Source organism: Callithrix jacchus, chromosome 12 (assembly GCF_049354715.1).
Source record: "Callithrix jacchus isolate 240 chromosome 12, calJac240_pri, whole genome shotgun sequence".
Classification (NCBI taxonomy): Eukaryota; Metazoa; Chordata; class Mammalia; order Primates; family Cebidae; genus Callithrix; species Callithrix jacchus.
In genome coordinates, this window is record NC_133513.1 from 35496570 (window position 1) to 35568658 (window position 72089).

At 42.7% G+C, this 72089-nt stretch overlaps 1 protein-coding gene and 1 pseudogene across 4 annotated transcripts; both read left to right on the forward strand.

The window, feature by feature from the left end:
• The first annotated feature begins 13955 nt into the window (after nt 1-13955).
• On the forward strand, nt 13956-48774 carry LOC128929188 (ribosome biogenesis protein BMS1 homolog). Of its 4 annotated transcripts, none has more exons than XM_078343940.1 (23): nt 13956-14019; nt 16066-16274; nt 17149-17339; nt 18612-18691; nt 21607-21795; nt 22672-22814; nt 23538-23659; nt 24004-24197; nt 24888-25027; nt 27012-27772; nt 27962-28063; nt 29013-29167; nt 32329-32410; nt 35447-35520; nt 36175-36351; nt 39037-39225; nt 39307-39487; nt 39734-39792; nt 40884-41006; nt 41920-42067; nt 42412-42587; nt 47017-47178; nt 47622-48774. In XM_078343940.1, the coding sequence occupies exons 2-23, from the start codon at nt 16099-16101 to the stop codon at nt 47850-47852; spliced, it is 3855 nt and encodes a 1284-aa protein (XP_078200066.1). In that variant the 5' UTR covers nt 13956-14019; nt 16066-16098; the 3' UTR covers nt 47853-48774. The 4 variants fall into 4 exon arrangements, with proteins under 4 accessions (XP_078200066.1, XP_078200065.1, XP_078200068.1 ...); XM_078343939.1 differs by having other exon boundaries at nt 13956-14009; XM_078343942.1 differs by lacking the exon at nt 39037-39225.
• Nucleotides 48775-58933: 10159 nt separating this feature from the next.
• Nucleotides 58934-59682, forward strand: LOC100403236 (cytochrome b-c1 complex subunit Rieske, mitochondrial pseudogene; annotated as a pseudogene).
• Nucleotides 59683-72089: the final 12407 nt, after the last annotated feature.

The window sequence follows — 72089 nt, forward strand, 5'->3', positions numbered from 1 at the left end:
CAAAATTTTGTCATTGTATCATAAATATAAATAAACCTGATATTATGACATCACAATTTGATGTCAATATCACAATATATTATGGCATGATAATTAGTGTGTTATGACATCACAATGTGTTATGAAATCATAATTAGTATGCACTATGACGTCACAATATATTATGACATCATTGTGTGCATTATAACATCACAATGTATTAAGACACAATAATTTGTATATATTACAATAAATTCATATTACATAATTTGTATGTAATACAATGTATTACAAATTATTATGTAATTTGTATGTGTTATGTACATATTAGATGGCTCTGGTTGTCTTGGGCTCTGGGGGCAGGGTGGGGGTGGGAGGAGACACCCATGTTGCAGATGCCAAGCTTGGGGCACAGGGCCCTGGGAGTCCAGAAGCAGTGAGGAGGCCATGACTGGGATGTGGGGACTTTGATGTTAGCTCTGGGTGAGGTGGCTACTGCAGGTTGAGCACAGAACTTGGTGGGGACTCAGGGGGCTGCCACTGGGCAGATGGACGGATGTGTTAAGGAACCAGGAGACAAAAGCTACAGCCTGGTGTGAGGGAAGAGTTGCTGTGGGGGCTGTAAAAGGGGTGCCAACAACATTTTGGGGGGATGGGCTGTGGTTGTGAGAGAGCAGACGGGGACAATGCCCAGGCATTCTGGCCTGGAAGAGAGGCAGGTGGATTCTGCCCAGCTGTGGAGGGGCCTGTCAGGGAGGTGGGGCTTCTGGTTTCAGAGAAGCCCAGATACGTACTCATGCAGATGAGGGTCCTTGTGGGATGGGCATGGAAGAGGCAGCTACAACCTGGGGACCAATGGCAGTGGGCTGAGCCCCTGGTACCTCTGGGGTGAGCAGGCAAGAAAGGGAGAAGGAACCAGCCAAGGAGACACAGGCAGAGATAAAATATGGAAAGTAGACCACAGGAGAGGGGCAGACCCAGGAAGAGAATACAAATTTCCACTCAAGTGCCCCAACGACCTCTGCCCCTGCCCACACACCCTAGTGCCCTCACCCAGAGTCTCTGCTTGCCTCTGCCTACCTGGCTGTCCCAGGCCAGTGTGGTCTCAAGCTCTGGGGGTAACTGAAGGACCACTTTTAGAAGGCACAGTCTTGAAGTGGGAAGCACTGAGTCATTGTCATCTAGTCCTGGGAACAGCCTCTGCCACAGCCTGCTAAGCTGTCTTCATCACCCAGTGTCTCCTTCCCTTATCCCTGGAGGCCTGGAAGACAGCTCAGAGCTGAGACATGCCTCTTCCTGGTGTCTTTCTACACAGCTCCTTCCTGTACCTCAGCATCCGCGTCTGAGAGGTGGGCCTGTTGCTGCACATGAATGGCAAGGAGGTCACTGTGGGGAAGGGGCTCCCCTATACTCTTTCCTGGGTCCCTGGTGCCTCTCTTCTAAGGATATAGCAATCCAGCCTACCCATGAGTCCAGACAGGAAGGCAGCCACACCCCAACCCCCAGAAAGAAGAAAAACTAGTTGGGCTGTGAAGAGGGGAATGGTGACAGCCCCAGTCACCAGGACAAAAAGACTGAGGCCTCTGGGAGGCCATCCTCACTGGTGCTCGCTGAGCCCTGGGGCTTTGCAGGGGCTGGCTTAGGGGATCAGAGGCTTGCAGACCAAGGCTTCTCAGCTGTTTTTGAGACCCCCAGCTCTGCAAGAGTCTGGGTTTTTCTCCTGTTAAGCTGCTCCCAATGTCTGTCCTGGCTCGTTCACTTAGCTGTGCTACCTGCTGGGACTGCTTCCTGGTGGGCCTTCCCAGTGTGCTTCCCTGGGACGGTGGGGGTGCCCTTGAAGACTCCATTATTCTTGGAGGTTTTCAGGTCGGGATGAAGCAATCTGACCTCTCAGCAGAAGCAGCCACTTGGGGGAAGTGGAGGCAATGGAAGGGAACACATAGCACAGCTGGACAGGCTGTCTCTGGGTGCCCACTTCCCATCGTTCCATTTTATTTGCCTGTGCTTAAGCCAGCTCAGGCTTCCAGCATTATTATTATTAGACAGAGTCTCACTTTGTTGCCCAGGCTGGTGTGCAGTGGTGTGATCTTAGCTCACTGTAGCCTCTGCCTCTCAGGTTCAAGCAATTACCATGCTTCACCCTCTCAAGTAGCTGGGATTACAGGCACACAACCATACCTAGCTACTTTGTTTTAGTAGAGACAGGATTTCACCATGTTGGCCAGGCTGGTTTCGAACTCTAGACCTCAAGTGATCCACCTGCCTCAGCCTCCCAAATGCTAGGATGACAGGCATGAGCCACTGCATCTGGCCAGGCCTCCAGCTTTTTTGAGACACTCACATCTGCCCACTTAATGAAGCTCTGGGCAGAGCAAGAAGGAGAAAAACCAGTATTTACTGGAATGGATGAGTGCATTCCAACAGGAGCCTTTCGCTGAATGGAGGCATCATGGAAAAGGGGCAGGTGGGACCCAGATGTGCAGGAGCCCGAGGCTGCCCCTTGAGGTTGTCCCAGGAACCCGAGCCTGGCTGCAGCAGCCCCCAAGCCTGAGGAGGAGCAGTGTGAGCCTCTCCCCACCAGGGCATGGGGTGGGAGCTGGCCCAGGACGTCCAGGCAGGATCAGCCACTGTTCAGGTGCTGTCCCAGGCAGGCATGGCCAGGGGCAGGCTCAGCACCACGCAGGCTGCCGGCTCAGTGAGCGCAGAGAGGAGCCCCCAGTTTATGCCAAAAACGTGTCTTCTCAAACTTTCTCCTCAAGCCTGTCTCATATGCTGGTTCCTGTCTCTCTCTATAGTTCCTGGGTGCCTGGGAGCAGAGACTTGGCCAGTTCTCCCCAAGCTCAGCTACGGGCTTCTGGGATCCAGGCAAGGTCTGATTAACCCTGCCCACCTTTTGGGGAGTAAGTCTGGTTGCTCTCCTAGCCTCCACTGTGACACTAGGAGGCAAGGGCAGCCAGGCTGATCGCTAGTTTCATCTGGGCCCCCCAGGTGATGAAATGGGCAGTGATGGGTGCGTTGGCAGCCAGGCTGGAGTGGCATGGCCAGCTGCCCTGGGCACCATCTTCCCTGCCTGTCACCCCTCCTGTCTGCCCAAGTAGCAAAGCAAAATCACAGTGACAAGACCCAGAGGTGGGAGGCTCCAACTGGAGATGGTGCTGCTGTCACAGGCCACCGGAGCAGCAATGTAACAGCTTCTGACGGTGGCGGGCTCTGTCCCCAGTCCCTCCCTGGCTCTGGCTTGATCCTTGTCATTGTCTATTTCTTTGCCTTGCCCTTATCTCAGCCTGGCTTTCCTTCCAGGATGTCAGTGCTGAGAAGCTCTTGGTCCACGCCTGTCTCCATCTCTCTTCCCCACTCCCTAAACTCAGGACCTAGTCACTCCTGCTCCTTACACATACACACACACACACACACACAAACACACATATATGCACTCACACTCTACCACACCCCCACCCCCACACACACACACTCCCAACCCATCTTAGGAAACAATTTTCCTTCCCACAACCTTTATTAAGATCTGTGGGGAGGCCAGGTGCGATGGCTCACACCTGTAATTCCAGCACTCTGGGAGGCCGAGGAGGGCAGATCATGAGGTCAAGAGATTGAGACCATCCTGGCCATTACGGTGAAAACTCGTCTCTACTAAAAATACAAACATTAGCTGGTTGTGGTGGCACATGCCTGTAATCCCAGCTACTTGGGAGACTGAGGCAGGAGAATCACTTGAACTGGGGAGGCAGCAGTTGCAGTGAGCAGAGATCATGCCACTGCACTCCAGCCTGGCAACACAGTAAGACTCTTTCTCAAAAAAAAAAAAAAAAGACCTGTGGGAATGACCGGGATCTGGGCCCACAGTGGATCTGTGAGTGTGAGCCTGTGAGCATCACGTGGCTGTGGAATTTAGAAAGCATGTATGCACACAAGTGAGTGTGACAGTGAAGTGCTGAGAGTTGAAAGAGTGTGTGTTTGGTGTCAGTGTGGCCTTGGCTGTGTGGGCACACAGGTGAGCTGTGGTGAGGGTGGAGGGATGTGAGTGACTCTCAGCATGGAGGCTGAGCCCGGGGCAGATGGACAGATGCACCCTTTGAGCTCCTGTGGAGGCTGCCACCCATATCTTGCTTGACTACTCCCTCTGTCATCCTGGGCTCCCTCAAATCAGGATGGGGTGTGTGAAAGGGGAGTGAAGCTGCTGACCTGTAGGAAGGGGCCTGCCCCTCCCTAGGCCTATCAGCCACAGATTTGTTCCACATTCCTATAAATACTTACAAATTCCAGTTTCTGAGGAGCAAGACAGCCTCTGCCAGCCAGCTGGAGTGGGTAGGGAGCTAGGGGGCAGGACACATGGGGGAGGAGAGGGGGACCACACCAGAGGCTGGCACCAGGGACTCCTGAGTTCAGTTCCTAGTTTTGCCAAAGGTTAGCCTGGGTGCCCCTGTATGTCTTCATCAGGAACTACAGAGCCAGAAATACCATCCACACCTCTGCCGTAGGAAGCAGCCCCTGCCTCTGCCTGATGAAGAGCAAGACTCCTCCTCGACAGCTAGCTTTCTGCCTTCTAGTCACATCTCTCAAGTAGAGATAAGGAGAGGGGTCTTCATGGTTTTTTTGTCTCACTGTGTTGCCCAGACTGGTCTCTAACTCTTGCCCTCAAGTGATCCTCCTGCCTCTAGCTCCCAAAGCACAGCAACTGCAGGTGTGAGCTGCCACATCCAGCAGCTTCTTACTCTTTAAACAACACACAACATTCTCCTGGAGTTCCTGGAGGGGATTGTCTCTTCGAACTCAAAATCTTTCCAGGACATTTGATCATTCCATCAGCCTTTCTAGATTCGAGACAGAAGAAACTGCAGCTCATTGACCCCCATGTCTTACATGGCTGGAGCAGGAGGAAGAGAGAGCGCAGGGATGTGCTACACACTTTTAAGCAACCAGATCTTGTGAGAACTCTATCATGATGACAGCACTAGAGGAATGGTGCTAAACGGTTCATGAAGACTCTCATCCCATGATCCAGTCACCTCCTACCAGGCCCCACCTCCAATACTGGGGATTACAACTCAACACAAAATTTGGACGGAGACAGACCCATAGCATATCAATAACTGACACAGATGGCATGTAAAACTGAGACAGAATGAGGTCATTCAGGGACTAAGTATAGACACAGAAGAAAAGGAAAACTGAAGGCTGAACCTATGGCCTCGCTCTAATTTAAATACATCAGGCAAGAGCAGGGGAACCAGCAAAGGCAGCTGAAAAAGAACATCCAGGGCTGCAGGTGAATTCACTTGTGAGACAAGTGAATCAAAGAGAGAACGGCAAGAGTGCAGTCAGAGTATGTATTGACCATTCTTTTGTGAACTTTTGCCACAAAGGGGAGTGGAGAAAAAGTGCAGGTCCTGGTATAGGAGATAGGGTCAAGACTAATTTGTTTGTTTTGAGGATGAGAGAAATAGCTGCATGTTGTGTGATGATGAGAAGAGACCAGTAGAAAGGGAAATAGTAATGATGGTGGAGAGAGGATAGGATGGCTGGAGTGACACCCTGGAGCAGTAAGAGATGGTGGAATTCAGCAGTCCAGTGCACGATTCTTTGGGTAGACACAGCGGTGGTTCATCCACAGTCACAGGCAGGCAATAGGAGGCGGATGGGTGGAGGTGGGAGTCTGTGTAAGACTTTTACTTCTATTCTCTTAGCAAAGCAGGAGGCAAGGAAGGGGGAGGCAGTGGGAAGGATTGAACAGAGAGGAGGAAGTGTGAAATACTCATCTGGAAAAATGGAAATAGACCAGGATTAATCTGGCATGGTCCTGTTTTCCTCCAGCCATGTTTAGTTGTATGGTTGTGGCATGGAATAGATGGAGAGCCGGGTTTATCCAAGGCTTCCATCTTACCAAGCAGATAGGCAGTAACAGGGAGGTGGGTGCATTGAGGTGTTCAAGAGACTAATGAGAATGATTGGCCATGAAGTTTAAGCTGGCTCACTAGAGAGGGAAAAGTAATTAAGGAAGGAATAAACAGTGAACAAGTAGTAAGATGTGGATTGGGGGTGCTGGTAAGTCTGCAGGAGTTTTGTTTCAGGGCAGTGTACGGAGTAACCTGAATAGCTAGGAGGTGGTGGTCAGAGTGGGATACTGTGGGGGTTGCAGTCTTTGGACCTTATAAGGTCTAAGGTCTGATCATGGAGGGAGGGGGAAGCTGAGGTAGGGCAGAGGACAAGAGTGGGCTTCATGAAACCAAAAGGATGTCAGAATGATTATCTACCAGGAATCTGAAATCTCCAAGAAGTAGGAGGCCTAGTGTGAAGAAGTTACAACATCCTAGGCTCTTCACGGATAAGGGAAGTTTGCACCATGTGGGTAGCCTCCCTAGTCCAACACACAGTATATAGTGTATGCAGAGTGAATACCTTGGGGTTTTGAGAACAAGACCCCCTAGGGGTCTTGGTGACAGGAGTGGCCTGGTTTTTTTGGTGTAGAATTGAGCCTTGAGTACACCGGTGAGATCATTTTAAAAAGAAACCCACCAAGATTACAGGAAGATGCATCCTCTGACAATGTATGCTTTGTAGGTATTCCAAGTAGCTGGGCTGGAGGTCAGACTCCAAGGCATTTCCTCAGGTAGGAATGGACAGAGACCTGGGAAGGCAAAGCTGTGCAGGAAGAAAACAGCCACATGGTACATTCCCCAGGGGAAGCCCCATTCCAAGGAGTATGGAAGGCAAGGCAGTTTAGGCTGGGTCAGTTTGTCCCCGTCCTCAGAGTCTGCTGGTCCTGGCAAAAGAGGGCCTTATTGCACTTAGGGGGACTCAAGATGGCGCTGTGAGAACAACCCAGGATTGGAGCCCGCGTTGAATTCGCAAACGGTGAGTCAGTGCTGCATTTCCAGACTGATCTTTGTTGCCCACAGAACGGAGAAACTCCCAAGTATAAAAAGACACGGGACGCCAGGCAGTAGGTCTGCCTGGCGAAGCCGGCAGCCGGGGCGGCGGCGGCCGGCCCTACCCAGCAATCCCCACAGGGCGCGCTTGTCCGGGTGCCTTGTTGAACCGGCAACCTGAGACTTGAGAGGGCTGGACTTGAGACTGAACGAGACTTGCACAGTAGCCCAGCCCAGGGGATTGCAGGGACAGATCGCTTGGGATACCCAGTGGGACGAACAAAACCGCGATTTCAAACTATCCCGGGCAGACGGTCCGAGACGCTCTGTGGGGGAGGGGCGTCCACCACTACGGAGGCAACCTGCCCCAACTGATATACACGCCCACTGCTGAGGCAGCCAGCCGTTGCCGAGGCAACCCGCCCCAACTGAGATACACGCCCACTGCTGTCGCAGCCAGCCGTTGCCGAGGCAACCCGTCCCTACTGAGATACACGCCCACTGCTGACGCAGCCTGCCGTTGCTGAGGCAACACGCTACAACGAAGAGACTCCGCCGCAGGGCGTGGCGGAGACCACAGCAGAGCCGGCAGGAACAGCGCGAATCACACAACAGCAGGGCGGAGCCTCGGCAGCCAAACAGTGGCTAGTCTGCCTTTGAGCTGGGCAGGACACCTGATCGGACATCCAAAAATAAAGCCCAAACCCCTCAACACAGAGCATTTGAGAAAAAAAAAAGGGTTGTTTAATGAGCTGTGTTGCAGCAGAATCAAACATAGCAGCCTAACAGCCCTGAATAAACAACAGAGTGCACAGCTCAGCAATTAAACCCCTATAAAGTACAAACTGTCTCCTCAAGCAGCTCCCTAACCCCTCTATATCCAAAAGACTGTCATTAGGCAGGCATCATCCTGGGACAAAGAGAGCAGAAAAAGAAACTGGTAGCTTCCCTCGCTGTGCCACGGCTACTAGAGGTGCACCCCAGACAAGCAGGGTCTGGAGCGGACCTCAACAGTCATACAGCGAAGGGGCTAGACTGGTAGAAGAAAAACCAAGCAACAGAAATACTTCATCATCAACATTCTGGGTGTCCACTCAGAGACCCAAACGAAAAGTCAGCAACTACGCAGACGACCAGCGGACAAATCCACAAAGATGGGAAGAAACCAGCGCAAAAAGGAGGAAAACACCCAAAACCAGAACACATCGCCTCCTAGAAAGGACCAAAACTCCTCACCAGCAAGGGAACAAAGCTGGACGGAGAATGACTGTGACGAGATGACGGAATTAGACTTCAGAAGATGGATAATGAGAAACTTTTGTGAGCTAAAAGATCATGTATTAAATCAATGCAAAGAAACTAAGAACCTTGAAAAAAGATTCGAGGAAATGATAACAAGAATGGATACCTTAGAGAGGAATATGAATGAATTAAAGGAGCTGAAAAACACAATACGAGAACTTCGCGAAGCAAACGCAAGTTTCAATAGCCGAATTGACCAAGCAGAAGAAAGAATATCTGAAGTCGAAGACCAACTCAATGAAATAAAACGAGAAACCAAGATCAGAGAAAAAAGCGCAAAAAGGAATGAACAAAGTCTCCAAGAAATGTGGGACTATGTGAAAAGACCTAACCTACGTTTGATAGGTGTACCAGAAGGGGACGAAGAGAATGAATCCCAGCTGGAAAATACTCTTCAGGACATCATCCAGGAAAATTTCCCCCACCTAGCAAGACAAGCCAACACTCAATTGCAGGAAATACAGAGAACACCACAAAGATATTCTGCAAGAAGAGCAACCCCAAGGCACATAATCGTCAGATTCAACAGGGTTGAAATAAAGGAGAGAATACTAAGGGCAGCCAGAGAGAAAGGTCGGGTCACCCACAAAGGGAAGCCCATCAGATTCACAGCAGATCTCTCGGCAGAAACACTACAAGCCAGAAGAGAGTGGGGGCCAATATTCAACATTCTTAAAGAAAAGAACTTTCAACCCAGAATTTCATATCCAGCCAAACTGAGCTTCAGAAGTGAAGGAAGAATAAAATCCTTTGCGAACAAGCAAGTACTCAGAGATTTTGTCACCACCAGGCCTGCTTTACAAGAGCTCCTAAAAAAGGCACTACACATAGAAAGGATCAATCAGTACCAGCCATTCCAAAATCACACTAAATGCTAAAGAGCATCAACATAATGAAGAATCTACAACAACTAACAGGCAAAACAGCCACTTAGAATCAAAATGGCAGTATCAAATTCACACATAACAATATTAACCCTAAATGTAAATGGACTAAATGCACCAATCAAAAGACACAGACTGGCAAATTGGATAAAAAGCCAAAACCCATCAGTGTGCTGTATCCAGGAAACCCATCTCACATGCAAGGATACACAAAGGCTCAAAATAAAAGGATGGAGGAAGATTTACCAAGCTAATGGAAAGCAAAAAAAAGCAGGAGTTGCAATTCTCATCTCTGATAAAATAGACTTTAAAGCAACAAAGATCAAAAGAGACAAAGAAGGCCATTACATAATGGTAAAAGGATCGATACAACAAGAAGAGCTAACGATCCTAAACATATATGGACCCAACACAGGAGCACCCAGATACATAAGGCAAGTTCTTAATGACTTACAGAAGGACTTAGACTCCCACACAATAATAGTGGGAGACTTTAACACTCCACTGTCAATACTAGACAGATCAACCAGACAGAAAATCAACAAGGATATCCAGGGCTTGAACTCAGACCTGGAGCAAGCAAACCTGGTGGACATTTACAGAACTCTCCACCCCAAATCCACAGAATACACATTCTTCTCAGCACCACATCACACCTACTCTAAAATTGACCACATAATTGGAAGTAAAGCACTGCTCAACAAATGCAAAACAACTGAAATCATAACAAACAGCCTCTCAGACCATAGTGCAATCAAGTTAGAACTCAGAATTCAGAAACCGACCCAGAACCGCACAGCTTCATGGAAACTGAACAACTGGCTCTTGAATGTTGACTGGGTAAACAACGAAATAAAGGCAGAAATAAAGAAGTTCTTCGAAACCAATGAGAATGAAGACACAACGTGCCAGAACCTCTGGGACACATTTAAAGCAGTCTCTAGAGGAAAGTATATAGCAATAAGTGCCCATATGAGGAGAATGGAGAGATCCAAAATTGACACCCTATCGTCTAAATTGAAAGAGCTAGAGGAGCAAGATCAAAAGAACTCAAAACCCAGCAGAAGACAAGAAATTACTAAGATCAGAGCTGAGCTGAAGGAGATTGAGACACGAAAAACCCTTCAAAAAATCAATAAATCCAAGAGCTGGTTTTTTGAAAAGATCAACAAAATAGACAGACCACTAGCCAGATTGATTAAAAATAAAAGAGAGAACAACCAAATAGATGCAATAAAAAATGATAAAGGGGAAATCACCACAGATTCCACAGAAATTCAAACCATCATCAGAGAATATTACAAACAACTCTATGCACATAAACTAGTAAACCTGGAAGAAATGGATAAATTCCTGGACTCCTGTGTCCTCCCAAGCCTAAACCAGGAGGAAGCTGAAACTATGAATAGACCAATAACAAGGTCTGAAGTTGAGGCAGCAATTAAGAGCCTACCTCACAAAAAAAGCCCAGGTCCAGATGGGTTCACAGCCGAATTCTACCAGACACACAAGGAGGAGCTGGTACCATTCCTTCTAAAACTATTTCAAACAATCCAAAAAGAGGGAATCCTTCCCAAATCATTTTATGAGACCAACATCATCCTGATACCAAAACCCGGCAGAGACCCAACGAGAAAAGAAAACTTCAGGCCAATATCCATGATGAACATAGATGCAAAAATCTTCAATAAAATATTGGCAAGGCGATTGCAACAGCAAATCAGAAAACTTATTCATCATGATCAAGTAGGATTCATCCCAGGGATGCAAGGCTGGTTCAACATACGCAAGTCTATCAACGTAATTCACCACATAAACAGAACCAAAAACAAAAACCACGTGATTATCTCAATTGACGCAGAGAAGGCATTTGACAAAATTCAACAGCCCTTTATGCTAAAAACCCTCAATAAACTCGGTATCGATGGAACGTATCTCAAAGTAATAAAAGCTATTTATGACAAACCAACAGCCAATATCATACTGAATGGGCAAAAACTGGAAGCATTCCCTTTGAAATCTGGTACTAGACAAGGATGCCCTCTCTCACCACTCCTATTCAATATAGTACTGGAAGTTCTAGCCAGAGCAATCAGGCAAGAAAAAGAAATAAAGGGTATTCAAATAGGAAAGGTGAAAGCCAAATTGTCTCTATTTGCAGACGACATGATAGTATACCTAGAAGACCCCATCGCCTCAGCCCAAAAACTCCTGAAACTGATAAACAACTTCAGCAAAGTCTCAGGATATAAAATCAATGTGCAAAAATCACAAGCATTCGTCTACACCAATAACAGACTTAAAGAAAGCCAAATCAAGAGCGAACTGCCATTCGCAATTGCTACAAAAAGAATAAAATACCTTGGAATACAACTCACAAGGAACGTAAGGGACCTCTTCAAGGAGAACTACAAACCACTGCTCAACGAAATCAGAGAGGACACAAACAGATGGAGAAACATTCCATGTTCATGGTTAGGAAGAATTAATATCGTGAAAATGGCTATACTGCCCAAAGTAATTTACAGAATCAACGCTATCCCCATCAAGCTACCATTGACTTTCTTCACAGAACTGGAAAAAACCACCATGAACTTCATATGGAACCAAAAGAGAGCCCGCATAGCCAAGTCAATTCTAAGCAAAAAGAACACAGCGGGGGGCATCACACTACCGGATTTCAAACTATACTACAAGGCTACAGTAATCAAAACAGCATGGTACTGGTACCAAAACAGAGATATAGACCAATGGAACAAAACAGAGGCACCGGAGTCAACACAACATACATACAACTATACAATCTTTGATAAACCTGACAAAAACAAGCAATGGGGCAAGGATTCCATGTTTAACAAATGGTGTTGGGAAAACTGGCTAGCCATGTGCAGAAAGCAGAAACTGGACCCCTTCCTGACACCTTACACTAAAATTAACTCCAGATGGATTAAAGACTTAAACATAAGACCTGGCACCATAAAAACCCTAGAAGGAAATCTAGGCAAAACTATCCAGGACATAGGAGTAGGCAAGGACTTCATGAACAAAACACCAAGAGCATTGGCAACAAAAGCCAAAATAGACAAATGGGACCTAATGAAACTCCACAGCTTCTGCACGGCAAAAGAAACAGTCACTAGAGTGGATCGGCAACCAACAGAATGGGAAAAAATTTTCGCAGTTTACCCATCTGACAAAGGGCTGATATCCAGAATTTACAAACAACTCAAGCAGATTTACAGGAAAAAAACAAACAAGCCCATTCAAAAGTGGGCAAAGGATATGAACAGATACTTTTCGAAAGAAGACATATATGAGGCCAACAATCATATGAAAAAATGCTCGTCACTGGTCATCAGAGAGATGCAAATCAAAACCACATTGAGATACCATCTCACGCCAGTTAGAATGGCGATCACTAAAAAATCTGGAGACAACAGATGCTGGAGAGGATGTGGAGAAAATGGAACACTTTTACACTGTTGGTGGGAGTGTAAATTAGTTCAACCATTGTGGAAGACAGTGTGGCGATTCCTCAAGGCCTTAGAAATAGAAATTCCATTTGACCCAGCAATCCCATTACTGGGTATATATCCAAAAGACTATAAATCGTTCTACTATAAGGACACATGTACACGAATGTTCATTGCAGCACTGTTTACAATAGCAAAGACCTGGAATCAACCCAAATGCCCATTGATAATAGACTGGATTGGAAAAATGTGGCACATATACACCATGGAATATTATGCAGCAATCAGAAATGATGAGTTCGTGTCGTTTGTAGGGACATGGATGAATCTGGAAAACATCATCCTCAGCAAACTGACACAAGAACAAAAAATGAAACACCGCATATTCTCACTCATAGGTGGGTGATGAAAAATGAGAACACATGGACACAGAAAGGGGAGTACTAAACACTGGGGTCTATTGGGGGGAAAAGGGGAGGGCCAGTGGGAGGGGGAGGTGGGGAGGGATAGCCTGGGGAGAAATGCCAAATGTGGGTGAAGGGGAGAAGAAAAGCAAAGCACACTGCCATGTGTGTACCTACGCAACTGTCTTGCATGCTCTGCTCATGTACCCCAAAACCTATAATCCAATAAAAAATTAAAAAAAAAAAAAAAAAAAGAGGGCCTTATTTTATTTATTGTTCTTTGAAATAGTGTCTCGCTCCCCCTCCCAGGCTGGAGTGCAGTGGCTCAATCTCAGCTCACTTGCAACCCCCACCTCCAGGGCTCAAGCGATTCTCCCGCCTCAGCCCCCAGAGTAGCTGGGACTACAGGCGCCAGCCAAGACTCCGGCTAATTTCCCCCTCCCCCCGCGCCCGTCAACCGCGAGAAGGCTGGTCTTGAACTCCCAGGCTCAAGCGATCCTCCCGCCTCGGTCTCCCGAAGTGCTGGGATTACAGGGGTGAGCCACCGCGCCCGGCCAAAAGAGGGCTTTAGGGTACCCCGGAACGCGAGATGTCCCTCATCTGTCATCTTTAATGAGGAGGAAGTGGACTCCCAATCGAGCAATAGTCCATTCCTCCCAGGCACGGTGACCCCGGGGCGGACAGGGCCAAATGTGTCTCCTTCCGGCTTTTGTAACACACCAAGTAACCGGCGCCAGGTCTCACAGCCGCCCTGGCCTTCCGGGAGGACTCCGGCGAGCGTGGTGCACGCTGCTGGGGAGTCCCACCGCGGGAGTTGAGGCCGCGGATTCCGAGGGCGGGAGGGGCGGAATGAGAAGGGACGCGGATCTTTCGGACCGCACTGCGTGGACAGCGCCTGCACGTACACTCAGCTGTTCACGGCTCGTTCTTCCGGCTCTCCACTGAAAGTCGTCCCCCGGCCGGTTTCATTTTATTGCCTTCTTGTTTCCCTCCGGCGAGTCAGCGCGATGGTGAATTTCCGTTTCCGGTGGCTTCCATGCGGAGTTGAGTTGCGATTGACATCCGATTCAGTGCCTGGCTGTGGTAGGTGGCGGTAAGGTCCCTGGGTCTTGGACACTGGGAGGCTCGCCAGTCGTGCGGGTGGGAAGGTCGTTCCCCGGTCCTCCGCGTTATCTTTGCTCCGGAGAATCGGCTTATTTCGCATCTGTGGGAGGTGTGCCGGGATGGTTCGAAGAGTGACGGGACGGTGAGGGAAGGTAGCACAGAGAGACATCGTTTCCTGGAGATGGGATCCTGGCAGGCGACTTAGACCTGAGCCGGATCTGTTGACCCCAAATTGTGCTTTTCCCACCAAGAAGAAAGACATGGAGAGAAAAATATTACAAGTTCGGAACTAAAATATAGTAGAGAAGAAACAATCTCTGAAATCACACAGCTGTTAAGTTTCAAAGATCTCCTAGTGCCCAGCTCTCCTAACCTCCCACCAGCGTTCCTTGAATTTCTGTTGATTTGTAAAGACTTAATGGGCCCGGCGGGGTGGCTTACGCCAGTAATCCCAGTGAAAGGCCGGGATGTGCGGATCGCTAGGTCAACAGATCGAGACCATCCTGGCCAACTTAGTGAAACCCGTCTCCACTAAAAATGCAAAAAAAAAATTAGCTGGGCGTGGTGGCGCCTAACTGTAGTCCCAGCTACTCCGGAGGCGGAGGCTGGAAAACCTCTTGAACCCGGGAGGCATAGGTTGCAGTTAGCTGAGATGGCGCCACTGCACTCCAGCCTGGTGACAGAGCGAGACTCTTGTCTAAAAAAAAAAAAACTCTTTTTCCACACTGGTGTATGTGCCTGTGGGAAGCCTACTCACCTCCATACTCCAGTGCAGCCTTCCAATGTATCCCTCATTGCATGGCGTGGAAGATACTACTTTGGATTTCCCTCTGCAAGTCAGATCATAGCTGTACCCATTTACTGGCACAGTGCCTAGCACATCATAGACAGACACAAATATTTATTAAACGAAATTAATACAGCACCTTAATTGAACGAAATGGCACCCTGCCCCACCTTTTTAAAAACAAGCTGTCAGATTTTGTGTATCCTGATTTCTTAAAAGCTCACTAATTCAGTGATTACCAATTTATTGGCCACATATTGCCAGGTAGCTCAGAAATCACTGGAAGGGTCTCTGTAAGTCCATGGAGTCTCCAGGTATCATCTAGAACCAGTCATTTCTCACACATACAGATAACTTCTATTTTTCAAATGTATGTAGATGAGTTGTAATTTAGAAGTTTTACAGAGTCAACAAGTACTAAAAGTAATACTGCGGTCATATTGGAGGTTCATAAAAACGTTTTTAGGCCTGGCGCAGTGGCTCACACCTGTAATCTGAGGCCGAGGCGGGTGGATCACCTGAGGTCAGGAGTTCAAAACCAGCCTGGCCAACATGGTGAAACCCCGTCTCTACTAAAAATGCAAAATTAGCGGGGTGTGGTGGTGCATGCCTGTAATCCCAGCTACTTGGGAGGCTGAGGCAGGAGAATCGCTTTGAACCTGGGAGATGGAGGTTGCAGCGAGCCAAGATTTTGCCACTGCATTCCATCCTGGGCGACAAGAACAAAACTCTGCCTCAAGAAAAAAAAAAGTTTTTACATTTTTTATTGAAATTTAAGTTTTACTTTAAGTTAGGAAATCACTTCATTAGTCCCGTTGATATCTAAGTCTGTGCTGTCCAGTATGGTAGCCACATGTGACCACTTATAGAGTGGAATCAATTAAAAATTCATTTTTTCATTTTCCCTAAGTACATTTTAAGTAACCACATGTGGTGAATGGCTAAATGGCTGAAAAGTAGAGATATAGAATATTTCCATCCTTGCAGAAATAAATACTGTTGATATGGACACTTAAGATGATTAAAAAGTAACAACATAAAATGTAACCTTAGCAGAGGTGACTCATCTAATTTATAGCGTAACAGAAATGAAATTGGGGATGGTTAAGCAGTTTCTACCCTTGTTCAGTGAAGAAATACACTATTTCTTCATAAAGAAATAAATGAAATTTACTGTTTTTTCCCTGGGTATTGCCTGGATTGTAAAATGCTTCTCCCACATCCTTACCCCAACCTTCTTCCTTGTAGGTTAGAATTACTTGTTATTGGTAAATAGTCGCTATGGAGGCTAAGGACCAGAAGAAACACAGAAAGAAAAACAGTGGGCCCAAAGCTGAAAAGAAAAAGAAGCGGCATCTGCAGGATCTCCAGCTAGGAGACGAAGAAGATGCCCGGAAGAGAAATCCCAAAGCTTTTGCAGTTCAGTCTGCCGTGCGGATGGCTCGATCCTTTCACAGGTATGTTTGGCTACAGTCTGGTGGTTCTTCTGTTGATGCTTTTAAATAATAGGAGCCTCTCACAGGTGACATTTGGATTCACAAATCTAGTCCAGCTCCAGAGGACATGGAGATGCATGCTGTGTGGCTTTCACTAAAACATGAGAAACCTTTCCCATAGAAGCTGCCTTGCCTTCAGCATCTGCATGCTGTTTGGTGTTTCTTGCCCAAGATAAAAGAATTCATAGAATTTGTTTGTTTCTAAAGTTTAAACTGTTTCTGTGATGATAAATGTGCTATTTCCCTCTGGATATGTTTACATAGTTGTAATATAAAATACAAAAATTATGGTATTTAATACTAACATAGCTTTGTTTAGTGAGTCCTTGTGATATGCCTAGCAATGTACTATAAACATTTTTCAACTAAATGTTTCCAACAGCCTTACCAGAGTAAGGCTGCCCTCATTTTGGGGTAAGAAAACTGAGGTCAAGAAAACAAGTTACCTCCAATCATATAACCAGTAAATAGGAGAGCCAAATTTAACTCTAGAGCTTCTGCTCTCATCTGTTATGATGGCACTGCCTCGGTAGTTACCTTTTACTATTAAAATCACTCATAAAACCCAGTCAGATTTAAGGAGCGTTTTAATTTTCAACTCTATATACTATTGAAATCATCTTCTTACATGTTATTGAATAGCAATTATTTGGATGGGGCCAGAAATTAATAAGCCAATAATTAACAAGTTAATATATTTGTATATTGTCTGTTGTACTCTCTAAAATACTAAAGTACTCTCTGTAAGTATACTAAAAAAAAAGCCTACTTATAAGATTGATACCTTTTACTCTCTTTTGAAAATGAGTTTACTATTTTTGGTTTTCATGAATAGGACTCAGGATTTGAAGACAAAAAAGCATCATATTCCAGTGGTTGATCGAACTCCACTAGAGCCCCCACCAATAGTGGTGGTGGTGATGGGGCCTCCAAAAGTTGGAAAGAGCACTTTGATACAATGCCTCATTCGGAACTTCACCCGGCAGAAGTTGACGGAGATCAGAGGCCCGGTGACGATCGTGTCAGGTAGGAGATGCTGCCACAGACACAGTTGGCGTGGCTGTTGTCATCTGAGGGACATGGATGTGTTTGTTGTTTTCTTGACTGGAACATATTAAAGATTGTCATATCATGTTAACCTCTCTTATGCTTTTACTAAGTTGGCTATAGCTTCAGAAAAGGGTAAGTTCTCCGAGATAAGGATGTGATACATGCCTTATCATGAATGCCCTATGGCTTTGCCAGGTATGTTCCTTGGAAGGGCCTAGGAGGCCTGGTCACCTCACAAACACATTATTTAACAGATAGCACACACTTCCTATGTGCCAGGCACATATGCTTGCCCCTATGAAGTCACATACTTGTGGAAATGAGTTTTCTCTTTTTCCTATGATAATTTGTCTGCTTTGGGAGATGGTAACCTTTCCAAGTTTGAGGGAAAATGAAACAACCTTCCAGTGGTAGAATGGCAATGTACAGTCTGAAATCTTTTGTTATTGCAATAATATAGTTGGATTGAGGCCTTTCTTTATCTTTGGAGCATCCATATTTTCTTTTTTTTGAGACGGAGTCTTATTCTGTGGCACAGACTGGAGTGCAGTGGGGTGATTACAGCTCACTGCAGCCTCAACCTCCTAGGCTCAAGCAATCCCCCACCTTAGCCTTCTGAGTAGTGTATGCCACTATGCCTGGCTAATATTTCTGTTTGTATTTTTTTTTTTTTTTTTCTTCTTTCCCTGTAGAGATGGGGTTTCCCCATGTGACCCAGGCTGGTCTCAAAACTCCTGGGCTCCAGGGATCTGCCTGCATTGGCCTCCCAAGGTTTTGGGACTAAAGGCGTGAACCACTGTGTCCAACCCATATTTTCTTGACCATTTTCTTTTTATCTTAATTTAGAAATAATTATTGTTATGAATATTCTGTTGCATTATGTTTGAGGATGTTTTTAGCTATAATGGGAATACGGGAAGTTTTGATAGAAGCGAAGACATTGGCCTGCAGCTGAACAGCAGGATCATGGTTATCATGAAGGCTGTCCAGTCAGGATTTTCTCTGTGTGAGCACTTTTATTCATTTGGGTAGACTTCTGATATTATTTCAGTTTAGGACACAGAAAGAAAAACAAGATGAAATTTATTTTGTGTTACCAGTTTTTGCCTATAAAAATGAACTTCTAGTATACTCCTGTAAACATATATGGTGTTTTACTGGCTACAGTTAAAACATGAGAATTAGAGTTGATGCTTAGAGTTTTTTCAGAGTCTTTTTAAAGTAAACTTTTTATCTTTTCACTTATAGGTAAAAAGCGCAGACTCACCATTATTGAATGTGGATGTGACATTAACATGATGATTGATCTGGCTAAAGTAGCAGATCTGGTAAGTCAGCAGGGGCAGCCTGGGGTGCTGATGGAGATTTACAGCTTATGTACACACACACACACACACACACACACACACACACACATATACACACACACATATATATATACATACATGTATATACATAAACACACACGCAAGTTAATGAGTTGTATAATGAATGTATGTATATGTGTGCGTATGTGTGTATATACATATATATATACACACATATACATACGTTCAAATATATCGTAGTCAGTACTGTTTCTTCCTGGACCCTTCCTGGCACTGTGCTAACTGCTTTCTACAAATTTAGCTTACATAAACCCTTGATACACCCTTGAGATGAGTAGGTATTACCTGTTGTTTCCATAAGATGAAATAGAGCCTCCCAGCAGTTAAGTAATGTGTGAAGGTGGGACCCTTGTTCCCAATGGTTCTAGAGCCTTCCTCCTTAATGGTAATGATAAGTAAGTATATGAATTGCCCTCAAGAAGTAGTCAGAGTTTATCAATAGAAAATATAGACAGTACTCAGTGTATGGAAAACGTACACACACTTGCATTTATGGAAATGGTAAGGTTCACTATTTTCTGATATTCTATTAACTGTTTTTTAAATTAGCAAAAATAAAATACAAATTAGTAAAAAAGAAAACATACTGATTAGGAAGTGTGGGCTGACAGATACCTTGGTTTTTTCATTTTTATTTAGTTTTTTCTGGACAGCTGTTTGGTGACAGAGAACTACAGATTTTATACTTTGGCCCAGGAAACTCCTAAATGACGAAGTAAAAAGTAATACAGATTTTAAAGATGTGTCATCGTAATGTCAGGAAGCTAAATGACATTCAAATTTTGAACATGTAATGCTGCTGTTAATAAAAATGTGTTGTTATTAATGTAGTGTAGGCTTACTAAATCTTGTGTACTTGAAATGATTGGGATAGTTGAAAGAAGTCATTTGTTTCTCTTATTTAAAATTCAGTAAGTTTCTAATTTTGAAGACATACATATTAAGAGATGCCATTACATTTTTATTTTTAATTATTATGAATACATAATAGTTGTACATATTTATGGGGCACATGTGGTATTTTGATAGAAGTATACAATGTGTGATGATCAAATCAGGGTAATTAGGATATCTATCACCTCAAACATTGATCATTTCTTTGTATTAGGAACATTTCGATTTCATTCTTTTAGTTATTCTAAATTAAAATTATAGCCACCCTATCGTGCTGTTGGACACTAGAGTTTATTTTATTGAAGTGTATGTTTTTACCTGTTAACCTTTCCCTCTTTGTCCCTCCCTCCCTGCCACCCGTCCCAGCCTCTTAACCATCATTGAGAGAGATGCCTACTATGTAAATCTTTTTAAGATTTTCAAAAGGAACACACACAGGGTAAAGTACTCTAACTGTATTGCAGGGTACACACAATGCACATTTTCTTTTCCCTGCTCTAACTGCTGGTCCCTCAGATCCCTGCAGAGCAGTATCCTTCCAGATGCATATAAACACACACGCCACCCTTTAAAAACACAAATGGTAGCTTATTTGACACACTGTTCTGTCCTTTGCTTTTTTCTTGTAATATATCTCAGAGGTATGTAATCAGTAAGTATTGTAGTTCTGCCTCCTATGGATGCACCATAATTTACTTAGCCTAGCTTATGTTGCTTGCTCTGCTATGGGTTGTTAAAGCCTCCTGAGTATGCAGAGGCACACACTATATGTAAATTTAGGTGCGTACGTGTGTGTGGATTAAGGGAGTAACACTGGCTAAGATGACAAAGATTGGCAGCTGAGGTACTGTTTGCCCCCTGTTCTTCCTGACCCTACTACAACCAGCTGCTTGCCCCTTGGCACTCTGTGGCATCAGATGTGGTGTGAAGATACTCCACCTATCCTTTGAGCTGGTCCAGTGTTGCTGGAGGGCTCTGCTCGCTGCCTCAGTCTGCAGTGGCAGCTGTGCTTTCTCACAAGCCCAGCTTCATATATTCTGTGGTTTCAGATTTTTAATGTTCTCAGTTTAATCAAAGATGGGCATTTCTTTTTCCATTTTTTTGTTATTTTTAGTTATCTAAGGAAAGATAAGAACAGAAATGTCTTTAATATTAAAACCGGAAGTTTCCAGGAATTGATTCTGAAATTATTTTGCATCTTTGAAGTGTCTTAAATTTAAAAAATTGGTCTTACCTGCTTAAATTTTCTTATAGACTACCAGTCATCATAATCGTACTGTTTTTTGACTTAATTCAAAAAAAAAATTCTGAGCAATTGAGTTATACAAATCAACATATAAGATAAAGGTTTCCACTGCATACTTCCCAGCAAAAAACAGATTTTTTTTTCCTATGAGGAGATTAAGACATTTAATATTTCATTGATTATCCTTTTCTTCCCATTCTTTGGGTGTCAAGAGACCTGTTATTTGGCTTAAAAATACCTTACAGAAAACTTTACTTCTTTAAATTAGGATTTCTTAGGTAAGGTCCAGGTTAGCCCCAGCCTTTTCTGAGTACTACTCATACATTAAAATTCTTAAAATGAAAGTTTGTATCCTAGTGGCCATTGTCTTATGGTTGCCTTTTAGAGCAAGTCAGAGGGTGGTTGTTTCTCACTAATAGGGTGATGCCTATTAGTCATTTGATTTAGTCTGGATTGGGACTTTTCTATCAAGGGCCAGAAAGTAAATATTTTTGGCTTTGTGGATCATGTATCTCTTGCAGCTACTTAGCTCTGCAGCTGTAGTGCACAGGCAGCCATACACAATATGTAAATGAATTACGTGGCTGTGTCCTAATTAAAGTTTAGTTACAAAAACAGGAGTTGCGCTGGATTTGGCCCATGGGCCAGTTGCCAACCCCTAGTGTAGGTGGTCTGTTTGGTAGTTTCTTTAAGAAATGATGTGTTCTGCTTTTAGGTACTGATGCTTATAGATGCCAGCTTTGGATTTGAAATGGAAACGTTTGAGTTTCTAAACATCTGTCAAGTACACGGCTTTCCTAAAATTATGGGAGTTCTCACCCACCTCGACTCCTTCAAGCATAATAAGCAACTGAAGAAGACAAAGAAGCGATTAAAACACAGGTTCTGGACAGAAGTTTACCCGGTAGGAAGAGAAATAATTGTTGGATACTAACAGTATAATCCTTTAAAAATAGACTGAAGAGACCAGGTGCAGTGGCTCACATCTGTAATAACAGCACTTTGGGAGGCAGAGGCAGGTGATTACTTGAGGCCAGGAGTTTCGAGCTCAGGGCAACATGGCCAAACCTATCTCTCATAAAAATGCAAAAGTTAGCTGGCGTGGTGGCATGCGCCTGCAATTCCAGCTTCTTGTGAGGCTGAGACATGAGAATTGCTTGAACCTGGGAGGCAGAGGGTGCAGTGAGCTGAGATCATGCCATTGCACTCCAGCCTGGGTGATAGAATGAGATTCCATCTAAAAAAAAAAAAACTGAACAGACATCAGTAAACATCTCTATGGCATTCACCTCCCGAATTTCCTTTGTGTGTGTGTGTTCATAGTCTCTGGAAGATTTCCCTCAAGAGACTGCTTATTCTGAGCCTCTTGGTGTATCTCACTGGTCTCTTGTACCTGCTGCACCAGGCAGTGTCTGGCTGTTTTGGGATCGGGACTTTAAATAGAGGATATCAGGAGTTTCTCACAGTTACAGGACCAGGCACTGCCCCTTCCTTTGCATACTGCTCTGGTTCATTGGCCACAGAACCGTTTCTGTGTTCAGAGGCCTGACCTCCTTCTCCTCACCATTCTTAGACACTTCTGCTTGGCTGCAGAGCAGTCTGCCTCTGTGGGGTTCTAATAAGTCCTGAAAGAAGCCAGCAAGGCTCTGGAAGCCTCAGGACAGTGGTTTGCTGGAAGTCTCCCTTCTTACAATTGCTTCTTGTTTAGAGTTTTTATTTTGTGGCAGTATTAATGAGAATTTAATTGAAATTTAAGTTTTAATTTTCCTTTAATGTTTAGGGTGCAAAGCTGTTCTACCTTTCTGGAATGGTGCATGGAGAATATCAAAACCAAGAAATCCACAATCTGGGCCGTTTTATTACAGTTATGAAGTTTAGGCCTCTCACATGGCAAACTTCTCACCCTTATATCCTAGCAGACAGGTAAAAAGTGGTGGTGAACTTTTTCTTCCTGGGCCATATATTTCAACGTTAAAAAGGCTATAAAAAGAAAAGAACAGTGATAGGATTTACTTTGTGCCTATTTAAATAGTGGGGGTAGAAGTGTAGTTGATGGAAAATGTCTACTTATTGCGCCAAGATGCTGTACCTTTGGGAGTAAATTAATTATGAGATGTTAAGGAAAATGGGAGGGCTTGGAAGCATTTAAGTCTACAGGATGTGGCCCCATCCTATGTTCAGCCTCAGTTTTCAGTGATGCTGCCTTGTGCCCGTGTGCTTGAGTTCTGCGTGTGTGCCTTCAGTTTCCTTCCTTTGTGCTCTTCCTCATGTAGCTTTCTCAACCTGGAATACCCTTTTCCACCTGCCAGAATCCACATCACAGTAAAAATCCCAGAGTACAGGCTCACCCTCTTCCAGAAAGGGATTTTCTGAATATATTCTCCACTCTTCTCTAACCCCAGGTGGACGTCATCTCCCTGTCTGGTTTCTTATGGAATGAATGTCATTTTCATCCTAGAGACACAGTTGTGTGTTTGTCCCTTTTCCTCTGGTGGATGGTGAACACTGCTTCCTTATTTCTGTATTTTCTAGTTTTCTAAACAACATGCTTAGTGGACAAGAGTGTGATGAGTCACTGACACATGAAAGGAGGGATAGGAAGTTCTGGCATTCATTTGTACTATATGGCTGAGTTTATTTTTCTAGGATGGAAGATCTGACAAACCCAGAGGATATCCGAACAAACATCAAATGTGACCGGAAGGTGTCACTTTATGGTTATTTAAGAGGAACGCACTTGAAAAATAAAAGCCAGATTCACATGCCAGGTATTGTCTTGTTGTTAGAACATGCTAGAATTACACATAAGATTCTCAAGATTGCTTCATTTCTCAGGAAAACTGAAAAATGACCAAACAAGGGAAGACGGCCTTGCTGGAGGTTTTAAACCCAGCTATGTGTAGGCCTGGAATGGTGTTATCGAATCCCCTCCTCTCTGACTTCTTCTCTTGTAGTGAGAGGGGCACTATTCCAGTGTGGTACAATGCCCTTCTTTAGTGTCGTGGTTTAAGCCCTCAGACTGTGGATCACTTTTACCCCGACAGCGAACAGTAGGTACTGACTGACTTCTTGTCAGCTGAAGCTGGCTTTTTAAAAAGGTCCTGTCTTCTAGGCATAGGAGATTTCACCGTGAGTGACGTTAGTTTCCTCCCAGACCCTTGTGCTCTACCTGAACAACAGAAGAAGCGCTGTTTAAATGAGAAGGAGAAGCTGGTTTATGCACCTCTTTCTGGAGTTGGGGGTGTGCTGTATGACAAAGATGCTGTCTATGTTGACCTTGGTGGCAGCCACGGTTTTCAGGCATTGGTGAGACAAGTCATTTTTCTGAACTCTGATTCTTCTTTCCTAATCTATTTTTTAATCACAAAAGTAATGTACTCAGCTTTTATTTAGTGAAGACTTTTCTCTTGTACTGATAATGAAGGTCCAAATGCATATTGTAAATATATAGAATAAAAAGAAAACGTTTTTTCATTATATCAAGAAGAGTTCTGTCCTCTATGCCTCCTTGATCCATGGCCCCAGTGCGGGCACTGCTGCCAGTGTGGCACCTGCACGGCCCATCCTCGTTTCTACAAAATCAATGTGCTTTCCAACTCTCATTCGTCTTTTTCTTTTTCTCATTCACACTGGTCTTTTCTGTATTTTAAAGTGGGTTTCAAATATTTATTTCTTAGTTCTGAAGATGAATTGTATTGGGTTAAAATCAGGGTTATATTAAAATGTTAGAAAAGCTAGCATTGTGGTTATAGCATTGGAACTGAGGTTTTTTAGATAGGTGTTTAGGTTTTTATACTCCCTGAACTTTGGAAAAGTTTAATGGAAATGGGGATCCATTTCAGGCTTTGTTGTAAAGATTTTCTTGTCTGCTTTTGAGGCATTAAGAAAGGTTCTCAGGAAATGTGTGTAAGGTAATTCTGAGAAACTGAGTGAAACCAGTGTCTCTCCAGGATCTTTATACTTTCCTCATGTCCCCTTTCTTGGTGGTCTTGACAGGACGAGGTGGGGTCCACCCATGAGCTGGTCCAGAGTCTCATCTCCACCCATTCCACCATTGATGCCAAGATGGCTTCAAGTCGAGTGATGCTGTTTTCTGATTCCAAGGCACTTGGGTCAGAGGATATAGATAATCAAGGGTAAGTCTGCTTTTTTTTTATTTTTAATAAAAGGATATATTACAGATGATGCGGAGTTCTGCCATCAGAACACATTTTGGTGGGATTAATTCCAGGTTGTTTTGTTTTTCTTTGTGTGTGCATGTGTCTCTGAGGGCTCTTCACATACCTGACATTACAAGGGAGTATTTTCTTGATGTAAAATACAGGATGCATTTTTCAACAGACCTTAAATATTCCTCAAATGCCACACCATCTTCCATAGGTTGCTTTTTGTTTTTAAGAGACCTGAGGCCACTGGGCTTTCTCTTGGTGGCCAAAACACTAGAGCAGAGTCAGGGAGTTTGGCGGCCCAGAAGCCATGTGCCTTGTCTCTGAAAGTTTTGTTTAGATTATGTTGTATTATCTCCTGTGGGTAGGTTTCCACTCATGTGTGGCTTATGTAGATTATTTTTCAGTCTAGGTTGGGAATTTGTGTGCCTTTATACATAGTGGATGTTTGTAAAACATTGGTTTTGTTGTATTGATTTATGACTCCCAGTAAAATTTATCTGAAAACTTGTTGCAATGTGCATAAACTACCTAGCACAATGCCTGACAGATACGAAGTGTTCGCCGAAAGATTACTCATTCATAATGAGCGTTATTAGCTATTTTCATTTTTGTGTATCCTTCTAGTTATCCTTGTCTATAAGAATACTGCCTTCTAATATAGTTACAGTTAAAATACATAGTTTTATTTCTATATTCCGAGCATTTCCTTTTTCTATACAGTCTTTACATAGTCATCATTTTGTTATTATTGGTGTATTCTTTTTGTTTGTTTGTTTGTTTTTGAGATAAGGTCTCACTTTGTCTCCCAGGCTGCAGTGCAGTAGCATGATCTTGGCTCACTGCAACCTTGAACTCCCAGGTCCAAGTGATCCTCCTGCTTCAGTCCCCCAAGTAGTTGGGACTACAGGAGCACAGGAGCCTTCAGCCTGTCTCCTGTGTCCTTTCAGCCACTCCCAGCTAATTTTTTTATTGTTTTCTAGAGAAGAGGTCTCACTATGTTGCCCAGGTTGGTCTAGAACTCCTGAGCTCAAGCTGTCCTCCTGCATTGGCCTCTCAAAGTCCTGGGATTACAGATGTGGGCCACTGTGCCTGGCCTATTATTGCTGTATTCTAACTTACCCATCTGTTATGGTATGATTTTTAGTTTTTTCTAATTTATGTTTTCATAATTTTATATATCATGCTACGTTAAACAGCTTCATACAGTTTTCTTTCATTCCATGATTTTAGCCTCCTGATGATTCTTCTCTGTCAGTTGTGGCACTGGTGACTTAAAATGGATTTTCTTCCTCTGTCACTCCTGCTACATTTGTTAGCTGGCATTTTTAACAAGCACGTTTCACTTCTCTCCTTTATTTCGGTATCACTGCTGACTAATGCACTTGGGTTTTATTCCATGGGTTATTCTCCGTCACTATCATTCTTTTGGATGACTGTGCTGTCCCAGATTCGGCAGTGGGAATCTTCATCCTGTCTCCTATGTCCCGTCAACTGTCTCTGTTAGTCTTTGAGCGTTTCTTACTTTCTGACAGAAAAAGAGGATCCAGGCTCATTTTGCCCTCTTTCTGCTTTGCGCCCAGACTCTGCCATTTATCTTAAGAATCATGTGTTTTAGCTTAGAAATTAATCAGCTTTCCAAAAGATCTACCAAACACTAACTTCCCTTTAGAGCAAATCTTTTCTAAAATTAGACCTTTTTTTTATTTTTTAAAAGAGGGTTATTCCTTTATTCTCTCTGTAAGTTCTTTTGAAGTGTGGTATTAGGGAACCACACCTGAGTTTGCTTATTAACTCTTACAATGTTTATCACATCATTTTTTTCTTATATCATCTTAAACAATTTCTTGACATTTTCTATTTCTTTGTATTTTCATCGACTATATTACCATTTCTAGATTAACTGATTAAGGTACGATTTGAATTATTTTGCATTTCCTTGGTAATAATATAGGCTGTTGATGCCAAAGGAGGAAAAACAAATGGACTTGAAAACTGGTCGAATGCGTCGGAAAGCCGTTTTTGGTGATGAAGATGGATCTGGAGATAGTGACGATGAAGAAGGTGATGAAATGTCTGAAGATGACGGGTTGGAAAACGGCTCGAGTGATGAGGAAGCAGTAGAGGAGGAAAATGCTGAGGTGACTGATGAGTGTATGACTGCTAAGGGCGTCAAACGACGGAAACTTGAGGAGTTGGAAGAAGACAGTGAAGCAGATTTGCCAGCATTTGCTGACAGTGATGATGACCTTGAGAGGAGCTCAGCAGAAGAAGGGGAAGCGGAGGAAGCTGATGAAAGCAGTGAGGAAGAGGACTGCTCTGCAGGAGAGAAGGGCATTTCAGGATCAAAGGCTGTCAGAGAAGGTAGTAAAGCAGAGCTGTCACCAGCTAATCACCAGCGTGACCGTGTGAATCTGGAGAAGTCTTTGCTGATGAAGAAAGCAGCCCTCACCACTTCCGATTCTGGGCATTGCACAGCTGAAGAGGTGTTTGCGTCTGAAGATGAATCTGAAGAAAGCTCCTCACTCAGTGCAGAGGAAGAGGACTCAGAAAATCAAGAAGCTCTTAGGAAAAAGCTTTTGAAGCCTTCTCAGGTGGGCAGTGGTCAGAAACTGGGGTCAAGGAACTTAATTGATGAGACCAGTGATATAGAAGATTTACTCAAAGAGGAAGAAGATTACAAGGAAGAAAGGAATGATCCCACAGAAACCTCAGGTAAGCTTCAATTTAGTTGGTTGCTACTATGAACTTGACTCTCAAAATCGTACCCAAAGGAATGTCTACATTTGGGGGTCTTTTGATTTTAAGATTTTGTTAACTGTTGAGATGCTGCATTGTGGATGGTCTTGAGGGAGGGGAGACACATAAACAAGCCTCATTGGATATTGATGTTGGTCGTTTCAGGTGCCCTCAAGTGGAAGGAAGACCTTTCCAGAAAGGCAGCTGAGGCCTTTCTGAGGCAGCAGCAAGCAGCTCCAAACCTCCGAAAGCTTATTTATGGGACAGGTAAAGAATTCTGGTTCAGAGCTGGAAACATTTCAGTTTCTCTGATTATTTTCTGAAAAGGAAATGAGGGAATTGGTTGGAGGATTGGCCTGGTATTGTTGACATCCATCATTGCTGGCCATCACATTTCCTATTTGGCAGATGTCTTTAATCATCAGCTTATGAGGACCACACATTGGTCTTGTGAAGTACACTTAAGGGCTTGCTGTAAAACTTGATGCAAATATTGTCTATTGCATTATGTGATGTCCTCTTTTTAAAAGTCCTTCATGAGAAATTTTTTGTAGAATTTAGTGCCAGAAAAATATTTCTGCCCATACAAATATTTATTTGTTCCTTTCTGAAAATGAGAAACCCGTATAATACATTTTGTTCTTCCTTTTGCCCTTGTCCTCTGATTTTATACTTTATTAAACTTAACTGTATGTTCTTTGTGGTAGAATTAATATAAAAATAAATCTATAGTGGTGACCTTCATATTGTGCCTGGTTACTGCACGATGAGATCAAGGCCACATGGTGAGACATTTGGGCTCAGCACACTGAAATGGGAGGGTTGTTGTGTACTGATTTTCATTCAGGTTTTGTCTGGGTATACTCTCAGTGATGAGAGGCTCAAAACTCTTTAGAGCTCCTCTTTAGTGATCTACAGCTCTGCTTTTAAATGTCCCTTCCCTTCCTCGACCCCTTGACCGCTTAGCTGCTGCCATGCAGGAGCGCAGGAGCCCCCACGCATATAGAGCGATAGCTTCCTGGCCTCTCTTCACTCTCTTCACTGAGAGGGCTGATATGCCCTCTCAGTGCCTGACTCATATGTGGCCATGATCATACCCACCACAGAGACCCTCGGTTCCTGAGTTCAAAGACTCATGGTCTAACTAGTTAAAAACGATGAGTCCTCTAGGGCTGTAGTTTTTATTCTCGCTTTTCTGCCATGGTCTTCTCTTTAGTGACAGAAGATAATGAAGAAGAAGATGATACCCAAGAAGAGCTTGGAGGTTTATTTCGTGTCACCCAGCCTGACAGAGGGTGTAAGCACAAGGCCGACTCTTTGGACTGCTCCAGATTTCCTGTGGAAGCACCCCATGACTGGGATTTAGAGGAGGTAAGGGGGTGGTACGTTTGATTTATTGGAGAATTATTCTAGAATAAGATTGTCTGATGTCAATATTGCCTACCTGTTATTGGCTTCCTTTTTTTTATAGGATGACAGGTCATCTAGATATTGTAGTGGGCACTTCATCCATCCTAAGCAATAACAGGTTCTGAGTTTAGTTAGACCATGTGCACAGCCCACGGAGGACAGGTCAGTTTCCAGTGTGGACAGTAGTGTAAATCTTCATTTTGAAGCATCACACATAAGTTTTCATACATCTGATGTATTTTGCATCTCATCACTAGGATATACGTAGCATCCCTGAGTTAACATTTATAGTTTCTGCTATTTGTAAGCATACAGAAATCTGTGATACCTGTAAATGTTCTTCCTGTAGCTCACCACTTTGTAGTCACACTGAAACTTGCCACAGCTTACCCTCCTCTTACTCTTAGATCTTTTCTTTCTCTGTCTCTTTTTTTTTTTTTTTTTTGGAGACACAGTCTTGGTCTGCAGTCCTGGGTGGAGTATAGTGGCATGAGTATATGGTCCAATGCAGCCTCGACCTCATGGGCTCAAGGGATCTTCCCATCCTAGCCTCTGGAATAGCTGAGATTGTAGGCATGAGCCACCAGGCCGGGATTTGCATTTTTTGTAGAGACAGTGTTTCACCATGTTGAACTAGAGTCTCAAATTCTGGGCTCAAGTGATCTTCCTGTCTTGGCCTCCCAAAGTGCTGGGAATACAGGAGAGAGCCATTGCGCCAGTCCCTTTCTTTATATTCTCTTTTGGAATGTTCTGATCTTCCAAAGGCTACCTTTTTTTCTGTAAATTCAGTTTGGCTTAGATGACACTACTCACAGAGGCCCAGTTGCTCTCATCTTGTCTATTATAATTTGCCAGGTAATAATGTATTTTATGAGATTTTATTGAACCATTTTTGATGGTGAAATTTACTACATCTATAGAAAACCACATAAAAACCAATTGTTTAACTAAATGGGTTGCCAGAAGGTGAATACCCCTGTATTCAGCACTCAGGCTGCGAAATCAAGCTTTGCTGCTTGATTGCAACACCAACCAGGGTCCCCTTTCTCCCTGTAGAAGGAAGTGTGGTCCAGTCTCTTATGGTGACTCTTTCCTTTTCTTCCTGGTTTCCTCCTCCATGCTTCCATAAGCATCATAGTTTATTTTTACCTGATTTTCATGACTTTTTCAGTCTATCTTTTAAATTTTTTAGTCAACAATCTTCCTTTTCATTTCTTTTTTTGGTTACATTTTATTTAAAAAACCAAGTCTTTGGTCTGTAGAGTTTCTTGTATTCTGGATTTTGTGGATTGCTTTTCATCCCTCTGCAGTTTCTCAGGCCCTCCTATATTCCCTGTGACTGGGTAGGGAGCAAAACTGATAGAACTTCTGTGATGAGCAGAATGTGTATCTGAGTTGGGGGTTGTAGCTACTCAGCTGCTAGTGAGACTGGAGAACTAAATTTTAAATTTTATTTAATCTTGGTTAAAATTACTTTAAATAGCCATGTGGTTCTAGTTACCCGACGGACAAAACATCTAGCAGTTGGATAGGATTTTAATTTGATTTTTATTTTTCAGCAAAACTGCTTTCCAAGTGGTGGTGTTTTCTGATTAGGAGGCGCATAAAGACCAGTTGTGTGTTTTTAATGATGTTAAATGTTATCAGTTGTTGATGCTCAATGCCTAGAACCATTAACTTCTTAAGAACATAGAGTGGTCATGTTCTATTCATCATTTCTCTTTATTTATTAGCTGTAATACTTCTTTAAAAAGAAACGTTTCCTATTTTACTATTTGGTTATCCACTTCCAAATATATAGGGTAAATGCTTGATTTTTTAAATCAGTTTTTGGAGTGATTCTCCAAAGGATACTTGTTTGTAAATATTATTGTGATGTCATGGATATAAATGTAGTTGATGTGCCTTGTGCTGGTGCACCTGTTATCCTTATTAAAGCTCCTCTTTATCCCACCTTCGGCCTGTGGCAGTCTCTGCACGCCAGCTCCTGAGTCCTTATGTGATGATCGTAGTCATCCTTAATCAATTCTTGCTCTCTGATGTGAGAGAGCAGTTGGAATCACCCATAAAAGTTCTGATGTCTTTTAGTAGAAAATGGTATTTCAACATGACAGCCTAGGCATGGGAATGCTTACTGCCGTGAGTTGGTCATTACTTCTAGGGCTTCTCAGTGACCTGAAGCAGGTGAGTTCATATAGATAATTCCAGTTCAAACTCAGGACGGCATCTTATTCATGCTTCTACTAGACAATTCCCTGGTTGAATCAGAAGATGATGAAATTAGAGAATCTCATAATTACTCATTTGTTTTATTCTATTATTACACACAAAACAGTGTCAGGATAATATGATTACTGAAAACAATTAAAGTTTTTTTTCCCTCATATACTCTTTCATTTCTCTTTTCAAAAGTGACTGTGCCATTTTTCTTACCCACTGGCACTGTATGTGGGTTCCAATTTCATCACTTCTTCACCACACTTGTTATTGTCTGTCTTTTTCATTGTAGCCATCCTAGAGGGGGCGAAGTGGTATCCCACTGTAGTATTGACTTGCATTTCCCTGATAGATAATGATGTTGAACATCTTTTCATGTGCTTATCGGCTATTTGTATATGTTCTTTGGAAAATATCTTCATATTGTTTGCCCATTTCAAAAATTGGATTACTTAGTTGTATGCATTGTTTATATATTCTGGATATAAGTCCGTTATCAGATATATAATTTGCATATAACTTCTCCCATTGTATAGGAATTAAGTTTTCAAACAGACATGTTTGGATTAACAAGTAGCAAGACCAATATGTAAACTGTCTCATTGCATCCCCTTAGAAACAATAAAATTGAAAATTAGTTGAATGAGTAATTATCTGTTTGTTTACTTATGAGGTCAGTAGACTAGTAGTATTTAATACTTTCCCTGTCTGCTGCTTAATGTGTTTTATCTCTGTGGTTAAACTGTCTCCATCGAAGGTAAAGTTATTTCCTAGGCTCATTTGCAATGATACTATCCATGAACGTGGACAATATTTCAAGGCAAGTTGTCGCCTATTACCATTTCTTATATTGTTGTGCTGAGAGATTGGAACACCTCACCTAAGTGCTGACTTTTCTGCATAAGGTCATGAACAGTATCAGAGATTGCTTCGTGACTGGAAAGTGGGAAGACGATAAAGATGCAGCCAAGGTCTTAGCAGAAGATGGTAAGTAAAGAGCTGCTTTCTTCAGGAGAACTGGTTTCTCTACACTTTATTTTCTTCTGTATCTTAGACAATAGTCAAGTTGAAAATAATAGTCATTTGTGAAATGCTTTTGGGAATTCAGACAGAAGTAATGAACCAGGTAGTATTCTGGTTTTTCCTTTTATGATGACCTTATTTTCTCCTGTTGGCTAACTGATTACCTATGGACCTGAAAGAAAAGTGAGAAACTTTCCATAAATTTTATCATGTGTTTGTTAAAAATAGATTTTGTGTGATGTGAAAAATAAACACAAATAACATTTATATTTTTCTTTTGATAATGAAGGTAGCATGCGTTATGGAAAATTTAGAATGAAAAGTACATAACATACCAGAATTCTACCAACCCATAAAAAATCCTTTGCTAACTTCTCAAAGTACTTCTAGTCATTTAAAAATCATGTGTGTAAACCTTTTTAGTTGCACTTTACATAAATTTTGGCAGAAGGATTGTTTAAGTGATGTACTTTATATAATTTTTGTCATTTGTTCAAAGAATTTCATTTTTATTATTTAAATATCGTACCATAATTCAAGTAACAATTTTTTCAACATCTAAGGAGTTTTGTACTTTGTTCATTTTATAAAGAACTCTACACTGAACAACCTTGAAATAATTCTTGGATTATTTCAATTTTTAAAAAACAGATTTGTAAGTGTTTTTTTATTTTTAAAAAACAGATTTGTAAGTGTTAGAATTGAGTCATTTTTAATTTTTAAAAAACAGATTTGTAAGTGTTAGAATTGAGTCATTTTTATGGATTGCAACTGTGACATGGGGTTTTGGAAGGTTGTTCTTTTTGTTTCATTTTGAGACAGAATCTGGCTCTGTTAGCCAGGCTGGAGTGCTGGTGTGGTCACAGCTCCCTGTAACCTCAGCCTCGCATATCCAAGCCTCCCAAGTAGCTACGACTATAGGCATGCATCACTACACCCAGCTAATTTGAAATTTTTTTCTGTACAGTCTTTTTATTTTGACCAGACTGGTCTCAAACTCCTTGACTTAAGAGATCCTCCTGCCTCAGCCTCCTGAGTAGCTTGGACCACAAATATATACCACCATGCCTGGATAATGTTTAAATTTTTGTACAGATGGGGATCTTGCCATGTTGCCTAGGCTGGTCTTGAATTCCTGGGCTTAAGCAATCATCCTGCCTTGGCCTTCCAAAGCGCTGGGATTACAGGCATGGGCCACTGTTCCTAGTCTGTAGTATATTAATGTATTCTTTATATATATGTAATTTTTTTCTAGACTTACTAGTTTATATCATTGATCTCTGTTGGGTCATTTAGTATTATTATAATTTAGAACCCTATGTAGCTTTATCATATTATTAAGACACCAGTTATTAAAACTGTGTCTCAACAGTTTCTCTTTTTGTTCTGCTGGGGGGCTTTTTTTTTTTAAGGATTCTCCCGACTATTCTCACTTGCTTACTGTTTTTTCCATAGGAACTTAAGAATCATCTTTTCTGTTTTCGAAAGAAAGTTTTAGTCACTTTAGTGAGGTATAATTGATGGTAAACTTAGTATTTAAAGTGTACAATTTGATAAACTTTGATAATATTAATATACCATTGCCACAATCAAAATATTTAATACGTTTGGAATAAAGAATATTCACAGGTGACAACACATTTGTTTCATGCCATGTTGTAACCCTCCAACCTCTCCTCTCCCATCGTCAGGTAGATTCAGCTGCCTTGTGTCACTATTCAGTAGATCGTGCACTTTAGAATTTAATAGAAATGGGATCCTACAATATGTACTCTTTTCTGTCTAACTTCTTTTACTCAGCATGATTATTTCAAGATTTATCCATGCTGTTGCATCTTCATTTCTTCTGATTTGGCCAGTAGTAGTCCATTGTATGAGGGGTAACAATTTATTTGTTAACCTGTTGATAGACAATTATTTCCAGGTTTTGGCTGTGATGAGCAAAGCTACTATGAACATTTTTATAGAAGTTTTTATATTTAGAGGCCAGGCGCAGTGGCTCCACTTGTATTCCCAGCACTTTGTGAGGCTAGGTGGGTGGATCACCTAAGGAGAATTGCCTGAACCCAGGAGGCAGAGGTTGCGGTGAGCCGAGATCACACCATTGTACTCCAGCCTGGGTAACAAGAGCAAAACTCCGTCTCAAAAAAAAATAGTGGGACCTATAATTGAGCTCAGTGCTCCAAAAACAAATGAAGAAATGAATGAGTGAATGAGCTCTTCCCATGGATTTGTTGTGGTTTGGGGCTATACTCTTGATCTGAATGCTATGTTTTATATAATCTAAGATTTCCCCTAGGTGTATTACACAATTATGTCGTGTTGAACTTACACTGAGACTCTTTTTCACATATGCTGGTATCAGCATGGGGCTTTTCTATTCACTCTTTGAACTATTGGTTTGGGGGGACACAGACCTGTGTCTCTTATCAAGAGCATCCATTGGCCGGGCCCAGTTGCTCACACCTGTAATCCCAGCACTTTGGGAGGCCAAGGCGAGTGGTTTATGAGGTCAGGAGTTTGAGACCCCTGGCCAATATGGTGAAATCCCATCTCTACTAAAAATACAAAAATTAGCCAGTCCCAGTGGTGGGCACCTGTAATCCCAGCTACTTGGAGGCTGAAGCAGGAGAATTGCTTGAACCCGAGAGGTGGAGATTGCAATGAGCTGAGATTGTGCCACTGCACTCCATCCTGGGTGACAGATCAAGACTCCACATCAAAACAAAAACAAAAAAGAATGTCCATTATCTATACTGGGAAAACGGAGATTTGCATTTTGACGTGAAGTGTGGAAATGCAACTCAGGTCCATTTAGTTTACCTAAACAGATGACGAAATACTAACTGTTTTATGAAGCATTCCTGAGTACAAAGTTCTGCCTGTGTCTGTAATGATGGGAACAGTGAGAATGAGCCTTGGAACATAGAGCACATTATGGGCCTGTGGCAGCACATACATGCCTGGCTCACAGAGCAGCCTTTGGGTGTTCTTTTCCAGAGGAGCTCTACGGTGACTTTGAAGACTTGGAAACAGGGGACGTGCACAAGGGAAAATCAGGCCCCATTACTCAGGTATGACTTTGCTATGACCGGCTGTTCTTGGTCATTGTGTTCTGAGAGAGGCCCATATTGAGAAATGCAAATCCGACTTGTGATGTGTGACGATTGCAGACTGGATGAATTTAGGATTCCTTCCTAAAAGGTCAGGATGTGGGGACCAGAGAGAAGCTTTCTTATTTAGTTGTTAAGTTTTGGATGACACGTACTACTGCTTCTTGCCAGTCATTTGCCAAGTCCACTGTGATTTTTCATTCATGGAAGTCTTAGCTCCTTGGGGTTACATTTCACCATTGCCATCATTGTCCTCTTAATTTTAATTGTCCTCTTCTTTAAATTTAAATTTAAAAGAACAAAGTCCCTTTTCTCCCTAATATTTCTTTAGAACAGGGTCTGGGGGCACCTGGGTGAGAGACATGTCTGTTATTTTTATTCCAGTTTGTGTTCCCAGCCAGCTTAAGGAATGGAAGCTAATTGTAATGGAGATGTAACCATTTCCTATAGCCGTACCAAGTTATTCAGAGACAATATCGTATTTTGTTTTGTTTTGTTGATAATGATAACAGATTTTTGCTAAAATTTTTGTTCAAATAAAACTTTAAAAAATCTAATGTTTAAATAAAAGACCTTCATAAATGTATACAAAATTTTTTATTCTGGGAATTTAAGAATGAAGATGTAGAGAAAGAAGTTAAGGAAGAAATTGACCCCAATGAAGAGGAAAGTGCCAAGAAAAAGCATCTGGATAAGAAGAGAAAATTGAAGGAGATGTTTGATGCAGAATATGATGAAGGAGAAAGCACATATTTTGATGATCTTAAAGGAGAAATGCAGAAACAAGCACAGGTGAGAAACCTCAGTTCCTCTCAGCCAAGACTATCATGGCACAGGAATCTCACTTCGTTTGGGTCTCTGCTTCCTATCCTGCTTCTCTGCCTTTCATTTGGACTCTGGGTAGAGATGATGTGAGTGTGTTTATTCCTGCAGTGAGCTCATTGTTTTTGCAGTCAGAAGATCACCGGAAAAATATCCACACCTATTTTGTACCAAGAATTAGGAAACAGAAATGACTGAGACATGGTCTCTGCCTTTGAGACGTTCACAGTGTGGTGATCTGAGACAGTGTTTGCTTTAGAGCAAGCATTGGCTGCCTATTCCCATCGCCACTCCCTGATTTTAATGGCAGGCGATCAGTGGCCTTTGTGGCTTATAGACACACCAGACCTCCCAGGGGGAGTGCTCTGAAAACTCACCCTGGTCAAAGTTCAGAAAGACATGTGGAGTGTAAGGTCGGATGTGGAGATAAAGGGAGGTGGTGTGGCTCTCCTGCCTGGAGGTGCTGAGCAGGCTGTTGGAGGTGGTGATCTCATTCCGAAGGAGACGGACACAAATGTGTGTACAGTTGATGGCGAGCATCTGAGTTGTGCCTTGTTAGTGGGGCCAGGAGTACGTCTGTAAGCTGGAACAGATTAGGTATACAATTTGTGAAAGGGAGTTGAAAGGCTCTGCTCAGCCTAGGTCTTCATCTAATCAAAGAACTGTCTCCTGATTAGGTATTAACTTAATGGTTGCAAGTCTGTGATGAACTTTGACAGACATGAATAAGCTAACTCTGAAGTCTTTGCTTCACACCATTTACAGTTTAAAATGATCTAGAGCCTGTGGGCCATTGTAAAAGACTGAATTTTTCACTCTGAAATGGGAGTCCTTGGAGGGTTTTGAGCAGAGGAGAGACATTCAGGTAATTAGATGACTCTGCCAAGAGATCATTTGGGTGGCACAAACCAGAGGGTTGGCAGTGGAAATGAGAAAAAGAGTCAAACCAGATATACTTTATTTGGAAGTTGGGTCAGTAGGATTTCCTGGTGGACTGAATGTGGGGTGTGTGAGAGGAAATGAGGTGGACAACTGGAAGTTCCTGGAAGGGTGGATTGTTGTAAATTAGACAGGAAATGCTCTATGGATGCAGCTTTGGGAGGTTGATGTTTGGGTTGGCTGGGTGTCATGCAGACAAGCAGAGTGTCAGGTCTAGAGAGAGAGGACTGGCTAGGGACTTAGATGAACAGCTCTCAGCATGTAGATGCCAATAAAGCTGTGAGGTGACCAGGGAGTGAGGGCAGAGTGGGAGGAGCAGGACTGGCGTGGGTGAGGGGGTGACTGCAGCGGTGAGGCTTGAGAAGTGCCCAGGAGGGAGAAGCAGTGTGAGCATTCAGGCACGCAGGAGGCCAGCTGTACACTGAGGTGACACATTGTTCAGATCCCACTGCCATGGTAACTGTGGTCAAGGCAGAGTTGGCCACTGGAGGAGGGGCGTGGAGGCCTTCAGGAATCTTGGCAAGCACCATTTTTCATGGATGTAGGAGAATGGAGCAAAGGAACTGGAGGCTGTGACTGCAGAAAACTTTTGTGGGGTTTTGCTGCAGAGAGAAGCAGAGAAATGGAGCAGTTGTTGGTGGAAGAAGTGGAATCAAAAGGTTTTGCAATAAGAGAAATAACAGAGAAGAGCCATTGGAATAAAGTCCATGAAGAGTAGATGGTGACTAGTGAGCAAGTGATGTGTGGTGGCCCTGAGTGGAGGCATGGGCAGATCATCTGTGCCTGAGCTGCCTGTAGAACTCTCTGTTATCGTGGAGACACACGTCTGTGCTTCCCAATATTGTAACCCTAGCCACAGGTTGAAAAGGACCACTTCCAGTGTGACTAGTGTGACTGAGGAACTACATTTTAAATATTATGTAATTGTAATTAATTTTAATTTAAACAGCCACACATAGCTCTCCTATGGGCTAAGTCAGAGCTCTGATAAGGCTGGATACGGGAGGAAACCCTGGTAGAGGGTTGACTGTGGAGGTTCTTTTGGGTTTGGATGAATCAGCAAACAGCCATCAGATAAGTGAAGGTGAGGGAGGTGTTGGGTGTTTGAAGACAGGGGAAAAGTGTAAAAGAATTGCTTGTAGAGAAGGAAAGAAGGTGTGGACTGGGGATGTTTCCTGTGTTTAGGCATGCAGGGCTCCACAGAGTTTGCTGTCCCTTGGAGCTGCAGGGAAGAAAACAGTTGACACATACTGAGCAGACTGTAGTGGTAAAATGTGTAGTAGTTGTTTGTTTGTTTTTTAGAGGGACTCTTGCTTTGTTGCCCAGGCTGGGGTGCAATGGCATGATCTCAGCTCACTGCAACTTCTGTCTCCTGGGTTCAAGCGATTCTCTCACCTCTGCCTCCTGAGTAGCTGGGAATACAGGCACACGCCACCATGCCCAGCTAATTTTCATATTTTTAGTAGAGATAGGGTTTCACTATGTTAGCCAGTCTGGTCTCAAACTCCTGACCTCAAGTGATCCACCCACCTCTGCCTCCCAAAGTGCTGGTATTATAGGCATCAGCCACTGTGCCCAGCCAAATATGTAGTATTTTCAGTAGGTTAAAGCCTACATAATTATGTCCATAGTTCTTTACCTAGAAGTTGCTAATTTTTTCATGTTAATCTTATGTTTATTACAGATAATGGGTTTTTTTTTCCCTGTCATGTATAGCTGAACCATGCAGAATTTGAGGATCAAGATGATGAAGCCAGAGTTCAATATGAGGGTTTTCGACCTGGGATGTACGTCCGCGTTGAGATTGAAAATGTTCCCTGCGAATTTGTGCAGAACTTTGACCCCCATTACCCCATTATCCTGGGTGGCTTGGGCAACAGTGAGGGCAATGTTGGATACGTGCAGGTGGGTCCCTTTGCTGCGTATTTGGTGCCTGAGGCTCTGGATTTCCCCTCCATCAGTCATCTTACCCTTTCTTCCCCTCAGATGCGTCTGAAGAAACATCGCTGGTATAAGAAAATCCTCAAGTCCCGAGATCCAATCATATTTTCTGTAGGGTGGAGGAGGTTTCAGACCATCCCACTCTACTATATCGAAGACCACAATGGAAGACAAAGGCTTCTAAAGTACACGCCACAGCACATGCATTGCGGAGCAACCTTTTGGGGTAAAATATGACTACAATAAGTTGCTTGTTGCCGAGATTAAACCTTACAGTCTGCATCATTACAGCTTTGTGCTTTTCCTTTCATGAAATTCCACTCCTAAGATTTTTCTCTTTTCTGGGAGAGGGAAGGTAGTTTGGAGTATATAGGTAAATTTGTATCCAGATGTAAATGTTCGTATCCAATATGTAAACCTAGAATCTAAAATTAATGGTTTGCTATATTTCTTTTTTTCCTTTTCCTTTAAGGCCCTATCACTCCACAGGGAACTGGTTTCTTGGCAATACAGTCTGTCAGTGGCATAATGGTAACTATTTTGAATAATTTCTTTTACAGATTGGTTTGAGAAATATATCCTGATTGTGGGTACATGAGACTTTAAGTTGAAAATTACTCACTTGGTAATATAAAGTAAATTTCCCTTTGCTTTTAATCTTCCTACATCCTTTTCAGTAGGTGTGGGAGTATAGGAGGGGAGGTAGAAGGATTATGGTACTGAAGACATTTTCTATTTATGTGCATTTTTTGGATGTATTTATTAAGCAAGTACTTAAGCAGTGCTCACCATGTGCTGAGCACTATACGAGGTTGTGAAGAGCTGTCAGAGATCAGCCAGACATGAGGCTCCCTGCAGCCATGCTGGAGTAGCAGTCTGTTCATTCAATTTTTATTTGAACAGTCAGGCAGGGCAAGGTTTATTGGTCCTATTTAATAGAGAAGAAAGCAGAATAATGAGTAGATGGAATCTGCCCTGAAGATCCAAAGTTTAATTTCCTAAATATTGCAACTGCATTTTTTCTTTCCATTTCATTCCAAATTGATTATTATAGTGAAATTATGTTCTTCTGAAATCAGTCTCAGTAAAGTACTCAAGTAACCCTTTTTTGTTGTTGTAGTTTTGTTTTTTTGAGACAGAGTCTCACTCTGTCGTCTAAGCTGGAGTACAGTGGTGTGATCTCTGCTGACCACAACTTCCATCTCCTGGGTTCAAGCAATTCTCCTGACAGCCTTCCAAGTAGCTGGGATTACAAGTGCATGCTACGATGCCCAGATAATTTTTGTATTTTGGTAGAAATGGGGTTTTGCCATATTTTGGCCAGGCTGGTCTTGAACTACTGACCTCTGGTGATCCACCCACCTCAGTCTCCCAAAAAGTGTTGGACTACAGGCGTGAGCCATCGCACCCAGTCTTAAGTCATCCTTGTTAGTTTGGCTCACCAATTTTAAAGTTTTGTATAGCTTTTATCAAACCACTGGGTTGCAAGTTCACATGGTCTTTCTTGTTTTTCTTAGCTATTGTAAATAAAATTCACTTTGGAAATTTATTGTGTCACATAGAATTGAAGTTTTTCTCTTGCTGATATTATTTCTATTTTCAAATGTTGGGGTTCCTGTTAGCCTGATTTCCGGATAGCTGCCACAGGAGTTGTCCTTGATCTGGATAAATCCATAAAAATTGTGAAGAAATTAAAGCTAACTGGTTTTCCATATAAAATTTTCAAGAACACTTCATTTATTAAGGTCTGTATCTAAATATTCTCGTATTTATAAATGTCCACATTGTTTGAGTAAAGGAATGAAATACTAAAATATGGGCCTCATGTTGTTAGAAAAGTATTTGAAATTTTTTATCAGCCTCATATCTTCTTTGTTTGCTCTCTGTATTCTGTGTTACTTATGCTCAAAAAAGCAGTAGTAACAGCTATTTAGGAATTGAGGCTGTTACTCATGACTTCCATGTGAGACTGCTACAGAACTCATATTGAAAATACATCATTTTATCCACTGGGTTTTATTTCCTTCTTTTTGGATTTGTGTTAAGAAAGGGAAAAAAATCACAAGTTTGTCTAACCATTCAGTAGGAAAATAGACAAAGCATTTGCAGACAACTTGGCAAGGGTACAGAGAAATGGATGTACTGGTTTCCAGTATCTGGGGAGGGTGGTTTGAGCAGCATTTATTGACAGTTTCCTTAGTGGAGATGTTTCCATTAAAAACACAGGGTTAGGAAGACCATAAAATGTTCTTGCAACATAAAGTAATAATACCACTGCCATGTGTCTCTCTGTTTTCATGTTCTAAGTGCATGCACCTGAGTAAAAGGATCTAGGCTGCGGTCCAGTCTAAGAGATGTCAGCAAAGGCTGCCTAGGCCAGTTCAGTTCAGTAAATGCCTCTTCGATCTTCTCTTCCACACAGACAGCAGTGATGAGCATGCCCATAAACCCACATGATTATTCTGGGAAAAATGAAAGAGTTGTATTATTTTTGAGGTAGTAATTCAACTTTCAGGGGCAAGTACAGTTTATTTTATCACCTGTCAGTACATCGTTTTTGTTCTTTAGTGATGTATGTTTCAGATAAGAAGTAAAGCATAAAGTATATGAGCATATAAAGCATAAAGTGTGTGTGTTTTTATCTTGCTATACCTGTAGGGAATGTTTAATTCTGCCTTGGAAGTGGCCAAATTTGAAGGTGCTATGATTCGAACTGTCAGTGGGATAAGGGGGCAGATCAAGAAAGCGCTCCGGGCTCCAGAAGGAGCTTTCCGGGCCAGCTTTGAGGATAAGCTGCTGATGAGTGGTGAGTGTCTAGTGTGGTGTTCAAGGAAGGGCGTTACCATTCATGCTTGTCTTCTAGCCAGTGTGACCAGTGGCTAGAGTCAGGTCTCTAGAGAGTTGAGCAGCTCCAATATTAGATCTCCCAGTTGTATGCGGTATGCCCATGTACCTTGTGTCTGCAGCTCCCTGGTCACAGCCAGTAACAGTTCTGTGATCTATGAAAGTAGTTTTCTTAACAAGCTTTCTCTTCACATACTTTGCTACCAGGTAAAGAAGTTTGGAGTGCAGGTTTTGTTCTTTGTTTCTTTGCAATATGGATGTGAATCTTCTTTTGAAAATGTTAAAGTAAAGTACCTCTCTTTTCAGATATTGTCTTCATGCGAACTTGGTATCCGGTTTCAATCCCAGCCTTCTATAATCCAGTAACATCTTTGTTAAAACCAGTGGGTGAAAAAGACACCTGGTCAGGAATGCGGACCACAGGTCAACTCAGGCTCGCCCACGGCATCAGACTAAAGGCGAACAAGGACTCTCTGTATAAGGTAGCAGTCGCATGTGTGTTAGTGCAGATGCAGCCTGTGCTCTGCAGACAGGGAATGACACAGACACTTTTCTATAATGTCTTACATGCTTTGAATGTCCAAGTATAAAGTCTGACATTGAATTTGACTGAACAGTTATATATTCATGGAATATTTTGGAATAGAACATCAAAAAAGTGGTAATAGTGTTTCTTTCTGGATTGAAGACAAACTTTTCTTTTTTAAAATAAATTTTATAGCCCGGCACGGTGGCTAATGCCTGTAATCCCAGCACTTTGGGAGGCCGAGGCGGGTGGATCATGAGTTCAGGAGATCTAGACCATCTGGCTAACACAGTGAAACCTCATCTCTACTAAAAATACAAAAAATTTAGCCGGGCATGGTGGCACGCGCCTGTAGTCCCAGCTACTCTAAGCAGGAGAATTGCTTGAACCTGGGAGGCTGTGGCTGCAGTGAGCCAAGATCTCACCATTGCACTCCATTCTGGGCAACAAGAGCAAAACATCATCTCAAAAAAAAAAAAATTATTTTGTATATTTGAGGTTGACCACATGATCTTAAAGGATACATATAGGTAGTAAACTGGTTACTATAGTGAAGCAAATTAATGTGTCTGCCATCTCACATAGTTACATTCTGTTGTGTGACAGGAACAGCTAAAATCTATTTATTTAACAAAAATCCCAAAGACAATACATTTTTATTAACTATAGCCCTCATGATGTACATTAGATCTCTAACTTGTTCATCCCGCATGTCTGCTGCTTTGTACCTTTTATTGTACATCTCCCAGTTTCTACTGGTCATATCTTATTTGGCCCATTTTTTCAACTGGCTCATTTGTTGCTATTAAGTTGTAAGAGTTCTTTACCAGTTTTTGGATAATAATACTTTATCAGATATGTGGTTTGCAAATATTTCTTCCAGTCTGTAGATTCCCTTTTCATTTTGTCAGTTGTTTCCTTCACTGTGTGGAAGCTTTTTAGTTTGGTGTAGTCCTCCTTTTTTCAGATGTTTGCATTTGTAGCCTCACTTGTGGTGGGAAATCCAAAAAATTATGACTAAGTTCAATGTCAAGAGGCTTTCCCCTTTTGTTCTCTTCTAGGAGTTTTATGGTTTCAGGTCTTATTTGTGTCTTTTATCTGTTTTGAGTTGATTTTTTTGTATGGTGTATGATCAGGGTCCAATTTTATTCTTTTGCATGTGAAAATCCAGTTTTCCCAGCACTATTATTGAAGAGACTGTCTTTTTTTCCATTGTGGTCTTGTTTGCCCTTGTCAAAAATTACTTGACAGTATATGTTTGGATTTATTTCAAAGGTCTCTGTTCTATTCCATTGGTCTGTTTTGTTTGTTTGTTTGTTTTTCTGCCAGTATCATACTGTTTTGTTAACTATAGCTTTGTAACACAATTTTAAATCAGGAGGTGTGATGGATCCAACTTTTTCTTTCACGGTAATCTGTTGGCTGTTTGGGGTTTCCTATGTTTCCATATGAGTTTCAGGATTGTTTGTTTTGGGGTTTGTGTGTGTGTGTGTGTGTTGTTTTTGTTTTTGTTTTTTTGAGATGAAGTCTCACTCTGTTACCCAAGCTGGAGTGCAGTGGCATGATCTCGACTCACTGCAATCTCAGTCTCCCAAGTAGCTGGGACTACAGGCACATGCCACCATGTGTGGTTAAGTTTTGTATTTTTAGTGGACACGGGGTTTCACTATGTTGTCTAGGCTGGTCTTCAACTCCTGACCTCGTGATCTGCCTGCCTTGGCCTTCCAACATGCTGGGATTTATAGACGTGAGCCAGGGTTGTTTTTTTTTTTTCCTGTTCTCTGAAGAATGCCATCAGAACTTTGATGAGGATTGTGTTAAATCTGTATATTTGCTTTGGGTAGTGTGAACATTTTAACAATGTTAGTTCTTCTGATCCATAAACATAGGATATCTTTCCATTTGTTCATTTCTAAATTTCTTTCCTCAATGTTTTATGATTTTCAAGTGTATACATCTTTCACCTTCTTGGTTAAATTTATTCCTAAGTTTTTGTTTTTCTTTGATGCTATTATAAATAAGGTTGTTTTCTTGATTTGTCAGCTAGGTTTCTGTTGAAGCAATCTGGGTTTTTATGGAAGTTTGAATGTTTCAATAAGCTTTTTATTGAAATGTTAATGTACATACAGAAGAGTGCCCAAATCCTAAGGGTGCAGCTAGATGAACTGTGTGGCACACCAAGCTGCCACACCCTGAACCAAGCAGTAGCCTCGCCCTGTGGCCTCTCCCAGGCACTGTCGTCCTGCCCCCCAAAATAGCCACTTCCCCAGTTCCTGACGTGGATTTGTTCTGCCTGGTTTTGACTTTTATAAAATATAGCACATTCTATTGAGCCTAGCTTCTTTGGTTCAGTATTATTGGACACATTCATGTTCCTGTCTATGGCAGACATTCATTCATTTATTGTCATTGTTGAGTTCCATTATTTGATTGTGTCACCATTTATCCATTGGTGGGTAAAATGGTTTCCCATTTTTGGTTATCGTCCCATGGCCCTGAACACTAAGGTCTGGATATGGGACTTGCGGGTGTTCAAGGGCACACATACTTCTGCTGGAGGCTTCCTGGGTGGGGTAGGGGCTCCAGGGCACCTGTGCTCTGCTTCAGTGCTGAGGTTTTTGTGTCATGTTCTGTGGGTGCAGTGGCTTGGCCTCCACCACCATCAGCAGCTTAAAGAGTTCCTGCTGTTGCTCATGCTTGCTAACAGCTGGCTTGTTCAGGGATTTTTTTTTTTAATTTTAGGTTTTCAGTGCCTGTCTGGACTTCTGTTTTTATTTATATGTTGGTTTCTTAGAACTTTCATTATTCTCCTCAAAGCCTAACAATGCATTTGAAAAGATTTGTTCTTTGTTGTGGAGTATTCAGTTTTGTAATAGCATCAGTCTGCCACTTTGCTAGAAACAGAAGTCTCGGCTTTTATTTTATATAAAATAGTTAATGACATTTTGAACTATCTTACATGAATTTTTATTAAAATACACTTTGGTGCCCCTTGTTCATTCTACTCTTTTGTAAGAAGTAGGATTTCCCTGAATTCTTGAATTTGAAAACAATTTGGGTTTCTAAACAGAGAATATGGAAGATTATTAAGATGATGTCTTTAATAATAAATTTCCAAACATAGGAGAAACTTTTTTTATATAGTTGACTTTAATAAAAGCCTAGGGCAAAACTTTTAATTTATTAACAGTGTTTATGAGGCGGTTAAGAATTTGGGTCAGCTCAGTTAAACAAAAGTTAAGATTACCTTGAAAATTCAGTAGAGTATTTTGCCTTCATCTGTCATTTGAGTCACCCTTCTTTTAGCCAGCCTTCCGTCAGAAATAGAATAAAGTTAAACTTCTTTTTTTTGAGACAGAGTTTTGCTCTTGTTACCTAGGCTGGAGTGCAATGGCACGATCTCGGCTCACCGCAACCTCCGCCTCCTGGGTTCAGGCAATTCTCCTGCCTCAGCCTCCTGAGTAGCTGGGGTTACAGGCACACGCCACCATGCCCAGCTAATTTTTTGTATTTTTTTTAGTAGAGACGGGGTTTCACCATGTTGACCATGATGGTCTCGATCTCCTGACCTCACGATCTACCCGCTTCGGCCTCCCAAAGTGCTGGGATTACAGGCTTGAGCCACCGCGCCCAGCCAAAGTTAAACTTCTCAATTAGAATCAGACATCAGGACACTTTGGCTGCTGATTGAAGGAAGAACTGTCCTTAAATGCAGAGTGGTTGGGGCATGGTGGCTCATGCCTGTAATCCCAGCACTTTGGGAGGCCAAGGTTGGTGAATCACCTGAGGTTAGGAGTTCGAGACCAGCCTGACCAACACGGTGAAACCATGTCTCTACTGCAAACACAAAAATTAGACGGGCATGGTGGGGTGTGCCTGTAGTCCTAGCTACTCAGGAGACTGAGACAGGACACTCACTTGAACTCGGGAGGTGAAGGTTGCAGTGAGTCGAGATCATGCCACTGCACACCGGCCTGGGTGACATTTAAAAAAAAAAATCCAGAGTGGTTGATAGTCAAGATGAAAAAACTAGATTATTTTTGGTAGGCTGGGAAACAACCACCTCAGTGGCCAAAAGACAAGGCCTGAAATTTTCATTAAAAGAAACCTTGGGCCTATTCATCTGCTCTGTTGAAACCCCATAATTTCATACCATAGAAATGGACACAGTGGGTTTTGCTCTCTGTTCCTCTGTTTACTGAGAATTGTGGGTGTCCACTGAGACAGTCCATATTTGGCAGATACTTGAGTCCTGATTTCTCAGGGCCAGTGGATTCTATTTACTGATCTTGAAAAGTCAACCCAATGAGAAGATTTTATGCAGAAGTTTTAAATGCATATTGATCATAATTTGAATATGTCACAGTCTTTATTTTTCTTTTCAGCCAATCCTGAGGCAAAAGAAACATTTTAATTCACTGCACATTCCAAAAGCCTTGCAGAAGGCCCTGCCATTTAAGAACAAGCCCAAGACCCAAGCAAAGGCAGGCAAGGTGCCGAAGGACAGGCGGAGACCAGCCGTCGTACGCGAGCCTCATGAAAGAAAGGTATTGTCGCCCATGCCATACTGCACGCTGCATTTAGATAGGAAGAGAACACTCTCAGCAGCACACTTCATGTTTCTACTGCAGTCTCAGTTATTCAGGGCATTGAAACTAAAGTCAGTGGAAGAACCAGAGTCCATTTCCCTTCCTTTACCTGTTCCTTCTCTGCCTGTGCTTTTGAATGGGGGATAACAGACAGACAGCTGGGTAACCCTTCTGTCTTGGTTAGCTGTACAGTGTCCACAGAATGATGAAGAGCAGTGTTAAAGGTAAAATGTGATCACACCTGTGTCTCCATGCCAATAATGACTTTCTAGCACGGGATGCATTTTCGTGCAGTTAATATTCATTTGGATCATGGGTTGCCCCTAGTCTTAGTGCTTATGATGTGAGTGTGCGGTGGCTGAGAGAGCATTTTGATGCTCATCGGCTTTTGTCCTTGTTAGATCCTCGCGCTGCTGGATGCTCTGAGTACCGTGCATAGTCAGAAAATGAAGAAGGCCAAGGAGCAGCAGCACCTGCACAATAAAGAGCACTTCAGAGCCAGGCAGAAGGAGGAAGAGGAGAAGCTGAAGCGGCAGAAGGACCTCAGGAAGAAGCTTTTCCGAATTCAGGGGCAGAAGGAAAGAAGAAACCAGAAGTCCAGTTTGAAGGGGGCTGAGGGGCAACTGCAGTGAGCCTTTGGACTGGAGGGACTTCCCTGGATCTGTGGAGGTAGACGGTTTCAAACATCACAGTTGGAATGCTTGTGAATGACAAGTCGGGCCAAGAGCCCAAGAGATGTCTTTACCCGGGCTGTGCCTGTGAGAGGAGGAACAGCGAAGCCTGGGCTGCTGGGACCCGGGTGCATTCTCAGCACCTGGGGCTGTCAAGATTTAAAGTATGATATAGCTGTGGTTATGTGGATTCTCCTACTTCCCTTTGCCTGCCTCAGTTTTAATTATTTGTACTATAAAAATATTAAAATTTTTTTTGTTAGTTGTGACTTAGTAGTTTTCACTAGGGATGAATGCCTGATAATGCTTTATGGATAATTATTTATTCTACTACCTTCATGAGGAGTCTTCCAGAAGGGAAAGAAATATTCACTTGAACCCTCAGCTCTCACGTAAAATTTTAGAGAAGGGTGTGTAGTGTTTTTGTTTTTTGGGTTTTTTTGTCTGCTACTTCCTTTGATCACTGGCCCTTGTGGACACCATCTCCTGGTGTCTCCCACTTGGCATCCTGTGCTGAGGTCAGGGATAGTTTGGATGAGGACTCCAGTTTCTGTCACTCACCAGTGATGTGACTCTGGGCAACTTACAAAGACTCTTGGGTTTCAAGTTTCTTATCTGTAAAATGGAGATAATAAACCAATCTCGCAGCATGTGAGAATTTAATGAAACTACAGTTCCTGTGAAGGAGATGGAGTGCCAACCTTCCACACAGTCAAAAGTCCACATAGAACTTTCAACTGCCCACAACTTTTGTTAATAGCCTACTGTTGGCCAAAAGCCTTACCAATAACATAAACACTAAATTAACATATTTTATATGTGATTTCTATTGTATACTGTATTCTTACAATGAAGTAAGCTAATAAAATCATAAGGAAGAAAATGTATTCACTTAATGGAAGTGGGTCATCATAAAGGTTTTCATCTATGTCATCTTCACATTGAGTAGGCTGAAGAAGAGAAGAGGTTGATCCTGCTGTCTCAGGGATGGTAGAGGCAGAAAAGGTAGGAAGGGAGGCAGGAGAGGCATGCACGCTAAGTGTAACTGTACGGAAATTTATCATAATTTCTCTCTGACATTTTTGCTCTTTCATGTCTAAAAATGTTTCTACATGGGACCAATGCTTCTTCCACCATTTGCTTTAGTTTCAGTGCCCGTATCATAGACGGGTCCATGTGGTAAAAGAAGTCACAAGCAGTCTCGAATAATCGGAACCTTCTGCCAGATTGTCAAATGTCAACTCGTTTTCTGGCACGGCTTCTACATCCTCTTCCTCATGATCTGACACTGATTCGAAAGCACTCATCTCCATCGAGTGGTCTTCTGTTAGTTCCTCTGGGGTGATGTCTATTCGCTCTTTCTCCAGGTCCATGTCCTGAAAGCCTCCATTCCCCACCTGTTTTGCCATAGGCACACTCTCTTTTATGATTTCCTTGATTGTCTCTGTTGTAAATCTGACACAGTTTTCTCCAGTAGGAAGGCTGTGCACTATGTGCCTTCAAACCCTCTGCTTCACCTTTTCACATATAGGGCCCAATTTTAATGCATTTAAATGTTGTCTCCACCCCAGAATGAACATGGGGCATATGTAACATGGAAAATAGCTGTGTATCACCCCTTCCTGAATATTCATAGATCGTTCTATAAGTTGTTGAATATGTACATTTAGCCAACCCTTTCAGCATAACTTTCTGTCTCACCTTTCTGTCCCTGGAAGTGTCTGCTTTTGGTCATTGCTGGAGGCTACACTTCCCAGCCTGTCAAGACGGCCAGTCTGCAGGCGGCAACCCTTCTAAGAAATAAGGCTCTTGGGCTGGTGCAATGGCTCACACCTGTAATCCCAGCACTTCGGGAGGCCGAGGCAGGTGGATCACTTGGGACCAGGAATTTGAGCCCAGCCTGGCCATTATGGCAAAACCCCATCTCTACTAAAAACACAAAAATTAGCCAGCTGCGGTGGCATGTGCCTGTGGTCCCAGCTAATCAGGTGACTGAGGCAGAAAAATCACTTAAATCTGGGAGGCAGAGGTTTCAGTGAACTGAGATTGCACCACTGCACTGCAGCCTTGATGACACAGCTAGACACTGCCTAAATAAATAACTAAATACAAATAAAATAAAATAAGGCTCCTGGCCTGGCACAGTGGCTCATTCTTGTAATCTCAGCACCTTAGACTGTCAAGGTGGGAGAACTGCTTGAGCTCAAGAGTTTGAGGCCAGGTGGGCAACATAGTGGGACCCCTGTCTCTACAAAACAAGTTTGAAAATTACCCAGGCACAGTGGCACGCATCTGCAGTTCCAGCTACTTGGGAGGCTGAGGCTGGTGATTGCTTGAGCCCTGGAGGTCAAGGCTGCAGCGAGTCATGATTGTGCCACTGTACTTTAGCCTCTCCAAAATTGTAAATCTCATAATTTTAAGTCATCATCCTCCACCATCCTTTGCTTTAAGTTGTCATATAATGACATCGGTTTTTCATGAATCATATTAGAGTCTATTGATATGTTTTCCTTATAGATATCCTGCACCCACATAAAAGCTGCATTTTCTCTCTCTTTCTCTCTTTTCTTCCTTCTTTCTTTCTTTTTTCAGATAAGGCATCGCTCCCAGCTAGAGTGCAGTGGTGTGATCTTGGCTTATTGCAACCTTTGCCTCCTGGGCTCAAGTGATCCTCCTGCCTTGGCCTCCCAAAGTGCTGGGATTACAGGCATGAGCTACTACATCCAAACAAAAGATGCATTTTCAAGACTAGATAAAAAGGTATTTGGCAAAAAGAGCAAGGTTTCACATCTGCTGGCATGGCTGCAGTCATTGTGAATTTCCTTTTCTTTCTTTACAAGGGTTCTTAGGCTGGATCATTTATCTTGAAATGGTGGGAAACTGCAGCTGCGGGCCTTCGTCTACAGCACATGTCAGTCGATCCACCGTTCACTTGTACTGCCAAGACATTTCTCTGCTTCGTGGGAGCATGTCCAGCATCACCAGTGGCACTTTGCATCCCATTGTGTTCTTCAGGTTTGCGGTGTTGCACTAAACATGAAAAATACATAAGAACCATGAAGGATCACGTTTCGCTGTGACACACAATCTACAGGAGAGACAGGTGCTCCGCAGAGACGGCTAGTGTCACATGGCAGTTGAAGTGAACACTCTCGACACGAGCTCACTGCAATAGTAGCAGGAGTGGCAGCAGAATTACTCCAGTGATACAGTGCGCTCCCATTAACCTGTGCAGTTACGACTTAATACTGCATCTTTACATTGATGTTTCTTTTGACTGATGGCACCATGTACTGGTGTGCATAGCTTTTGATAAATTTTAACTGTTTATAATAGATTTATGTATACTTTATGGTAGTAAATGATAAAAATAGGCTAGTATCTACATATATTTTATGCATTCATGACATACCTTTTGCTTAACGTTTTCAATATTTCTAGGCTACAATGTTCACCTGCAGGTTTCTTCAAATGGTTTCAAATCTCCAAATAATGTTCTATTTATTGAAAACAACCTGGGCCAGGTGTGGTGGTTCATGCCTGTGATCCCAGCAATTTGGGAGGCCAAGGTGGGAGGGTTACTTGAGTCCTGGAGTTCAAGACCAGCTTGAACAACATAGTGAAACCCTGTGTCTATCTAAAAAGATTTCATTAAAAATATTTCTAAGAAAAAAAATCAGCTGGGTATGGTGGCTCATGCCTGTAATCCCTGCACTTTGGGAGGCCGAGTTGAGTGGATCACCTGAGATCAGGAGTTCGAGACCAACCTGGCTAACATGGCAAAACCCCATCTCTACTAAAAATACAAAAAGAAAAAAAAATTAGCAGGGAGTGGTGGCAAGCACCCGTAATCTCAGCTACTCTGGAGGCTGAGGCAGGAGAATTGCTTGAACTCGGAAGGCAGAGAGATCACACCATCACACTGCAGCCTGGGCAGCAGAGTGAGACTTTGACTCAAATAAATAAATAAGGAAAAAGAAAAAAGAAAAAGAAAAAAATCTGTATATAGGTGGACCCATGTAGTTCAGAGTTGTGTTGTTCAAGGGTCACAAGTGTACATGTGGTGACTGATATGAAACAGATGACAAAAAATGTTAATTTTATTTCCCCATCTGATCCCATTTTAAAGAGATGTTTAGGTCTGAGAATTCTCACAAGTGTGGGTTTCCACAGTCAGGATGTTGAGGAGCAGCACCCCTCTTGCTGGAGTCCAGCCCTCCCCACCCAACCCTGCTGACTGGTGATGTGCCTTCCATCCCTGTCACACTGTTGTCTTGACTGGAGACACACAACATGGGATCTTTGTAACTGGCTGCCTTCACTAAGAATCATATGTTTGCGAATCATGTGATATGTCGAGTAATTTCTTTGTTGGATGTATGGTTTGCAGATATTCTCTCCCAGCCTGTAGCTGTCTTTTCAGTGTCTTTTGCTATATTTTTTATTTTGATCAAGTCTAATTAATGGTGCACTTGGCATCATGTCTAAGAACTCTTTCCCTAACCTTGAGTTATGAAGATTTCTTCCTATGTTTTCTTTCAAAACTACAAACACACAGACACACACATGTACCAAATAAGGAGGAAACATTCATGACAATTCCAGTCCTGGTTTCTGTCAGTGGTCACATGGTTCCATAACTACCTTCTTCCACTCCCCAGTCTGTATTCCCTTTGCCTTCAGGCAGCCTCCGCTGGTTGTGGTTTTTCACCTGGTGGGGAACCTTCATTCATGAAGGTTCTGGACCATTACTAATCCTACCTAGCTTGGGTTGCTGTGCTTTTCCATTGATCTTAATCACAGCGCATGCCCCAAGGGCCCTCCTGTATCCCAGACATGCTCTTCCCCAGTCTATTGTGAAGCAGCAGTGCCGTTTCTGTTTGGCAGTCTGGGTCAGCCACCCCCACCAGCATAATAACTCCTTCTTTACCTCTTGATCCAGAGGCATGAGGAGCTTGGCACCACCAGGTGGCAGCCTAAACTTCCAGTGCAATGCATCATCGCTGTGTCTCCTGGCGGCAGCATTCCTCCCGCTGGAACTAAGACCTCTAGGCCAGCAGAGCATAAGGTGGTAGGGACAAGGAGCAAAACTTTTGCTAGTGGGTCACTAGGGGTGATGGTGAGTACTGCTATGCTGTTTTCCACTCCATCATTCCTGGACCTGTGAGTCCTGGCTATGGGAGAAATAGCACTATATATTGGACACTGGTTCTGAGCACATCCAGCCTTCTGAGAGCCTTGTCCCAGCCCTGAAAGGCACTGACACCGAGCTGCACTGTCATTGACTCCTCCAAAAGTCATTATTCCACCATCTGTCAAGCCAGCTGCCTCAGGACAGTGGGAACCTGGAAGGCCAGTGAATTCCATGAGCATTGGGCCATTGCGGCCTTTCTTTTGCTGTGATGTGAGTTCTTAGCCAGAAGAAATGCTGCGTGGATTCCATGACAGTGGAGAAGGCATTCCATAAACCCACAGGTGGTAGTGTCAGCAGAAGCACTGCACTCAGGGAGGGCAAATCCATACACAAAGTGTGTATTCCACTTAGAACAAATACTGCCCCGTCCATGATGGAAAAGGTCCTACGTGATCAACCTGTCACTGGGTGGCTGGCTGGTCACTCTGGGGGATGGTGTTATACTGGGGACTCAGTGTTGGTCTCTGCTGCTGGTAGACTGGATGCAGTGGTGGCCACAGAGAGGTCAGCCTCAGCAAGTGTGAGTCCACGATCCTGAGCCTATGCATGACCTCATCCATATGACTATGGCCACTTTGTTTCTGAGACCCTGGGGTGATGACAGGGGTGGCTGAGGAGGCAGACTGACATCTACAGAATGGGTCATCTTATCTACCTGTTACTAATGTCCTGATCTGCTGAGGTCACCCTTCAGTGACCATTCACACAGGACATACATTTTCTGCCCTTCAGTGAGGTCTACCCACATACCTCTTCCCCAGGCTTCTCTGTCACCATTGCCTATCATGTTCCCAGCAAGTCCCTAACCAGCTGGCCAAATTATTGGCCACAGCCCATGAATTGGTCTCACGTCTGGCCATTTCTCCTTCCAAGCAAAGTGCACAATCACGTGCACTGCCCCGAGCTCTGCCCACGGGGAGGGTTATCCTTCACCTTTGCCCTTTTGGGATGTCCTAGAAAGGGGCTGTTACACTGCAGCTGTCCACTTTCAGGTGGTACCTGGGTATCACACAGAACCATCTGTAATCCAGGCATGAGCCTGCTCTTCCTCTGTCATCTGATCCTAGGGAACTCCCCATGAGGCCATCAGCGCTGGCTGCTGAGCATGTCTTTTCTGATGATATATTCAAAACTGGTACAGTGACAACAAGGCGGGCTTGCCCACCTTGTGATAAGCCTGAGCTAAAACTCCAGTGGTCACCTGACATTTGTAAGCCACTATTTTTTCTGGTCGACCACAATGACATTTTGGGTCAGTTCAGAGCCCAGCAGTCCCCAAAGTATCTGATTATTTCCTTTCCTCCAGTGCACTGTTTCCCTGGTAAAAGGCCACAGGTCCCTTTGGGGACGGCTGGAAGGGCTAATGGTATAGATTTTTGGCAATGTTCCGGGTCCTTCTTCAAGGGAACTTAGACTCTGTTGTGGCCTGAATGTTGGTTTCTCCTCAGATATATATGTTGAAACCGAACCTGAAGTGCAGTAGTATTAAGAGATGGAGCCTGCTGGAGGTGACTGAGAACTGGGGGCTCTGCCTTCATGACTAGCATTTGTGCCCCTATAAAATAGGTTGAACAGAGCTGACTTGCCCCTTCTGCCATGTAAGAATACAGCAAGAAGCACCATCTGGGAAGCAGAGAGTGAGCTTTCACCAAACACGGAAGCTGCTGCTACCTTGATGTTGGATTTTCCAGCCTCCAGAACTGTGAGAAGGAAATTTCTGTTTTGTATAAATTACCCTGTCTCAGGTCTGAGTGGACTAAGATAGTCTCCACCCCTCATTCAAGAGGTTCCGGGTCTGCAAAGTGGTTCAAGTCCAAGAATTGGTTGAGAAGCCATGACTGTTCCCTTGATTCAGTTGAGACTTTTGTTCACTTAGACCTGGAACTTTTCTGCTTATACAGATCAAGTAAGAATTCATAGGCTTCCTGTCTGTTTCACTTCAAGGGCCACCGTGATCAACTAGGAAATGCCATAGGTCTACGTAAGTCAGAACGTTCTCTCTGCTGCTTTGACTCTACTGTCCATCACAGCAACCACACCCATCTTGCCTTTGGTGACTGAGTGCTGCCACTTGCTCCTGTCACCATGAGATTCAATTACTTCCATCACATTCAGGTTTCCTCATCCAGTAACTTAGTTCCCATATCTGATCTACAGAGAAGAGTGATTGCGGAACTCTTCAAAGACGCTGGAGCGCCCCTCACAAATTTCTCATAGTCATGGTGAAAGATATGTCTTCTGGGACCTCCCTGTGTGGGTGAGTAGTTTTTAAATGATAAATCCAGGCTGGGTGTGATGGCTGACACCTATAATCCCAGCACTTTGAGAGGCCGTGACACAGGATCCCTTGAGCCCAGGAGTTTGAGACCAGCCTGGGCTACAAAAAATATATATTTTTAATTAGCTAGTGTGATGGCAAATGCCTATAGTCCCAACTACTCAGGAGGCTGAGGCAGGAGAACCATTTGGGTCTGGAGGTCAAAGGCACAGTAAGCTGTGATTGTGTCACTGCACTCCAGCCTGGGTCTCAAAAAAATAAAAAGATAAATCTAGTCTAACATTCCAGTTTCCTTTAGCCTTTGAATCCTTTCCTTTGCATTAAATTAAGGAAGTCCCAGCATTTCCAGCTCCTTCACTGTGGGTCACCTTTTAGTCAATGTTTCAGCCAACCACCAAACAAACTGTTAGAGCTCTTTCTAACTCCTCATGCTGCAAAGTTAAATGCAGTATCTCTCCTTAGTGAGCATAAACTTGTACTGATCTGCCTATGTTTCTCCCACCATTATCCCACACTTTTAATGTCCATTCCGACACACATCCCCTGGATTTCCATCTGTGTAAATTAGGACACTCAAATAGTTCTTTTGGAGTATAATGTTACCTCCTTGTGGGTCACATTTGTACCATACCTTAATGGGCCTGCTGGGACTTGAATTTATGTATAGGTCTAGAAGCAAGTAGGGGTGACAGATATGGGTGCTGAGGAGACTCAGCATTTTCTTGCATTGCTACTGCCTCAGGGAGGTCCATTACCTCTTCCTCATGCAATGCAGGGTTAATCTCCCAGGTAGGGTTAGGAAGGTCACTCACACTGGGGCTAGGGAGGCCTCTTCCCCTGGCAAAGAAGAATCATCAGAATTTAAGGGCTCAATGTCCTCAGCTTCACTGGGGTCTTCCCACACTCATCCCTACCCAAATTTTGGAACGTCAGTCTTTCCCAATCTATGTCCTAACCCCATGCAAGCCTGGGAGTTAAACTTGCATTATAATTCAGCCAGCCACAGGGTGAGATTCTGAGTGGTTTTCAACAATCTCAGCTGAGGGGCTACCTGGGCTTAGGATCTACTTGAGGGCACACATAGGAGCTTTCAGGTCATGTATGTGATAACTTGATTTGGGAATTAGAATCCCTGAGCTCATTCTTTTGTTTTCCCTCTTTGTCCAGTGACAATAGAAGCAACCATCTAATATTTATTAGTTTGGTGAAAATGTTTGAAACGTTCTATACACAATCACCCAGATCCTTGATTCTTATAAAGTGGTTGATTAGGAGTCTCCAATGGTGATATTTGTATATCTCTATTGCCAGATTATGCCATGAACTACCAGTGCTCTCTTTACTATTGGAAGTTAAGTTATTAACAACTTTAAATGAAATCTGACTGGAGAACCAATTCCAGAAACCCCAGAACAAACCCAGAAAACTCATTCTCAAAGTTCTGTTCCTCTAGAACCATTCTCTGTACCAAAATCTTTATTAGTCAGTGTTGTTGAGAGAAACAGAACCAGTATGATACATGTTGGGCTCAAACAATTATAGAAGCTGAGAAATCCAGTTGTCAGGCTGGAGAGTCAGGAGAACCAATGACATAGTTCTAGTCTGTGGTGGAAGGCTTGAGAACCAGAAGAACTGATGGTTGAGTGCCAGTCCAAAAATAAGTAGGCTCAAGACCCAAGAAGAGCCTATGTTTTAGCTCAAGTTGAAAGACAGGGCCAGGCACGGTGGCTCATGCCCCATAATCTGAGCACTTTGGGAGGCTGAGGTGGGTGGATCACGAGGTCAGGAGATAGAGACCATCGTGGCCAACATGGTGAAATCCTGTCTCTACTAAAATACAAAAAATTAGCCGGGTGTAGTGGCACATGCCTGTAGTCCCAGCTACTCGGGAGGCTGAGGCAGAGGAATTGCTTGAACCCAGGAGGTGGAGATTGCACCACTGCAATCTAGCCTGGTGACAGAATGAGACTCTGTCTCAAAAAAAAAAAAAAAAGACAGGAAAAGACCAATGTTCCCTCTCAAAGAGTCAGACAAGAAGAGTCCCCTCTTGCTTGGACTTTTTGTTGTATTCAGATCTTCAGTTGATTGAATAATCCCACCCACTTTGGGGAGGGCAATCCACTTTACTCAGTTTGCCAATCCAAATGCTCATCTCAAGGAGAAACACCTCGTAGACACAGCCAGAATAATGTTTGGCCAAATTTCCGGGCACCCTGACATATATATATATATATGTGTGTGTGTGTATATATATATATATATATATTCTAGGGCCACTATTATCAACACAGAAACACATACACACACACACACACCTCGCACACACAACAGAATATTGTTTAGCCATAAAAAATGACATCCTGTCATTCATGGCAACATAGAGGAACCTGGAAGACATTATGTTAAGCAAAATAAGTTGGACACAGAAAGATGTTCTCATTCATATGTGGGAGCTAGAAAAATTTTTAACTCATGAACGTAGAGAGTAGAATTGTGGGTACTAGAGGCTAGTAAGGGTAGGGAGCAGAGAAGGCTGGGGAGAGGCTGGGTAACATACAAAATTACAGCTAGGTAGGAGGAATGAGCTCTGTTCTGAAACACTGCAGAGTGAATGTGGTTAACAAGAATTTATTGCATGTTTTCCAGAAGCTAAGAGAGAAGATTTTGAATGTTCACAAAACAAAGAAATGATTTTCATTTCTTTGCTAATTACCCTGATTTGATCATTTACACATTGTATACACATATGGAAATATCACCCTGTATCCCATAAACATATACAATTATTACAGGTCCACTAAAAAGGAAAGGAAAGAATTAACTGTCACAGAGATGAGCCCAGGAGCTCATAAACAGCTTTTCGAATTCCCCGTCCTGAACTCACATGCCATGATCTCCCTGGTCCTTGCCAGTTCCTAGGAGCTCGTCTTTTCAGAGCGCCACCCAAGCAAGGGGATTATTTACTTCGCTCTACACCCTGCTTGCCGTGACCATGCCCACATCCAGCATCAAGCAATAAAAGGGCAGAAAGAGTGAGAAAGCAATGGAGTGTGCCCGCCTGCTTAGGCCACCACTCTACTCATCAGGAAATGAGGTGCCAATGGGCTGCAGGAGTCTGAGGCACAAAAATTGGAGTGAAGAGAAAAGAGTTTCTTGCACTCTCTCTGCGTGCTAGGAGACTTGTTTCCTGCTCCTCAGCCAGATCAGGAAGGCTGTCCTGAGCCCTCTGTCTTTGCACCCAAGTCCACTTCCGAGTTCAGGCCTCCCTGAAGACAGATTGGGAGACACCAGAGAAGGGAAATGGTAAAACTCAATGCCAGCTCAGTGCTCAGCGTTACTTTGAATTACGGGATTTTGTTTTTGTTTTTGTTTTTTTGCTAATTCTTTTGGGGTTATTTGATTTTAAAGGTCTTCCAAAGGAATTTGCATCCTATTTTATGTACTCTAATTTAGTTGGGGGACACACAGTGAAACTCAATTTTCCCCAAAACTGAAATTCCCTTAATTTTTTAGAAACTAAAAATGGAGGCCGTCCTTGTGACCGGCTTGGCGGCTGGAGCAGCTCTTGCCATGTTGTCCGTCGCCGTCTGCTCGGGCCCGTTCGCGCCCATCCTCTCGGCCACGTCCCGCGGGTGCGCTACGGCCCCTAGTGCAGGCCGCAGTGTCCGCCACCCCGGAGCCGCCTGTGCAGGACCCAAAGCGGCCCGTGAGCGGGAAGTCGCTGAGCGGCCAGGACCCGCGCCGGCCTTTGGTTACCTTCGTGGGCCTCATTATCCCTGCTTCTGTTCCAACATCAGAGTGCCTGACTTCTCTGACTACCCGCCGCACTGAAGTTTAGATAAAACAACGTCTTCAAGACAGCAGCAATGCCAGGGAAGGTTTCTCCTATTTGGTGACGGCAACAACTGCTGTGGGTGTCACATATGTCGCCAAGAGTATCGTCACCCAGTTCGTTTCCACCATGAGTGCTTCTGCTGATGTGTTGGCCTTGTCGAAAATGGAAATCAAGTTATCTGATATTCCAGAAGGTAAGGGCATGGCTTTCAAATGGCGAGGGAAACCTCTGTGCTCCATAGAGCCCAGAAATCTGTAACACTTTATTATCTCGCTCAAATACTTGTTTCCTCTTTGCGTCAGGGACACAGATTACAAAGCTCATTGTTGGGATGAAGTAAAATTAACAGGTCATCTCCAAGTCCTGGGAGGTGTCTATGGCATTGGCAGAAACAATTGTATCTAGGTATTCCTTACTCACCGGACTAGGTGAGAGTCCCAGCTATGTGTCCCCACTCCTCCTCCCCAACCACCACCACTGTGTAAAACATATGATAATATTACTCTAATCTGTGGGAAAGAGTCCTGAATGAGGCATTAGCAGCTCTGAGGGTTTATCTTCAGGTCTAGTCTGCTGGTTTTTCTCCTTAAGCGAAAAGCCAAGAAATAGTATTAGTCCCTTATGACTGTAAATTAGTACTTAAAATCCTTTAGTCTTCATAGGCAGTGGGGGAATATTATCTGAGGGAAGCTTTCCAAAATGAGAATGCTCTGCCCTTTCCTTCATTCTGTGTGTGGATCTTCCATGTCCCCAAAGCTCCCGCATCCACTCTCTCAGGAGTGAGAAAGGGAGCATCTGAGACCTAATACTGCCTGTGTGCAGAAATGGTCCTGCTGGTTTTGTTTCTGTAGTGATGACATTTTGAATGTTTCTTCCTGTTGGGTTTACAGTCACTCAGCATTTTTCACTGTCAAATGGTGTGGAACCGCAGGCAGAGCACGTCGGAATTTGCATCCTATTTTCTTCTGCCTCCAATTATGCAGGTGAAACAAGACTAAGGTCCGTTTTCCCCAGGGAGCTGGGAGTGGGCTTTGCCTTTTGACAATCACAGCCACTTTTTGATGTGTTTGTCTTTGCTGTTTGGAGGTGGGCCAGTCATGTGCTTTCTGAGTCCACCTGATGATCTCATGTACACTTTTTTAAAAGGGTAAAAGTGCTTAGTTTAGATCTGCCCAAAGGGAACTGACCATCCAGGATTTCAGCCTTTGATGTTAATAGGTGTTAACAGAAATGCCAACGGAAAAAAGAAAGAAAGTGTCAAATTGTCTATGCTTATGAGTAGATTACTAGTCTTTGGTTCATTTTTACCATTCTAGAAATGAAATTACCATGTGTGATAATCGGTGGGACACATGAGTATTTTATATTTTGTGTCTCTAGATAGTGGGGGTTCTCTTCGGATTGGGGGTTGGAGGAGGGGATGGTGGAATGTAAAACATTGAGTTGTGAGGGGAACACAGTTCAAAACACTAAACTTGTGCTGCCAAAAATGTCAACAGCATCCCTTCCTTATAGAGAAATACTGATATCCCATATCGCCTCCCACCCTGAAGTGATACCTTGAAATTTTTCATATTTGAAGTGCCAAATGTTACTGTGTTTGTGTCGACATGGCAATGGAGGACAGAAGCAGGAAATGCGCAGGTCCTTAGGTGCTCACTTAGTGCCAGAATTGCTGTATTTGGTGGCTGCTTACTTCATCTTTCATATTTAGAATTTTGATTCTAAATTCTAAATTCATATTTAGAATTTGATGATGGGACGCTGTTAAATCCTAGTAGCCCATTTAGTTTGTAAAGAAGGCTTTGTTGCACAAGTGACAGGACAAGTCAAGTCACTTCATGCTACTTCGCTGAATGAGTACGGCAGACCTATGTTAACATTTTTACTATTCTGTGAAAAAAAAATTCTAGATATTAGGGGGAAGTGACTTACAGAGTAAACCTGACCAGTCAGCAGCCTGACGTGAGATCATTAACATGTACTGCTTTTGACTGGGAATAATTCTTGGGACAATCATGAGAGCCATGCCTTTTCATTACGCTTTAAGAAGTGTTACAAAAGGCCAGGTGCGGTGGCTCAGACCTGTAATCCTAGCACTTTGGAAGGCTGAGGTAGGTGGATCACCTGAGGTCAGGAGTTCAAGACCAGCCTGGCCACCATGGTGAAACCCCACCTTATAGATTTTAAAATATATTTAAAAATATGAAATTTTTTAAAAGTGTCACAAAAAATGACCATTTTGGAAATGTTGCTTTATTTGTTAAAGATAACATCAAGTTTTCTTTGGTCTTTCTGAGCATACCCTTATAAAATCTATAGCTCAATCTGAGTGTATAGAGGGCATTTGTCCTGATGGGATATTTATGGTTTGGGATCAAAATGTGCTGTTAGTACCCTCATTTTTCTAAACTGTGGGAAGATACTATTTAAATATCAGAAGTAATTGTTCATTCATTCTCACAGTACTAAATTTCATTTTCTGTATTTTCATGTCATTTGAATTTCATTGCTTCTTATATATTAACCCAAAATAAATGTTTATATTTTTTGTAAAAGAAAGAAACTGGCCGGACGCAGTGACTCACGCCTGTAATCCCAGCACTTTGGGAGGCCGAGGCAGGTGGATAACGAGGTCAAGAGATTGAGACCATCCTGGTCAACATGGTGAAACCCTGTCTCTACTAAAAATACAAAAAAAATTAGCTGGGCATGGTGGCACGTGCCTGTAATCCCCGCTACTCAGGAGGCTGAGGCAGGAGAATTGCCTGAACCCAGGAGGCGGAGGTTGCGGTGAGCTGAGATCGCGCCATTGCACTCCAGCCTGGGTAACAAGAGTGAAACTCCATCTCAAAAAAAAAAAAAAAGAAGCTAAAAATGAATTCCTACAAGCATATGAATTTTTTTTAAATGCTCACTGTTTTGAAATAATTATAGATTCACAGGCAGTTGTACAGGAGTGTATGGGAAGGTTCCTTGTGCCCTATACCCAGCTTCCCCAGGGCTAGCATCTGAGATAACTACAATATCAAAACAGAAAACTGACACTGGTACAGTCCACAGAGCTGACTAATATTCAACCAGGTAGTAATGTGCTTTTTGTGTGTGCATGCATATAGCTGTCTGCAATGTTATCAAGCATGTACTTGTACCTAGCACCACAAGCAGGACGCATACCTCCCTCTGCACCACAGGCTTTCTTGTGATACCACTTTAGACTCACACATCCACATGTCCTTCACCCCATCCCTAACCTCTGGCAACTATCAATCTTCTCTTCATTTCTCTTCATTATGTTATTTCACAAATGTTATGTATGTGGAATCTTATAGTATGTGCCTTTTTAAGATTGATTTCCTTTTCAAGATTGATAATTTATTTAAGGTTCATTCAAGTTGTTACATGTATTAGTAGTTAGTTCTTTGTGATGCTGGGTAGTGTTGGTAGTGTTCCATAATATGGGTGTGCCACAATGTATCTAACCATTCACCATTAAAGAACATCTGGGTAGTTTTCAGTTTGGGGTTATTACACATAAAGCTGCTATCAACATTTGTGTATAAAATTCTGTCTAAAAACACGTTTTTATTTCTGCACTATAAATGCCCATGGTTGCATTTCCTTGGTTCTATGCTAAGTCCATTTTCAGTTTTATAAGAACTGCCAGACTTTTTCCAGAGTGGCTGTACCATTTTACATTTCACCAGCAAGTGTGACTGCTCTGGTTTCTCTGCATTCTTGCCAGGATTTGCTGTTACTCACTTCTTTTGTTTTTGAGTTGGGGTCTCCATCACCCAGGCTGGAGTGCTGTGGTGTGATCTCAGCTCACGGAAAGCTTTGCCTCCTGGGTTCAAGCAATTCTGCTGTCTCAGCCTCCCTGCAGGCATGTACCACCATGCCTGACTAATTTTTGTATTTTTAATAGAGATGGATTTTCACCCTGTTGTCATGCTGGTCTCAAATTTCTGACCTCAAATGATCTACATGCCTTAGCCTCCCAAAATTCTGGAATTATAGGCATGAGCCACTGCACCCAGTCTAGTGTTAATAACTTTTTTAAAAGCCATTCTAATAGTAGTGAAATCTCATTGTGGTTTTAATGTGAACTTTCCTAATGGCTAATGTTGCTGACCATCCTTTCATGTACAAAGAATATTTTATTTGGTCAATATCTGTTCATGTCATTTGCACATTTTTAATTCGATTACTTATTTATTTAATGTTGATTTCTGAGAGTTCTTTATTCTTGACACCAGTTCCTTTTCAGATATATGATTTGCAAATATTTTCTCTCATTCTGTAATTTGTCTTTCCATTACCCAAATGAGTCTTTTGCAGAGCAAAAAATTTTTTAATTTTGATGAGGTCGAATTTCCCAATTTTTTTCTTTTATGAATTGTATTTTTGATGTTGAGTCTAAGAGCTCTGCCTAGTCCCTGGTCCCGAAGATTTTCTTCTATGTCTTTGTTTTCCTGAAAGTATTACTGTTTTACATTTAAGCCTGTGATCCTTGAGTTATGTTTTGTAAAAAATGTGAAGGTTGGGCCAAGGCTCATCTCTTTTGCCTATGGATGTCTGCTTGTTCCTGCAGCACTTGTTGAAAGGGCTGTCACTCCTCTACTTAACTGCCATTGCATCTTTCCCAAAAATTAATGAAGCATATTTCTGTGGGTATTTTTGGGTTCTCTGTTCCGCATCAGTTATTAAGGTGTCTATCCCTCCACCAGCACCATACTGAGTTGATTATTGTAGCTGTAGAGTGAACTTTAATATGTGGTACTGTGATTTTTTTCCATTTAATTGTTCTTTTTCAAAATTGTTTTAGCTAACCTAGGGCAATTCTCTTTTAATATAAAGTTTACAATAAGTTTGCATATTGTACAAAAAACAATGCCAAGATTTAAAATTGTGTTAAACCTGCAATTTTTGGAAAGCTGGCATTTATGTTGAGACTTCCCATCCCTGAATTTAGTATGTCTCTCCATTTATCTGGATCTTTGATTTTTTTTTTAAGCAGAATTTTATAATTCACACTGTACTCTCCTGTATATGTTTCATTAGATTTATACCTATATATTAATACTTCATGCAGTTGTAAATGGTATTGAAATTTGTATTTTGGTTTCCACTTGTTTATTGTTACCATAGAGAGATGCAATTGTGTACGTGTGTTATTATTCTTTATTGCAGCCTTGATACTCTTGCTCTTTATATAAAGGATGTTTTGTTTGTTCCATGGGACTGTTTACGTAGATGATTATGCCATGTGCAAGTAGTGATAATTTTCTTTCTTTCTTTTCAATCTAGGTACTTTTTATTTCCTTTTCTTGTCATATTACACTGGCTAGAACTATACTATCTTGAATTAAAAATGGTGAAAAGGAACATTCTTGCCTTGTTCCTGCTCTTAAGGGGAAAGAATTCATTCTTTCACCATTAAGTATGATGCTAACTGTAGGGTTTTGTAACTGCTCTTTATTAAGTTAGAGGAAATTACCCTCTATTCCAGGTTTGCTAAGAGTTTATATCATAAATTGGTTTTGAATTTTTTCAAAACCTTTTCCTAAGTCAATCGATAAGATCATATGATTTTTCTTCTTCAGTTAACAAGGTGGAATATGTTGATTGGTTTTTTCAAATATTAAAGCAGTCTTGGATAATTTAAGCAAAATTCCTCCAGATTGTGGTCGTTATTCTTTTTATGCATTGCTAAATTTGATTATCTTGAGGATTTCTGCATCAAAACTTGTGAGCAAAATCAGTCTGCAGTGTTCTTTCTCTGTCCCTACCTCCTCCCTCCCTTCCTTCTTTCTTTTGTGCTGTCTTTGTTTTGTTTTGATGTCAGGATAATGATATCATGTTCCTTTCTCTTCTATTTTCTGGAAGAGATTGTGTAAAACTGGTGTTGATTCTTTTAAATATTTGGTAAATTCTCCAGTGAAACCATTTGCACCTGGATATGTTGTGTTCAGGAGTCTTTAGTTACAAATGCAATTTATATAATAGCTATATGATTATTCAGGTTATATATTTCATCTTTTCTGCATTGCAGGAATTTGTGATTTTTCAAGGAATTGATCCATTTTTTCCTAGGTTGTCAAATTTATGAGCATAAAATTTTTATAGCATTTTTCATGGATGCAGCATGTTTTGTGATATTTCCTAATTCTTTGAAGAATGTGTTTTCTGTTTCTTTAATGTTCTGTATTGCTTTCCTGTCTTTAATTTCATCAATTTCTGCTTTTAATGTTATTATTTATGTCCTATTTGCCTTAACTTTGTTTTACTATTCCTCTTTTAGTTTCTTTGACTATTCATTTGAGAACTTTCCCTATTACTAATATAGGGATTTGGTGCTATAAATTTCTCTCTCAGCTCTGCCATAGTTGAATCACGCAACTGTTTTTTTTAAAACAGGGTCTCATTCTTATCACCAAGGCTGGAGTGCAGTGGCACAGTCCCCACTCACTGCAACCTCAACCTCCCAGGCTCAAGCAAGCCTCCCATCTCAGTCTCCCAAGTTGCTGAGACTACAGGTTCATGCCACCACACCTGGCTAATTTTTTGTATAGATAGGGGTTTCACCATGTCATCCAGGCTAGACTTGAACTCCTAAATTCAAGCAATCCACCCACCTCAGCCTCCCAAAGTGCTGGGATTACAGGTGTAAGCCACTGTACCCAGCCACATCTACAAATTTTTATATGCTGTATTTTCATTTTGTTATTTGCTTTTTAAAAATTCCCTTTAAGACTTCCTCTGGTCCACATTTTATATAAATGTTTACTGCTTAATTTCCAAGTGTTTGCAGAATTTCCTGTTGTCTTTCTGCAATTTATTTCTAGTTATTCTATTGTGATCAGATGATGTACTTTGTATGATTTCAGTTTTTAAATATTTGTTAAGGTTTGTTTTAAGATCTAGAATATGTTCTATAAGAGCTTGAAAATAACGTGGATTTTGCTGTTGATGAATAAAGTTTTTCCATAAATGTTAATTATACCCTATTGGCTAATAATGTTGTTTAGTTATCCCACATTCTTGCTGATTTTTTTTTTTTTTGGTTTAGTAATTCTACAAATTCTGAGAGTGAGATATTGACATATCCCAATTATAATCATGGATTTTTCTATTTCTTTTTTAAGCTCTATCAGGTTTGGCTTCTTGTAGTTTGAAGCTGTGTCGTTCAGTGCATATACATTTAGAATCAAGATATATTCTTGCTCTTTTGTTATTATTTAATATTCCTCTTTTGTCCTAGAAATTCTTTTTGCTGTGAACTCTACTTTATCTGATATTATTATAGCAACTCCTGCTTTAAAAAAATTCCTCTTTGCATGAAATATCTTTTTTTGTTCTTTCACTTTCAATCTATTAAATACCTATTGCCATGATATTAGAACTGAATTTCTTATGGACATCATATAATGGGTCATATTTTTGCATTTACTCTGTCTTTTTCTGTGTTTTTCCCAGATTTAACCAAATTGCAAAGTCTGAAGGCACAGTTCCTAAAATTTCCCTCATTCTTGACACCAATGGTAAGTTTTAGAGGTTTCTAAAGCATCCTAAGTTTCAGTCATTTGCTGGAAGAACTCACTAAAAACTGCTATAGACATGGTTACTGTTTACTGCAGGAAAGGATACAAATCAGAACCAGCACAGAGGGCAGGCCTAAGAGGGTCTGTGAAGCCTCTGTTGTCCTCAGGTGCATTACCTTCCCAGCATCCACGTGTGACAATACCATGAAGCACTGCTAACCTAGGAACCTCACCCAAGCCTTGGTGTCCAGAGTGTTTCCTGGAGCTGCATTGTGCAGCCATGATTGACTGGTCTGTTGGAGGCTGGTGTGTTGGTTAGAACTCTGCACGCAGCTCTTCCTTTCCTGGAAGCTAGGGCTGACAGCACATTCCAGGGAGGGCCCACCATGAGCCAGCTGGTAGCATAAACTTCAGGTATGGTCTGAGGGGCCCACCATGAGTAACAGAGCCCCTCCTGTCACATGGGCTTCAGGACTACTTACCAGGAGCCAGGACAGAGGCTTGCCCTCTTTGGGTGAGGCCAAATTCTTTACCACACAGAAATTATATTTAGGACTCAAATGTGTAATTTTTATTTGCTTTCTGCATTTTCTTATGTTTCCTTTATCCTGTTTTGTTTAACTTGTTGTGGATTTAGTTGAACAGTTTTTAGCATTTGATTTTGAATTATTTATACTTTTGGTTGCATTGCTTTGTATCATTTTCTAAGTGGCTGCTCTAGGCGTTATAATATACACAAGTAACTCATCACAGCCTGCTGGCATCAATGGTTCACCACTTCATGAGAAATAGCAAAACCTTACTTTTATTTACTTCCCCTTTTTCTCCCCCACTTAAACATGTAATTACCGTAAATATTTCCTCTTCTGATGTAGAGCACCACAGCAGATGATGTTATTATGTTTTGCTTCAACCATGAAATATAGGTTAAGAAACGCATGATAGTCTATTATATTTACTGTATGATTACCCCTTCTGTTGTTGCTATTTCTGATTTCCTTATTTCCTTTTTGTTAGGAGAGCTTCCTTTAGCCATTTATTAGGGGTAGATTTTCTGGTAACAAATTATCTTAGTTGTCCCTCCTCTTAGAATGTCTTTATTTCCTCCTCATCTCTGAAGGATATGCTCACTGAAAAGGGTTTTGGGCAGTTTTTCTCAGCACCTGGCAATGGAGTGCTGCCCCTCTGCCTCGTGGTTGAGAGAAGCCCACCATCCTCAGAACCAGTGTCCCTTAATGCATTGTTTTTCTCTGGTGGTTTTAAAGATGTTTTTCTGTCTTTCCTTTCCTGAAGTTCCATTATGATGTGGGGTTTGCTCAGATTCTTGAGTCTGCAGGTTTATTTCTTTAACCAAATTTTGGAAGTTTTCAACCATTGTGCCTTTGTATACTTTTTCACCACATATGAAAAAGTCCCCTTCCTTTCCTCGTGGGACTCTGGTGACAGGAATGCTGGGCCTTTTGTCACTGCCCCGCCTTTCCCCGAGATGTTCATTTTCTCAGTCTCCTGTCTCTCCGTCATTCCTACGGGTCAGCCCTATTAATCATTGCTGAATCAACAGACTCCATTCTCCATCATTTTCACTCTGCTATTGAACCCAACTGTACATTTTTTAGTTTAGTTATTTTATTTTTCAGTTGTGTGATTTTCATTTTGTTCTTAATCCAAGAAAATTCACTATTGTTTTTTGAAGCGTTTTTATGATGGCTGCTTTAAATTTCCCATATCCAATTTATCTTGGTTAATCTTATTTTGTTATTCAGGTTGTCTTTTGTTTTGTTCTGTTACGTTTTTGAGACAGAGTCTTACTCTGTCACTCAGACTGGAGTTCAGTGGCACAATCTCAGCTCATTGAAGCCTCAAACTGCCAGGCTCAAGTGATCTCCTCCTTCAGCCTCCCAAGTAGCTGGCACCACAGGTGTATGCCACCACAGCTGGCTAATTTTGAAATTTTTTGTAGAGACAGGGTTATGCTATGTTGCTCAGGCTGATCTCAAACTTCTGAGCAAAAGCCACCCTCCTGATTGACTTTCCAAAGTGCTGGGATTATAGGTGTGAGCCCCTGCACCCAGCTTCAAGTTGTTTTTTATGTTTCCTGATATGACAAATAATTTCAAATATATTCTGGAGATTTTGGTTATTATGTAAGGAAACTTTTGAGACTACATGAACATTCCAGTTCACCTGTGGTACCCTTATTTGGCTTACCATATTAGCCCAGCCTTCTTTGGGGAAATGTAGAGTCAATGACAATTTAGTTTCCAAAGCCCTCTCAGTGCTATTCTGGTCTGGTTTGTTCTTCTGGATCTGCTGGGGCTCCCGTCACCCTGGGTGTGTTGCTGGGGCTGCCCTGTGCAGCGGGGGTAGGTAAAAGAAGTACTGGGTGCTGGGTGTGGTCTCTGAGCCTCAGTCAGCAGAAGCTGCTATGGCCTGGGTGTGATGCTGAGGGCCAGGCCCAGCCAGACCTGCTGGGACGTGGATCGGTGGGACTCTCCTTGCTGGGTCTCCAGTGGGATGCCCTTCTCAGTCCTTTCACCAGAGAGAACAGGCTCTTCTTTTTCTTTTCTTTTTTCACCCTGCATGTTTTGGCAGTTGCAGGTTGCAGAGTTCTCTGGGCCCATCCAGGACATGTGAGAGAAAAAGAAAACTCAGGGCCTGGTACAGAGTCACCCCCAAAGCCCTGAGGTTCCTGGACAGCCTTCGTTCCTCTCCACCTCCCAGAGTCCTCTTATGTCTGTTAAATTATTTCCAGGGTGTCCAGTTGTATTTAGAGGGCAGATGCCACCTTGTCATAGAATGCCAGCGTCCACTCTCCAGGCATTTGGACGTGTGACCACAGGTCCTCGGGCAACTCCCAGCAGCATTTTCACATCTCCATTTCTTCCACCCTGACAACATCCGATGTTATGATTTTTGTATGTAAATTTGCCTTTTGGTTCCTTTATGAGGTGATTAATTAATACAGGTTTCTGGCTCCATCCCATGAATCCAAACCTTGGAGATGCCACCAAAGGAATGACAGTTGATGGAGCCCAGAACTTAAGAGGAAACCCTGAGGCCAGGCAGGGGTGCATGGAGTCTGGGGTGGGACAGGGAGCACAGTCTCAGTGGAGGTGGCCACATGGCACAGCCCAGGCCAGGCTGCAGCTCTCTGCTCTGGGGCCCACCTGGGGCTGCCATCTGCCCAGCCCTGCTTTCCTGCAGAAGATCCCACCCCTACCAGCCCCAGGCATCCAGGCAAGGCCAGAGCACCTCAGGAGCTTCCTGGAGTGAGGGCCATGATGCCTGGGCAGGCCGGCTGGCAGCCCCTGGGAAACCCTCCTCCCTAGACTAAGGACAGTCCATTATAGCACAGGAGGGCAGTCCTGGACAGACAACACCGGCTAGAAGGACAGGGGTGTTCCTGCAGATCAGGACAGCCCCTAGGGGTGAGCAAAGAGGCCCCCAGTTATCCTGCCAGAGGCTCTGCCCTGAGGAGCCCCTGCCCACCTCCCTGAAACCTGCCAGGAAGGTGTCAACTAGGGCCTAAGACCAAGGCAGCTGACCATCGTCAGGGAAAGAAAGCGGCCTGAGGAAACGAGACAGTGAGGAGAGTGAACTGCAGGAGGGAAAAACCCCAAGGTCTTATACAGGAGGGTGCAGATTAGCAAATTCATCACATACCCTCAGGGCGCAGGGAGTGTGAGCCGCCGGAATCAGCAGTTATGCAGAAGCCGCAGCCAGTGATACTGGACTGGAACACGTGGGAGCTGAAGTGATGAACTTGATGGGAAGGTTGGAGAGCAGAAAATGAATGAGTAAAGTAGGTCAGGCTCTAGCTGTTCTAGAAGAACCGGAAGGGGTTGAGTAGACAGAGGTTGAGGGAAGAGAAGTGCTTAGAAGAAGAAAAATGAATAGATAGGAGGTATTTGAAAAATGACTAGGAACTTTCCCCAAATAAGAAAAGGCATGCATCCTCAAACCAAAAGGGACTGTAGAGTGTTAAACAGGAAAAAACAGAAAGAAGCACTTACATTTTAAAGTTAAAATGTTATGTATAATTTCAAAGAAAAACATCTACATTGGCACAGACAATGGATGCAAGAAGCAAGGGAGTGACAGCTTCAGACACCAGAGGAAAGGACCCTGGAACCCAGGGCCGTGTTCTGTTCACCGCCATGAAATACGGGTGCTCAGGAACCATCTTCAGACCTATCAGCCCCCTGAGAGTCAACCCCAAAAACACTCTTGGAGAAACATTTCAGCAAGAAAAAGGAACCCAGGAGGAGCTTCCAGGTCTGGGGAGGAGAGTGCTTCCCCAGCGTGGATGGTTCACTGCCATCTAAGTAAGCAATGACCTATGTGTGTGCTGCACAGTCCAGCTCCATTGGAGGTGATGGTCACCTGGCCAGGCAATATTGGCTGGCTAGGTGGCCACAGAGAATTATTTTTTCCATTAAAAGGAAATGTGTTTTGGCCTGACTCCGTGGCTCACACTATAATCCCAGCACTTTGGGAGGCCCAGGCAGGTGGATCACCTGAGGACAGGAGTTCGAGACCAGCCTGCCCAACCTGGTGAAACCCTGTCTCTACTAAAAATACAAAAATTATCTGGGCATGGTGGAAGGCGCCTATAATCCCAGCATTTTGGGAGGCCAAAGTGGGCAGATCACTTGAGCTCAGGAGTTTGAGACAAGCCTACCAACATGATGAAACCCTGTCTCTACTAAAAATACAAAAATTAACCAAGGATGGTGGCACATGGCCCAGCTATTGGGGGTGCTGAGGCAAGAGAATCTCTTGAGCCCAGGAGGTGGAGGTTGCAGTGAGCTGAGATCATGCCACTGCACTCCAGCATAGGTGATAGAGCAAGACCCTATCTCAAAAAAAAAAAAAAAAAAAAGTGCCACATGAAGCCATGTGTCTTTTCGGGACTGTTTTTCAGCCTTTTCACACTCTGCTCCTTCCCATCTGTTCCTCCACCTCCACCAAGCTGTGTTTTGATGTTGTGTTTGCATGATTTGGTGTATCTGGCATTTTAACGTTGACAGGGCAAATTTCTATTCATCTTTTTTTCTGCCTGTTCTTTTGTGTTTATTCTTTCAGATAAACTTAATTTTAACTTTTTTTTTAATGTCCCTTGGTAAAAATGTGCTTCAGAGACCCCCGCATATCACTGTGTTATCAGTTTTAATAGCTGCAAAAATTGCATGGAGCACTTAGACCATAATTTAAGGGGTGTGTGTTGGTGGTTTTCACTTGTACCCCATTCCCAGTGGCAATGGCATTTGTGCAGTGTAGAGGTTGAGCAAGGGAGTCCAACTGCTTAAACTCAAAATGTGTTCCTATTACAGTGGGCCCTCCCTGCCTA

What these genes read in the sequence shown, in the direction of transcription:
- LOC128929188 (XM_078343940.1), top strand. Translation starts at nt 16,099, where the DNA reads ATGGAGGCTAAGGACCAGAAGAAACACAGAAAGAAAAACAGTGGGCCC. An exon ending in GAGGATATAGATAATCAAGG is followed by an intron (nt 25,028 to 27,011) that starts GTAAGTCTGCTT and finishes GTAATAATATAG; the next exon opens with GCTGTTGATGCCAAAGGAGG. An exon ending in AAAGCTTATTTATGGGACAG is followed by an intron (nt 28,064 to 29,012) that starts GTAAAGAATTCT and finishes TCTTCTCTTTAG; the next exon opens with TGACAGAAGATAATGAAGAA.